This window comes from Thermobia domestica, chromosome 15 (assembly GCF_964235325.1).
Source record: "Thermobia domestica chromosome 15, izTheDome1.hap1.1, whole genome shotgun sequence".
Lineage (NCBI taxonomy): Eukaryota > Metazoa > Arthropoda > Insecta > Zygentoma > Lepismatidae > Thermobia > Thermobia domestica.
Genome location: NC_137468.1, coordinates 22050790 through 22122878, shown reverse-complemented (window position 1 = coordinate 22122878; position 72089 = coordinate 22050790). Strand labels below are relative to the sequence as shown.

The window sequence follows — 72089 nt, the reverse complement described above, 5'->3', positions numbered from 1 at the left end:
AACATAACGTAATGTAATAACAAACTAATTCCCAAGAACTCAAGCCACTCACATACAGATGGTGATCAGAAAAATGGAAACACCTGAATGAAATTGCAACTTACCAGATTAATGTGGTGTCGGGCCACCTTTCGCCTTCAGAACAGCCTTGATGCGACGTGGGATGGAGACACAGAGGTCGTGAATGGTAGCAAGTGGAATTTTACACTATTCCTCGTGCAGGGCATCGGTCAGTTCTGTGAGAGAGGATGGAGGTGGAAATCGTCGCCGGAGTCGTGTTTCCAAGACGGACCACAGATGTTCAATTTTGTTGAGATCTGGGGATTGGGCCGGCCAGGGAAGGTGTTGAACTTCATCCCGATGTTCCTCAAACCACGCTGCAACAACGCCAGCTGTGTGAATGGGTGCATTATCATCCTGGAAGATGGCGTCATTTTCCGGAAACAACATCCGGACCATAGGTTGCAAGTGGTCTCCTAATATTGCGACATAATCGTTGGCAGTGATTCGTCCGCTAAGTGTGACCACAGGACCCAATGAAAACCATGATATTGCGGCCCACAGCATCACCGAGCCGCCGCCATGTTTCACAGTTAGGTCCTGCAGATTACAGTTGGGAGACACTGCAGATCATAAACTTCTTTGGGCGCTCTCCACACATAAACACGGCGCGTAGTTGGGAATAGGGTGAAGGATGACTCATCCGACCATATCACACGTTTCCAGTCCTCAACGGTCCAAGTTGTCTGGTCGCGGCACCATTTGCGGCGTGCGAAATCCTTATGGTCCCTGATGAGCGGTTTGGCCCTTGCAACACGACCCCGTAAGTTCATGTGATGTAATTCGCGGCTGACTGTATTGTCGAAACAGGGTGGGGGAGGTACTGATTGAGTTCCTCCGTCACTTGCTCCGCAGTGGTACGACGGTTCTGCGTGACAATGCGCTTTAATACCCGGCGTGACCTGTCACTCATGATTTTCTTCCGCCCACTGTTCCGCTTCCCCGATGTGATTTTCCCGTGTGTTGTGTAGGCCGTCATCATCTTCGACACTGTCCCACGCGACATACCTAACACAGTAGCCACTGCCGTCACACTCACTCCACATAACCGCGCACCAACAATTTGCCCTCCTTGAAAATCTGAGAGGTCTCCCATTTTACACTACCTCCGTCTGCTGCAGCCACTGGACACTGCTGTTCTACTGCGCCTGACGTAGTATGGAGACCGACCTAACACACCACCACCACCGGTCAGGCGCTGCGGGCGCCACGACACCACTGCCAACCCATACATCTGACGTGTTGCCAACTTCAGGTGATTCAATTTTTCTTATCACTATCTGTATATTATAAATGTTACACTCAAATGTTTCAAATCTTGTGTAATTTTCAACCAGTGAACATAAGTGTAAATATTGTGAACATTAAGGAAGAGTGTCTGTCACTGAATCAGAGAACTACGCGTAAATTTGAAGGTATTTTTATCACCATCCCATCTATCTCGCCAAAAATAGGTGGGGTTTAGAAGGTTAATATGATGAGTGGGTATCGGGATACCTTTATAAGAATATTTGGGAGTACATTTTGTGACTGACGTAAACCATTAATTTTCTTGTACATTTTTGTCGAGCTTAAGCACACGGTTACGTCAGCTTTTCAGTAGTTAAACTTTAGTACTTTTATGTTTTATAACATATTTTAGTGTAGATGTATTTACACTTTAATATGGAGAACATAAGCTTAAATTGAGTAACACTGTTTTCTAATTAGAGCTCACAAAATACCGTTTGGAGCTGAATTACTTTATTTTGGCCAAATAACAAAATGTATTAGATTTTATGCCATGCTACTCTAGAACTTCAAGCGTTAGTATTATTTCATACACTTCCACGTGGCTGTGCTAAAACGATTCTTGTTAACACACATTCCCATTATTACATATGCAAAGCCCATAAGACATGCATGTAAGGTATTCTCTAATTAGTGTTTGATTCTCATTACACAATTAATTAACAATACCTACATAAGCTTACTGGATTAAAGCCAAACGCCTTTGTTAAGGGATTGCGTTGTTTCCAAAAGGGAACCGATGGTCTCTCGGGCTTTGTCTGTCTCTTATTGCATGTACAGTGATGAAAGGACACAATGAAGATACCTCAGGGTTTAGAAACAATCATCCTCATTAACATCACATAGTTCTGTTCATAAAAACAAATTATAGAATCAACCGCTCTGATAGTCTGGCTCAATCGAGTTTGATGTCAGAGTCAATTCTTGTACTGCTAATTTAGACTTTCAAAGAAATAAAAAAAACTTTCCACTTTTTTCCGAGAGTAAAAATAAAAATACTAAAGGATTAGTATTATACATATATTTATATATGGTATGGTATATGAACAAAAACGTTTAAGAGTTTGACGTTAAAATTACAGCAAACGATATTCACCTCAGCAAAAATAACTGTTTCTACTTTGTACGTTGAAATAATAATGTACAGGATAAGCTTATTGATAATAGTCCTATATTGTGTTCTCAAACATGATCACGATAGTTTAAATTTAGTCCTCGTTGGTTAGTAGGCAGCGTTCTTACTTTACATACATACTTCAAATTCTGTTGCCAGTTATGAGCATTTTATGAGTTTTAGAAGCAAATACTATGAAGACCTCTTAAATATAAACCCATGTTTTCAGTTAGTTTTACAAGGAAATGCCACGTAGGCCTCTTAAATACTCCATGGTCTACTCCATTCCACTAACCTTACCACAAGAGTTGATCCGTTGCACACTGTCCTGGCAAGTTGCTCCTGGGACTAATTTTAAGGAATAAACTTCTTTAGAAGAATACGTTATGCTGCTGTTTGTAACTAAATGTTTCTGTACCTAAGATCGAACCTAGATTTCTATTCGGAAGGAAAAATGTTTGCCATTTAACCAAGAGGGAGTGCAGAAATAGTTTAATGCGCTGTCTGAAACCAGAGTGAACAAGCTACTTCTTCACGTTTCGTGGGAAATTAACATTTTTGGAAAGAGTAACAACTTGCAGGGCCGGATTTAGCATTTTGGCGCCCCTAGGCCCAATAATTTTTTCCGCCCCTAGTCTGGTTAAAGTTACTTTCCTAAAAACCTTTATTAAAAATTATATCAGGCCTATATGTTAATTGCTTAAACACCACTCCACGATGCAATTTTATCATTGCAAGTTTTTTTGAGGAATTTACTTGGTTCTGGGCTTAACAAAATACCGTTAATGTCTTAACAAAAGATTGGTGAACTTTACCAAGGATTATTTGTTCCAATGAACTTCAAAATCAGAATGCTTTATTAGTCTGATTTTTTTAATCAATTCAAAAAATATGTTAAGTTATGGCTATTTATTTTTATTTCTAAATATTTTTGAATTTTTTTATCTCGTACGTGCGCCCCCTGGGAGCTTGTGCCCATAGGCCCGGGCCTACCGGGCCTATTGGGAAATCCGGCCCTGACAACTTGACATGAACTGCTGTTAGGGGAAAAGTTTCGCGTTTCCGTTGCTTCAATCAGTTTTCGTACTCAGTTCGTTGTGGCGTAAGATGCATATACGTAATTCACATGATTTTATCCCTACACTCCGAAATCGGCGAAAATGTAGTTATTTCACGCTGGTTTCAGAAAGCTCAATTGTTAGTGGTACTTCATTTGATGCAAGAATAAGTTTTGGTGGGAGCTCATGAAGTTTGAAGTTTGAATATTTCGTTAAATTGTAATCTCAAATCTTGTAGAGCTCCATAATGAGTTTATAATTTTTGATATTCCATATCAGCTCATCAGAATCCCTCAATACTTTCCTAGTCTGGTACACGTAGCGTCAGTGTTTTCAGTGTATGTGTTGCTGGAGTTCATCTCTCGATAAACCCGTTTATCGTTCAACTATAAATTTTGTTTTGACATAGCCTGTAACGCAGTAGCCGAGTTTAAATTAAACTTTACTAAACATTCTTATCTGAAGTAGAATGAGTAAACTAAGGTACACTTCCCATTTAGTAATTGCCTCAAATAAATAAATAAATAATAAATATTACAGCTATACCCTTCCAAATACAGACATACGAAGGCACATCTAAAAGTTGTTCTGTATAGATGAAGGACGCCTCGTTCCACAACTTTTCCCCTACGGCTAAAATAACTAAGCAGGAGTTTCGTCTGCTTATTCAATATATTTGACGTTGAATTTATTTTTATCTAGAGGCCTTACCCTCGATCCGCAACTTAAGGCTACATCATGTCATGGTGACAAGAACCCATATTTCTGTTTATACCGTTTGTGAGCAGCGATATAGGCAGATCCTTGCCTCCCTATACACAGGCATTAATGTTACAAACCACGATGAGAGAGGAAATTGAGAATCTATCACCGCCTAACCCCCAACCACTCCACCTATTGTTCTGGGTCCGCCCCTGAACAGTGAGTCTCAGCAAGGCAAGACGTACAGCCTAAAGTGGAATCTTAACCACTGAGGTGGGTTCGATGCTCTCCTATCGGGAACCCGATCCGAGACATGATGTAGCAGACGGATATGCTAAGCCTCCAGACCACCGAGGACAGTACTATTTATATTTGAATGGGAATGGGTGCCTATATTGATCCATTTCATACATTGGAGTGTATTTTTATTCATCTTATGCAAAGTTATACGTTACTGTAAAGAAATGAGTTGGCATACTATGAGAAGTTAACTCGCTAAAATAGTAACTTAGTGGTTAGTGGATTAGACCCGATACCAGACAATATTGACGTGGATGTGGTTGCGATACACGAGATGAACATTATACTATAGAGTAGCCCTTACGATACCCACAGCCAACTATATCGAATCGCTCCTGAGGGTTTGCGAAGAAACATGACTGGTGATCTGTATGGGCTACTCGACCGTTGTATAATTTTGGCGTCCAACAATTGATTAATGTAATCACGGACTTCATCTTGGAGGGCAACAGGAATTGCGTAACTCTTACCTCGAAAAGTCGAATGTTCTTTCATTTGAAATTGACACTGAAAATTTCGTGCGGAACCAATAGTGTAAGTCCAAGTCATGGTATCAGCTTATTGATACGCTAATTTAACTATTTTTTTTTTTTGTTTCAGGAGAAACGTTCGGTCCAATTTGTAATTTAGATGAGTCAAAATTACGCTGAACTTCATTTAAAAGTGGCAAGTTGACAAAGGTGGGGTCAAAGTAGGAGTAAAATTCCTTATCTTGAGGGGCAGTTACCACCTCGTCTGCAGTTCCAATAAATAGCGAAGGCTGTAGAGTGATACATTTCTGTCTGGGGTTGATGAGTTCGATGTAATTGCATTCGTTGTTCAATAAGGCATGGGGTATGAGAATACCATGTTTCGCAAAAACGCGGGGATCAGGTTCAATACAATAGTCAACGCCCGTGTCTCCGTTGTGAAGTCGGAGCGGAACTACCGTACGAGATCGGGGTAGCAACCTCGTTCGTTGATCTAAGGTGAAATATGGTTTCGAAGCATTTAAAATGATGTTATACACAGATGCAGATAAACTAATGGGAGGGGTCGCGTTAAAAGCGTCTGGCGGGGGTTTGCCATGACGTTTGAGCGTCAAGGTGTTCGATTCCATATTGACCAGTGCCATATGTGGTCGTAAAAAATCCACACCAAGGATCAGACGTACACTTAAGCGGTCGACTATATGAAAGCGATGGTGGAAGGTGTAACCATGATGTCTAAGGCGTAAAACAACAACTTCATTAAGCTGTACTGGGGCCTGAGAGATACTTACTACAGCGGTTTGAATTTGATAACGCTTGGCCGACTTGGGGACAAGACTTCTATCAATGATAGAGATAGATGACGCTCTATCTATTATACCATGAACGTCATTTCTACCAATTTGTAGTGGTATACGAAGAATCTCATTTGCTATAAGTGGCACGTGAAGGGTTTGAGCAAAGGGTTTGCGTCCTAATCGACCACGTGGATTTTTAATTTCAGAACAAATGATATTGGTACGATTTCCTTGAGGGATATGTGGCGTACGTTGTACACCTGTGGATCGTTGTCCGAAGGTGGGAGGGGGAGGGGAGCTCGGGGTAAGACTGCCCCCAACTGCGGTCAGCCGGCGAGTAAGTCAAAGGTGGGCGGGGGTAGAAGCCCTGAGCATCGGGATTCAATTGTCCACTACCACTTGGCAATGTTGCGGGTTGCATCGTCATAGGATGGGGTGATGATCCCATAACCATAGATTGTGGAAAATAAGGCATGTACGGATAGGGGTAATAACCTGGAGGGAAAGGGGTGACGAGATAAGAAGGATACTGTTTGTGCCCTCTACCCTTACCAAATTTTCTAGGTTTACCTCTAAATTGACCCTCCTGTCCGGTATTTTTCACAGATGGTGTAGTTTTATTGGAAGCTACGGACAGAGTTAAGCCTTCTAAGTCTTTCTGTAATTTATCAATTTTGGCCGTTAGGTCGTCCGTTTGTCCCTGAAGTGAGGGGGGTGCGTGCTGTGAAGCGTTCGACGATGGAAGAACATGGCTAGGCTTGCCTTTGTATTTAAATTTATTTTACGATGGTTGTTGGGTAGTGGAGCAGTAGTCGCATTGGAAGGTGCGGGGTTCGTGTCCACAAAAGTCTCAAGAGACTCTGTAAAAGAGTTCGTTTTTAAAGATGCAAGCTCTCTCCGCACTGCTGCTTTGACTTTATCTTCCAACGTTTTGGCCTGTCTGCGTTCTAGACGATTTTTGTTTAGTTCAATTTGTGTGAGAACCTCCAAAAGCTCGTCCGGGTCGTCAAAGGCATGAAAACCAATTCTGTCTAAATAGTAAGGCAAAAGGCCGTTCTTAATGAATGAACATTGTTCTTCATTAGATAAATTATCACATTTATCCAAAAGAATCATTTTCTCGTAAACATAGTTACGGATGGATTCTGTTTCACCTTGTACTCTATCATGTAGTTGTTCAAAGATGGAAAGTTTGTCCCTAGCGCGTTTAAAAGCTTCTATGACAGCATCTTTGAATTCAGTATAGGTAGCGTTTTCCAAGTTATTGCGCTTAAGGAGAACGCGAAGTTGGCGTCTACCTTTACCTGTAAAACAAGACACTACTACATGTTTTGCCTGATCACGGGGAATGTTATTAAGGAAAATAACATCGTCCATTTCCTTTAAAAATTCCTGAATATCATCCTTATCCGCATCAAAAGTCGGATAGCGAAAAGCTGCATTATGAACATGTACGACCGGTGGTGGTGGGGGTCGAGGTGGGTTTGGTGGGGTTTGTTGATTACTTGGGGGAACCACATTTTGGTTCAACACGTTTCCAGTATTTACACCATTATTTTGGTCTGCCATGTCGGATGACGATGAGGAAGAAAAAGGCCGCCTACAAATTGTTCTAGTGCGCAAACGAAGAGCAAATGCCTCTCGAAGCTCCTTGGAGTTTCTCTTGAGGTGCTTACGATTTCTTATCGCTAGCAAGTGGATATCATCCAGTAAACCACCTAGGGATTGCTTGGAGTCTGCCGACATGCGGACAATGACCCATCGTGGCATACAATGCTTATCTTCGTAGTCGTGCCACTAATAACAACACAGAAGGAAGTCAGCCGATTACAGTGTATGAGGCGAGTAGGTCAGTAAGCTCTCGTACAATAATCACAATGTGATTACAAAACACATGTAGAATGAGTTAAACAGGAAGTGCTGCCATCACAAATGCTACCCAAAAAGGGCTGTGTTCAATTCCAGAAGCGGGTTTCGTTATCACGTTGCATGTAGACCGGGTTTCGTTATCATGATATGAGCCTGCGGCCTTAAGGGTACGAGCGGGTTTCGGCACCACGTTGTGTGCATAAGCTCCTGAGTCTTACCTGGTCTCAGGGCACAGCGCACATTGAACGCTCTTGTCTAGATGAGGTTTCCGTACCTGCAAACCTAGAACGTATCTTCATTTTTATGTTATTAGGGAGAGCATTTTGGGCGAATGAAAAGTACACAGTTTTCGAGGAGGAAATGTACGAGTATAAAGGAAACATTCATTCACAGCAAAGGCAATGTGCGAGGCTTTAATGCGAGTGCCTTTGTTTCCTAAAACGAGTCTAATTTGAAATTTAATTCCCGATAAAATTTTGAGTTGGTGTTGGATTGGAAACAACACAGCCTAAAAGGAAACATTCAGATATGAGAGCAGAATGGAGAATATATGTAATAGAAACTGCAACTGACTCGGATTTGCCAATAAATGAGTACTACTTACGGATTTAGTTCCATCCATTCCAGTTTGTTGTAGTCTTTATTAACACTCACACTAGCACTTCACTAATACACAGTTCCTGAAGGTTGTTAAGTGGCACTTGTAATAGTCCGAAAAATGAGGTGGGAAGGTCTTTAGTCCATTAAGCATCTAAATTGCTTGGAGTTCAACTCTGCGCGACGACCAATTAGGAATCTGGATTCCAGTATCGTTGACTGCAAGGCAACCATCTCTTCCTTCTTTTCTGTATGGGCGAAGTTTTCGGTGACTTTCCCTCTTTTGGGAGGATCACGAGGGTATCTCCTAAGATTCTGAAATACCCTAAAAGTCTATGAGAGTTCTTTTCTCATTTTGGGCATTTTCTTCTTCAGATTCGTATATGCTTTAATAACAAAATAAGACACATCGGAGTATCTCGCACACAGATATGTTGCGAGTTTGAAATATCGAGGTAAAAAGCTTAGTGTTACAAGTTTTTGCTTCTATTTGTAACTTCGCTTGGCGTTGTTCGAAGGATCTGGCGTCCCTATCTCACCAAATCAATTGCTTGTGATGATGATTTTTTTTTTTCCTTCTGCTCTATCTGCATGTTTGCTTCCGGCTTATGTTGAACTATTGAAAGCTAATTGCATGAGACACGAAAAGTAATCGTTTCTATGCAATGGAAAACTAAATTTAGAATAATCGCGTTTCTTTATTATTTCCTTTGTACTCTTTCTGATTTATTTTGTTTTCCTTTTAGAAATTACAAATTAGATCTGTTTTACGATATTGTGAATTGTGCTTCTCTGCGAGAAAAAGAAATCTTTCAAAAAATTTTCATTCTGTAATGGTATGTTAAGAAAAGAATCGTGCTTTATTTTGCTCCAAACAAGTTCTCGTTTATTTTGTATAGGACAATAATCCGAACTTGGTTCAACAAGCGCCCCCCACCCTTGGTAGTGCATGTTCCTCGTTCTAACTTAAGATATCGCTGCGGCTTGGTGTTTTTGTTTTATGCTACAAACAAACACTGGCATGTTTGGGCCTGGCAATACTGTTTTGCAACACTGATGGGCTTTTCAACAATGATTATTTTCACTTTATTTGTTATTGTTGAACGTGGTCGCTGATTTTGCAGTACTGAAAATGAACTAACATTTTGAAGATCTGCAAGTTAGATGTTTTGATTTATAGCATTGCAATGTTTTCGTAGCTTCAGTGCTAATATTCTCAAGTCGAATATTGTAGCCTAAAATAATATAACCTATTTGTATAGCATAATGATGATTTATAATGAAGATGATGATTGTGATGATGTGGTGTTCTACCTGAATGCAAGTCATGTACCCGAATGTCCCTTGGTGAGTATGGGAACATGTGTTTTATCCGAATGTGGATAATGGTTTGCCACTTCCTTCAATGGGATGATTATGACTCCAGTGGACGGGACCTACAGTTTAACGTGGGATCCAAACCACTTTGTCCCCATTTGTGGAATCGAACCCGGAACCCCTTGATCGCAAGGCGACGACCTTAATTACTCATCCACCGGGGACACTACTTCATTTATAACTGATTATTTAATAAAACATCTGAGAATTTAATTTGAAATTGAATTTTCTTCTATGGGTTCAAGGAGCCCGCCCTCCTTGGTATGCTACGTTACAGAAAACGCCTTGGTATCGTAAGGGTTAAGGCTGTTATAAAGAGCATTCGTAACACGACATGTGGTTGGCTGGAACTAGCAATAGATGTTAGGTATCTATTTTATAGTGTTTTTAGGGAGCACCACATTAGCAGAGTTCAAAGCGAAGGCTAAGTTTAGGAGCTCCCTACGCAACCACTCACCTCTGCCTGTGGAATTGAATAAATGGTTTTCATTAGTCATTTTATGTAGTAAAACAACTGTATTCGTATTTCCCCGTACTTTTGGTTGCGGCTGCAAATATTCTTTATTATTATTATTATTATTATTATTATTATTATTATTATTATTATTATTATTATTATTATTATTATTATTATTATTATTATTATTATTATTATTATTATTAATTCATCCTCAGAACATTTCTAACTATTGCAGTTTATTATGTTTGACTGAGCACTTTACGCATATCCCGCTCATAGAAGAAGAATGAAATAGTTCATATATCTTCTGGTTTTAGTCATTTTTGTACTTCCGTAGAACCATTTCTTCGTATTTACTTCATTTATGCCTTCGTGGGCTGCCAAGCTACTTACGTGTCATATCATACAGTATATTGCGTATTTTATGAAATAGGAAACGACGAGGAAACGAAAAGAAGATGTTGCATTCTTTCGTAAAAGTAATTAAAATACTTAAGCATTAATTAAAACTGGAAACTAGAGATTTGAAAATCAGGATTAAAGAGGGATGGAGAGAAATTAACAAGAATCATCTGAATTAGAACGCTGTGACTCCGAGTTTCCCCAGGGTCAATTACGTTCTAATGTAACTGCTCTTCCACTTTTGAGACCAGAAATTCATCCGCTTCTTACCAAAGCACAGACTAATGGAATTATTTTCACCTAAAGCTTGCACTGCAACAGGTGTTCATTTTCCAAACTACTACGAAACTCGTTCACCAAATCAACAAATTCTAAACGTTGATTACATATAACATTAAAAGCATGGTGCAGTTTATTTGTGCAGATAGTAAAGATTTCTTTATATTATTAAAAATTAAGTATTATACCAGCGCTGTGTTTAGACAAGTTGTAACGCTAGCAACCTTTAGCACAGATAAAATTAATCGAACATACAATCATTTTGATTTGGATGATTTTAATATTAAAAATGGCTCTTAAATTCAAACTTTTTACTTCTGAAGTTGCCCTGAATTCTAATTATTTGCTCTATATCTAATAACTTTTGTGCCTTACATGATCATATCTTGTTTACATGTTTATAAATTGTTCCTGGCGTGCGCTGAATAAACGTATATATTATTGGCTGTTTTATGATACCAACTTTACGTTTAATAGTGGTTGTTTGGTGTATTTCATAATAAAATGTCCTCTTCATATCGTTAAGGGCAAGCTACCGTTTCGCTCCGATTCTAGGTAACTTACGTGTATATCATAACTACGAAAAGATCATTAAAAAAATGGTGTGAATTCTTGAGTTTTAGGTTCCACACTTATGCCGGTTAGGCTAAAGGAGACGGTGATTATGAGAAATGAATGAAATGGTGGAATGAAGAAAGAGGGAGGAAACGGAAGAACCCCGAGAAAATCCACCAGCACGGTGTTTGTCCACCACAAAGTCCACACGGTGCGAGCTGGGATCAAACCAGGGACCCCAAGCACCGGAGGTGAACAATCTGTGATTCTGGCGCATCTGTGATTCTGTGATTCTGGCTCATTTGTACTATGGCAAACCTTATAGTTATCTTTCAGTGCAATATTGACACACACAGACGTAAACAACAAGTAAGATAGAAAATTACATTTAATGAAAAGGTAATGAGAGAGGGGAGAATCATGTTTGTCAAAATTTCATTACTAGCATCATACATACTCCTCATGTGTATGAGGAAGTTTCGGATCGATCACTCCAGGTTATCGTCTGCTAGATTATGGGTTTCACTATCTCTGGTTTCTCCGGGCCATGGAACACGAAGTTAACGAAGCATTCCATCACTGAATTATGCATGTCACTATTACTCGCCACGTTTTGCATATTTGTATTTATTACAAAACTAAATATTATTTGTAAATTAGTTTTTATTCACAATTTTGCAGATTTCTAAATCACTTGTCTACATTACTATAGATGTGTCATGACGACTTTCATTAAAATCAAAACTTAGAAGCAACATCATGCCTCAAACCACCAGTCAAATGGTTATGCATAATATGACTTGTTAGCTTGAGTCGTTTGGTAAGTGAATTTACACACAAACGTGTTTATTGGCAAAATATGTTGGCTAATATTATTTTCTTACCCTTCTTTATTCTTAATCCTTTACTTTATATGGAAAGCCCATTATAATCATATATTTATCCAGTGTTCTTTAAGATATCTCGTTGTATATTTAAACTGTGTACAGACTAAGAGGAAATATTTGCCTGAAAGAGAAAGAATCTTGCATTCATTAAAGATTAAAATATGTTGTTCCTTAGTAGCTAACGGTTAGTATTTCTCTTTGGTTGAGATTTGTTAGGTGTTGTAAAATTCTATTTCAGCCTTAAATTGATTCCATGATCGTGATGGGTCTAAGGACATACCTTTCAGAAAACAGAAGCATTCAAATTAAAGGATTTTAATCTGTAGAACATGAGAAATATATTAACTATTTTGTTTCCTAATCATCGATGTACATTTGTATTAAGAGAAAGGGAAAATAAATCAAAGTCGAAACATAGCAATAATAAGTTTTCATATTACATTTATATATAAAGGCGATAAACTAACTATGCATTCATGGTATTTCTCCATTTAATGATTTTTTTTATTATACTAATACAATGATAGTTTTGTGGATAACTACATGCAGGGTATGACATATTTTAATGATTTAAGACATATTGATGTGATGCCAGTCTTAGCTCTTCCCAAATCCAAACGATTGGAAGTTGTGTAATGTTATTTTCATTTATGTGTGTATTCCTTTCTTCTTCATTTTTCAAATGTGCGTTGCAATTTGCGCTTGTCATTCCACATTTACATTGGATTACCTAGAATGGTAATATATTCAATCGAATATATATTGCAATGGAATGTAATTATATCATTACATCGCCTCTCGTGTCCCGTTACTTGTTTTGCATATATATATATATATACGAAAATTACTACTCTGTTCATGCCAATCGGATTACATATCCAATCTCCTTCATGGTTGCTGATTGGTATTTAGTGGTGTTGGATTAACTAAGGTAGCATAATTCTCTGAGTCCGCAGACGTCTCCATTTTGATAATGTATTAGTCATCTGTCCTTTCGGGTCGATTTTCACTCCCTGCAACCACCTCTCACACACACACAATTTGTACCAGAAATGTAACTATCTCTACTTCTTCTTTGTATTACCGTGCGACTACAATTTTCTATAAAGCTTTTGTAACGATTTTGGTTTCATTTAATATACTGTATATGTATATCATTAATACGATAAGTTCTATGCTATGACATTGATTGTTTCTCTCGAGAAAATGAAGTAATAGTCTACTAAAATGGTAGGCTACTGAAGTGCAGCATTTATTAGTGAACCGCTATTCTTTTTTAATTTAGAAAAGAGAAAAAAAGCTTCAATGATTTTTATTGATATTCCGCATCTTTTGTAACGATATCACACCATATTAAATTAGCATAGAGGCACCGTAATATAGTGGTTAGAGCGTTGGATTCACTTCCACGTGGTCCTGGATAAGATTCATATTCGGTGCTTCCCAATTGTTGGTGTTCACCCATTGTCGTGAGGGAAATTGGGGAGTCACGGAATAAAAGACGTGACGGCCTAGAAAGCTCCTGGTGCGACTGTTCGATACAGAATGACGCACTGTGCTCAACAGGTGTTCACTGCGAGGCAGGCTGTCGTGTAGTAGCTGGTGGCTAGAAAATGGCGTTGGAGCGGCTCAAACCCGCAAAGGGCTGTTACACCAAATGGTTTGGTCTTATTAAATTATTATGTTGACTTGTAGTTAGCAAGAAGGGCTTTTGTTTTGTACTGTAGCTGGCATCAAGAAAAAGAGACATTTTTAACATAGCTTTTGTAATAAAATACTTTCTTACGATATGGTTTATCAAATGATACAATACTTAAACTGTGTTTCAAATAAGGGAAAGAAACACGTTAAAAATCTATACAAGTTATTAGAAACAATCAAATATTTATATAATACATAATACTCTGTTAGCTAGGCTTAAATACAATGTTCCTGATAAGAACTTGACAAACAAATCACGAAGAGGCTTCTTATATCTTGAATGAGCATGTAAATGTAAAACATAAAGACAACAAACGTATATGGAACTTACATGCTTGACGTAAAGATCGTACCTATTTATTATCACTCACTGAATGTGGTGTTAGATACGTATTGAATATTTTCAGTGAAATTACTGAGTTCACATGTAAAATAGCTTTAGACATTCGTTTATTCAGACCATGTAGAATTCTATTGGACAGCGGGGAAACGAAAAGCTTTGGAAAACAATCCATTTGAGTTTCTACACATCAACATTACGGATGAAGCCTCTTTGCGTCAACCTTTTAAATTGAATGATGCTAACGCCAAGAAATAATAACTAAGAAAAAGTTACTAGCGTTTGAATCCCATTAAGAGCGTTGCATGATCTTTTATCTGCTTTGACCAGCGCATTTGTGACTAATGGAGTGTTACTATCCTGGAAACCTAAACATCAAATTAATTTGGTCACATTTTCTCCTCAAATTTTACACTATTTAAAGATTCATATGTATGTGCGGGTGTTTACTGGTTGATCGAATGTAGTTCATTCTTCATTCTACTTTCCACTTCCCCATAATTCATTTTGTGAAAGAGAAAAACAGAGAGCGAGATAAATGCATACGTGAACGACCATGCGTGTTTCAGCGATATCGCGTAAGCCCTGCATACACGGAATTTATGTCAAGTTCCAAACACTTACAGCCATTAATTTAGTATATTTGGCTTTCAGAGAAAGAAAAATAAAAGTGTCATTCATATATAAATATGATCATTTACAATTTATGAAATACTAAAGTGTTCCGCAAACATTTTCAGGTAATATAGTTGATATCAGGTACGTACCCAGATTTTTTTTTTATTAGGAGGAGTCCAAAGATTTTTTGGGGTCCAACACTTCTATACAGTATTGAACCTGTGTTACTCTGCACCCGAAAAGACGATAAGTAATTGTTAATCATTGGCATCTACATTTTCAGAAAAAACTGATGAAACTAGATAATTTTTATAAGAAACAAAAGAGCATAAAAGAGATACAAAGTAAAATCTTTAGTTACATCCATCATTTCTTTGTTAAACAAATAAAGTTGTGCTAAGAAAGTGTACCAATGTTGCCCAAGACACGACGTTTGGGATTGGTCCGGACCCATTGGATCCCCGCATGGGTGCGTTCCTAATTGATGGGTAAATATCATACATCCAAACGAAACAAGCATGCTAGAAAAGATTGACTTCCGTACACGCAATATTTTAAAACGGTGGCTGGATTTTTTAAAAAATGTATTTTGATTTCATGATCACAATTCTTTGTGATTAAACTGGAAATTTAAGATTTTATTAAAAATGGTTTTAGGCTGCAAAAAAAAAAAAAAAAAAAAAAAACAATAGTGAATTGATATTAATTATGAAATAACTTGTAGAATAATAAAACAAATAGAAAAAAGCGAGAATTTCTGGACATTCTACGTACAAGACATTTACAGTGAAATCAATTCAATTAATTTATCCACTTTTTTGCATTGTTAGTTAAAAGGGCTTAATAAATAATAATGTGCTGCTTTTATATTAAATACTTCGTAAGACATGCGAGTGGGAGTTCGCTTTTGTATAAGTAACTTTTTCATTGAAATCTATTAAATTTATTTTACTCACACCTAAGTTTTGCAGAGAACTCTGTTTTCTCTCTGGCGTTTTTTCTGTAATGTAGTTTAACAATTCGGCAATATGGTGCAGATAATTTTGTAAGTTTTTTTATACCAAATTACTTATTCAACTACTACTCCTATTTAAGCCTCCACATCCGAAAATAATCAGGACATTTGGTAACTTGAAGTGGAAGGATCATTACAATCTGAATAATGTGACATAATTGAATGTTTTAATTCATATTATTTCACATTTATATTCGTTTTCGTCTTCTCTACAGTCTACGCGAAGGTTTATTTCGTATATTTTCTTAATTAGCACTCAAAATCTGTATAATTCTGTGGGGTTATTTTTTAATTTGAAAGTGATTTCTGCCATCTAAAGGAATATTTATCTTGTATAAAATATCTTAATAATCGTTTACAATGTTTCCATACCGTATTCGTAAATGCTGCTAACTTATTAAGGCTAGAAACAAGAACACATTTAAAGAGCATATTCATTTTTCCGCCATTGACACCTTCTAAAATTGGAAGATCCCATGTATCACGGTACTCAGCTAACTTCTTTACGTCGTAATAATTATCTTAGTATTGTCCACACATTAAATATTCTACTTCCTCTCTTTTTCCATATTATCTTCTATTTGATCACTAAATCGTCCTAACCAGTTTCATGTCCCGTTCTTTAATATCATCACTAATTTTTTGTCTCACTAAATTCTGTTAAAAAATTCTTCTGCTTTTCCACTTTATACGAAGTTAATTTATTTATTCTTATCTATACTCACATTTCTAACTTTACCAATCGTTTTCTAGTACTGTTATTTAGTGTTCATATTTATATTGAGTACTAAATAATAGTCTTTGATAAACCTGAGGTTTGAATCTTCCAAGCGACTAATGCCCATGCTTCTTTTGTTCACGCGTGGCCTCTTGTGGTGTACAAATCTGCGATGAAAATGCTAATTGTGGTTCACTTCTACTTTAAATAATGCATCTTGTGTATTATGTTGCATTGATACTGAGAAGAACTATAAGTTATATCAACTGATCGATCATCAAGAATACTTTTCCTGTTTCTTTGTTCAAGGCTAAGATGAAACAAAAAATAATTTTGGTTCTTCCTACCTTCTTTCGACTTTTCTATTACTGCTATTTACACATAAATACATGTATCCCAGCTCCCGTCAAGTGAACTTTGTGATGGACAAACACCGTGCTCATGGGTATTCTCGGGGTTGTCCTGTTTCCTTCCACTTTCTTCATTCCACCATTTCATTAATTTCTCATCGTCACCGTCTCCTTTATCCTAGGCGGCATTACCATAGGACGTAAAACTTAAAAATTTCATTTTTCCAATAAAGATAAATCTATTTTCTGGTATATTTTTAAAAGTAGACCGTTGAAGAATGTTGTGTGTATATAATGTAATCAACTGATATTAAAATGGGACGAATAAAACTTAAAGAGGAGTTGTTGTGAGAACATCTAATAAAATGGTGAACTTGAAAAGAGACAGAAGAAAAAATAACATGAAAGTAAATTGAAGTTGCTGCTTGTATGAAGACAGCATCCTCATAAAGAAACAGGTATTTATTAGAAAGAAATATTGTCTAAATGCATTAGGAACGTAAAGTAGCTAAGAAGAAATTGCGATGTAAGAAAGAAGAGATTTAACTAAGAAGAGCTAATTGAAATGATGAGGCGTACCAGAGAAGTCCGCCCACACAAAGCAACCATCTGGAAACAGTTCTTGAGCTACGCTTCTTGAGAAATCACGAGCTTTTAGTCAACTAATTAAGAGCCATAATGATTTGTTAAGATTATTTTTGTTTATTGTTTGAATTTGAAGAATGAACATATGATTATATTAGAAATGAACAATGGATAGGAGCATAGACAACGGGAAATATTAGTCTTTTGTAACTTTTGGCCATTGCAGCGACAGCTTATCTAAAGAAAAACTGCTTATTGGTTCTTTCACTCTCTCTGTCTCTCTCTCGCTCTCTTTCTCTCACCTGGTTGTAATAAAATATTAAAGTCCCAGCTTTATATTTATACATATATCTATCTCTTCTGCCAAAACTGGGACCAAGTTCAGTGTATCTGTTTTCCTCTCGGGCTTCTTTCAAAACTCTTGAGGACAGTTCTCCGAAGAATTCCTTCCAGCAACAACGAATATACTGATAATGTTTCTCAGTCATCGGAGGCTACTTTGTGCCAAGTCGGCTTATTTCCAACTGTAATCTATTTTTCTAAACAAAAGTAGACCTAACGTTTTATCTGAGAATATTTACAATCTCAACTATATCACATCGAATGTACAATTTCTTCTCAGGAACTATTTATTCTGAGACACCTTTCCATGAATTGTGCTTTTATTTGAATTTTTCTGTAGTCGCATTTAAAGAATTGCATTTTGTGACCACACTTACATGTGTTCGTATGGATATTGCTCATATTACCGGCTGGCATGATCCAACACCCTAAGGTATAGACTGACGATAACATGATATTTTTGTCTCGGGTTCAAATCCTGTTCAATGTATAGATGTTATGCATCATCCTATCATAATAATTTATTTTCGGTAGTTCATTTCTCATGGTCTCTTTCAGCCTAGAGAAACAGCCATGAGAGTAAAATATTAAGAAAAATAAAATAACTTGAAAACTTCGTGAGCAGAAAAAACTCCGTCGTCAGAGAGGATGAACTGGAAAAGAAGTATTTCTAAGTAATACTTCCACGGAGGGAAATATTGCTTACACTGAACAAATATCAAACATTGTCTAGCAATGGACTCCAAACATACATTTTTTTTCTGGGATAAAATTTTGCCTTCTTTAATTCATCAAGCGAACTGTACTGTAGTTCATCTTTCTTTTTTATTCAGTATTAGAGAACTGGAAGTGTTGTGGTGATAAAGTTCAAATAAATCCAAATGATAGGTTAATTTGATATTTGCATGTTTTGAGTGTATTTAAACATGGAAATTTTTCTTTATATGTTTGACAAGATTTCATGACGAATGGAAACTATTTTATATTAATCAATCTTACAGTTCTTTCTCAACATTCAAACACTATAATTTCATTAGTAAGAAATTCCCTTATCATTGACCTATTTGCGAAACAAGGAAACAATATTAACTTTCCGAAGTAGCGATTTCATTCTTTACAAATGAACATGAATATGCAGTATACCATAGATGGAGACACGCCAAAAAATATTAGAATATGCAATATTCAGATCGTGCACATGCAGTGTATATATACATTTACATGTATTTGTATCTAAAAAATGAGTTGGTAAACTTGAGTGATAATATATCTAAACTTTCTTGACGCTTTTATGAAAGACCTTCCTGTTCAATCATAAACACTTTTTGTAAGTAAAAAATAAATCACAAATATTCAGTTTACAAGAATTAATAAAATTGATACCATCTCCTAAGTTTGTCGCTTCTTTAGTGCAATGATGCCAACCTGAAAAGTTATAAAATCCCATCTCAATAAGTAAGAGCTCCCATTTAGCATCTGAATTTCCCACATTGTAATACTACTACTACTACTAATAATAATAATAATAAAATGAAAAATGAAATGAAATCTTTCAGTTTTACGTCCCACGGTTATGCCGGTTAGGCTAAAGGAGACGGTGATTATGAGAAATGAATGAAAATGGTAGAATGAAGAAAGTGGGAGGAAACGGGAGAACCCCGAGAAAACCCACGCACACGGTGTTTGTCCACCACAAAGTTCACTTGGCGGGAGCAGGCTTTGAACCCGGGACCCCATGCACCAAAGGTGAACGCTCTACCACTGAGCCACCGCGGCCCCAAAATATAAAAATGAAACTTATGTATGTCATGTGTTACTTTTTTCAATTTCTGGTCAAATATTAAAATATTTATATCTTTCACGTTTATAAAATAGACTGTAATATTTTCCTTAATCAAGAACAAGTATATTTTATTATGTTGTCAGAAATACAGTGACTCCATCACATCATTGTACAATCACCTTATACTCAGCCGAATGATACTAGAATAATTTTGTTCTTCACACATTTAGTGCGGAACGTTTAGGAAATTGTTTGTTTCTCGTTTGATATTTTACATTCATTCATTTGTTCATTGTTTTGTGTTCTTTTTTCTTCAAATACCAGAGCACAAGTTTCGTTTCTTGGTGGTACTTATATTTTAAGAATCACATATAATTAGGTTATTCCCCCTAGCTCAGTTAGTGACGCACTATTAGTACCTAACTTGTCAAATTCCTCATATCTTTAGCTTTCATTGAAAGAGGTCCTTACATATATCTGGTCTTAGTGAAACCTACGTAATACTCACTCTAATTTCCTTTTCTTCTCTTTTAGATATTGTTGGTTTTATAGAATAACAATGAGGATTGAAATTAATAATTCATTTTTGCCATAGGCATTATGCAAATACTACTCCTTCCTCTGAAGAAGCTGATAAAGATATAATAGTGGTGAGTGCCAAGATAGTGTTCCCTTTTTCATCTTAACTTTTTATTTGTCTCCTAGCTTCGTTTGGGTTCTCTTTTAGCATCTTCGTTGAGTGGTGCATAAAAGATAGAGCGTGACATTAATCAAAAACTGGAAAAATATTTTAACAATGACCAAGAACAAGATTGCCGACAGTGTTCAGACATTTTAAGTTGTAAACATTCAAACAAATTTTGCCAGGAGTTTGTTTGCATCATAATGAGCCTAAAGTTTATCTTTGCTGAAGAGGCATTTAATTCTGGAATAAATTATGCTAATGTAGCTGGATTTATTCTCATGTGGTTCACTTCATGGCCATGAACACTTTAACGTTCTTGTTAGAAAATTACGGTATCTTTCAAACAATAACTACTTAACACGGTAATTGAAATTCAGTTAACAATTGACCACAATTGTATGGAACTTCCCTTAACTGATTTCCTTTGGTTATTACAATACGTCAATTTTGAATATTGTTAATTATTTCTTTGAATTCATTTCATATATATTAATTATACTGACGACATATTGCTGAGACAGTTACATAAGTCACCTTTTCTTAAAAATATATTTAGTACCCTGGTCATTGGCTCTACATTTTTATGGTATTTGAAGTGTAAAATATTTATAAATATTTCAGGAATATCTTGGAAGAATTATGTAAATCAGCAATACATAATTTGAGTTATCCTTCTTTATATTCGAAATTCAAATAAAAATGACGGTGGCACAAAAAAAACAGCGGCTGAGTAAAAAATGATATTTATCAAAAGAATCCGTACCAAGAAAGTAAAGAAAAAGTATGAAGAAAGGTAAATGTGTACTACCCACTGAAGGTACATAGAATTTGGCGTTTGTAGTAAATAAAGCTTTATTTTAGAGTAGTCGTTAATTTAGATTTAAAATCAAAGTTTTTTTTATGGTAATGATGACGAAAGTTTAGAAACAACTATATTAGCTAAAGCACGAAAGCTTAAATTCAGAGAAATTTTTAATGTATCGTTGCACAATTCAACTGCTCTATAATACTAAAGGAGTTGAAATATTACCAAAATTGATTGATTATAAAATTGAAGAAAAAGTAAGGGAAAGGGAAAGAGCACAGGAACGATCCACAGACACAAACAACCAGAAACTAACATGGGCTGGGATCGATCCAGGAACCCCATGCAGCAGAGGTCAGAGCTTTATCATCCAGTCACCGCACCCCCGTAAAAACACAAGTACTTATTACTGAGATTAAAACCATTCCGAAAAAGTTGTAATGTGTGGTAGTACAATAGAAAGTGCTGAATTTCACAGACAAAAATTCTTAAATAAAGCATTAGTTATTTATACAATACACTATTCTGAAAGTATGGCTGGTTTTCTTTGAAATTAATAACATGCCAAAAAATAATGAATAATTATGATATCTTGATCTTTATTGATCTTTGTTTGTAACGATACCACGTACTTTTATAATACACGTTCATGTTCCTCTCAAAATAAGTGCAACAATTCATGTGGTAGGTTACCTAGGAAGTTGCCATTCCGGATTTGAGTTCAGTTGAGTTAATTTTAAGTTTAGCATCTCTTTCAGCAGAGAGATTGTATGAGATGTGGACCTACTGATTAACGTGAAATCCGAACCATATGAGCTCCCGCCGAGATTGAACCCGGGTCTTCCATGTCAAAGGCGCGTATGCTAACCGCTTAGCCTCGAAGACCTCAGAGCCCTCATTTCGGTGGCATTTGTTAGAATTTCTAAGAATTCACATATAGACGAATTTTATATTAAATTTGACTCCTAAACATAACTTACTATACCTAATATTGTGCTTTAAGAGAGAGTTCGTTTTGAATAAGGAATCCTTTTGTTACGCCGCCGTCCATAAGTTTTTAAATCTAAATATCTACACTAAGGGAGACAAAGATAATGATAGTGAGCAAAATAGTGAATTGAGGACAGTGGGAGTAAACGGAAAAAGCCTCGGAAAAACTTACGCACATTATGTTTGTTTACCACAAATACACTTTGAGCAAACTTGCACCAAAGATGCTTCACAACTCCCCCGTCTGTCCAGACGTTACTGTGAATTTGAGATGTAGAGAGTTTTGAAAAAAAAAATGGTGTACACGCTTTGAATTATGGAGAATAAATTGTAAGAAAACTCATAATGTTCAAAGTTTCTAAACAAATAACTAAATAAATCATTTACAAATTAAAACACTTCTAACCTTCTCCATGAATATCATAAATATAGATTTTTAACTTTCCTTTGCCTAGTTTGTGTGTATTATCTGTAAAATACAGTATTTCCAATTAAAATCATTCTCGCTAAATGATATACGTGGCGCGACACACACACACAAAATGGACTGGTTCCTGTCGGTGTTGTCACCTTCAAAGTAGTCCACCTCTGCTTCAACATACTTCTTCATTCGCTTCTGAAATTATATGTAACATTTCTAAAAGTCATATTCTGTAATGGTCTTTAGTACGTTTTCCGTTTTCTACTAACCTCATTAACGTAGGTAAAATTTGTTCCTTTCAGTTGAACTTTGATTTTAGGGAACAAAACAAAAATCACATGGTGTCAAATCAAGCGAATACGGCGGGGGTTCTAACACTGCAATGTTTTTTCGAGCAAAAAATTGCTGTACCCATAGGGTGCGTTGTCCTCATGCAAGATCTAGCCATTTTCGTACAACTGAGTCCGTTTTTTTTTTCGAACATTTTCACGGAGCTTTCCCAACACTTAAAGGTAGTAACATTGATTTACAGTTTCTCCGTCATTTTCGGTATTTCTTTCAGTTACAGAAGAATGCGGGAGGCCTGCTCTTTCATCATCGTCACAGCTCTCCTTACCCTCCAAACACCTTTTCTGCCACTCAAACACTTCTCTCCTTGATATGCAGGCTTCACTATAAACTTTCTCGAATATTTGAAATGTTTCAGTGGCAGAGTTTCGAAGTTTCACGGGAATCTTGATGTTTACAACCCTTTATTCTACTTCCACGCTCGTCATTTCCCTCCAACATACTGACGCACGTATTCATTCTTTGTCTCTTATTTCTCGAATGGCTGGGAAAAGTGAGTCCAGTTCACTGTACTAGGAAGGAGAGGTATCCTAGTTTATTCTAGAGGTATCCTATGGTAGTTTATCCTTGCTAAAACAATATCCATTTTTTTTAATTTATTTTAGTAACACAGCTACAATCCGTTTGTTGTTGTTCTTGTTGTTGGTGTTGGTGGTGGGGTCTCACCTCGTATTCTGCATGATTTGTTGTCGTGTGCTAAGCAGTTCTCAGCATGACATGAAACAATCTGAAATACTAGTTACTATCCCTACTCAAATGTTGACCATGAAGAGACCAATACTGTGAGACTATAACAAATACCATTTATTCCATTAGTAATGAAAGAGGGAGAGGAAGGTGGAGGAAACGTTCCTCATATTCAAATCAAACCGAGTGCAGTGGAGGCAGTAATGTTATTTCAAATGTACCGAGTAGATGAATTTGCTCTCTTTCATCTTACTTTTACTCAAAAATTATGTTATTTTCTCTCTACTTTTCAGCTTGTTTTCATTTTTGTTTTAGGAATGGTAGTCTTGCCGTTAAGTCAGAAGCTTTAATTTGTAAGAGATTTGTAAGAGGAAGATGAAAATGAAATGAAACCTTTCAGTCTAACGTCCCACGTTTTTATGCCCTTTAAACTAAGGGAGATGGATGATTAAGAGGAAGGAATGATGACGGAATACTCGGTGGAATGAAAATGTGGGAGGAAACAGGAGTACCCCAAGAAAACCCACGGATATGATGTTTGTAAGAGAAGAGAGAAAAATACTGGTACAACACTTTTTCTGCATTCTGTTAATTAATCATACTCTCTTCTATTTTACAAACTATTATTTCACATTGTGACCATTTCTCTCTTTCTGTTTATATATACTGTATATACAGGGATGGAAGAAGATACCAAAGGAGTAAAACATTATTTCTTCAAGTACTCGAAATAAATCAATAGTTCGAATTGACATTACATTTTAAGCCTTTGATTAACTGATAAAAAAATCATTAAAATCCAATATTCCTTACGCAGATGTAATAATATATTCTAAGTACCTACAAATGTGATCTGTTTTGTGATAGTTACTGGGTAATGACGCGATCATGGTCTGCTTACTAATGCTGCTGTATCTCGATTACCATACATGGGACTACGTGGAAAGACTTATGCAGTAGATTTAATTTCATTCTTTCTAATAGTTAATTTTAAAAAAAATACTATATTACTATTTCGTGCAAGAGTAAAAAACTATGGTCCCCGAGACAGAGGTTTGATGAATAATTACAGAGTTAAATAATATTCTAGGCTATAAAAGGGAACATCTGTCGAAGTACTCGTCAAAATGTTATCTTTCAACATAGATCCCACTTAACACTTTCCGTTCATTTTCTTCGCATGCCCCATTGCTATTTCCAATATAAAATCCATTAGATGCTGCTGTTTTTAAATTGTGGTAATAAATGAATAAATAATAATATATTATTTTATAAATTCTTTGCAGGAATGTCTTTCTGTCGTGCTGTGTATGTAATGGATAAACCAGGCCAAACCACTTTTATCAACGAACGATGTCCTTTCGTATGGGGCTGCACATGGTGTATATACTGTCGGGTACAGATGAACCAAGAATAAAATAGTGAAGGTATTAAAATTAATTATTATATATATATAATAATATTAGGGGCATTGTCAGTGCTGCTATCCTAATCCTTTAACAACCGGTTCTCTATCTCTCTATATATATATATATATATGTATATAGGGTGTTTCAAAATAACACCGAAAACGTTTGAGAGGTGATTCCTGACACCAAGGTAAGAAAAAAGTATAGACCAACCTGGATGAAGAAATCTGCCATTTCGGAGTTATAGGCTGAAGAAAACATGGATAAATGAACTTTAATGGTCCATAATTCCAAAATTATGAGAGCTACCGTAGTCGGATTAAGATGTCACTTAGGAACTGGTACACAACCTATGCAAAAATCTATGTTTCAGAATCCTAAGATACTCAAGCAACACTTTTTTATAGAGGGAGTTTGGCTACCGGCATATAAGTTCTCACCGACTATCTCTTTATACATTGTTGCAGAAGTACCGCAGGATTATGAAACATGGATATTTGGATGGGGCAAATACTAGTTCCTAAATGAACTGTTGACGGGACTATGGTGAGTCCCATAGTATTGGAGCTATGGAGCTTTAAATTTAGTTTTTTTCCTGTTTTTGGCAACCTATAACTCCGAAACGAAGCATGTGTGCACCCAGGTTGGTCTATATTTTTGTCTTATCTTAGTGTCAGCAATCACCTCCCAAATATTGTCGGTGTTGTTTTGAAATACCCTGTATATATGAGAGAGATAGTAGATGAATAAATAAGTGGATAGACATAATCCTCTTAGGAAACAAATTATACTAAATAGATACAAGAGTTCTTACGTTATAGAACACAGCACCAATTTTACCACCGTGGGTTCAAACTAACAAGGGCAGAGAAGGAGATTATATATTGAAGTGGAAGTTGAATTTGGTTTATACACCAATCGAAAGCACTAACGACACCTATTAAGAAACTGTAATAATTTTTTTCCTAATGCATATACTGTGTGAGTTATATGAATATATAATGTGTGTAGAAAGTCCGTTGACACCCCTAGAAATCGCGAACAGTGAGGCAGATGACGAAACAGGAAAGCACGTGTTTGATCTTTTGAAAACTACTACGTTTCAAAGCAAAATGTGTTATCATAGGGCAACTTGCAGGGTCCCAGGCGGGGTCCAACTCGAAAATTTCAAATGGTAAGGGGGTCAAGTAGAATATCGTTTGAAAGCTGTTGGGAAATGAAAGAAGAGGGAAGAAGTATTGACTCTAAAATGACCCTGTGCAAAATGGCGGCCGTTCAAGATGTCAGCAAAACGTCATTGTAAAGTCTATGGCCACCCCCAGAAAACTGAAACGGTAAGAAAACAAGAAAACACGTGTTTCATCATTTCAAAAGTACAATTATTTAAATTGGAAATATTTGTCTCACAGTCTCCCCATAAGGTTCCAGACGGGGTCCTACTCAATTTTCACATGGCAAAGGGGTCAAGTAGCATATCCTTTGAAAGCTGTTGTTAAACGAAAGCAGATTGAACAAGTCTGGACGTTATACAATGATACTGTGCAAAATTCTTGTCTGTTAGTTCTTCTTTCTCTAGTCGGGTTTTAGTTTGTTTTTACTATAAATTCGTGTACTGAAGGTAAAGAAAGGAAATGTCCCAAATGTGAGATTCTGCTCTTTGGGCCCAATACTGTGTAAAGAAAGAAAGAAAGAACGATCGTACGAAAGAAAGAAAGAAAAGAAAAGAAAAGAAAAGAAAAGAACAGTAAAGCTAAAAGAGACGGAGATTATATATCAAAGTGGACGATTGTTTATATATCAATCGAAAGTACTAATTATGCTCATAACGGAACTGTAATATTATTGTTGCAAATGTATGTACTTTGGAAATAATATGCATTTTTAATTGTAAGCTTTCCTATTTTCTCCGAATATCGTATCAGAACGCATCGGAAATGGTTTGAATATAGTTCGAAACTGATTTCCTAGAGACGTCCGTTTGTTAAGAGTGCACAATGTTATGGCACTGTTATCGTGATATTTGCACAGCGTAATCGTAAAGTGTCTAGTCTTGTTCCATGTGCTTTCATTTAACAATAGCCTTTAAATGATATGATACTTGACCCCCTTGCCGAGTGAAATTTGAGTAGGACCTCGTCTGGACCGTGGGACAAATATTTCCACTTTAAATCATTGTACTTTTGAAACAATGAAACATGTGTTTTCCTGTTTTCTCACCGTTTCAGTTCTTTGGGGTGGCCATAGACTTTTCAATGACGTTTTGCTGACATCTTGACCAGCCGCCATTTTACACAAGGTCATTTTAGAGTCAATACTTCTTCCCTCTTCTTTCATTTCCCAACATCTTTCAAACGATATTCTACTTAACCCCCTTACCATTTGAAATTTTCGAGTTGGACTCCGCCTAGGACCCTGCAGGTGGCCCTGGAATAACATTTTTTCTTTGATACGTTGTACATTTAAAATGGCCAAAAATGTGTTTTCCTGTTTTGGCATCTGACTCACCACTTTCGATTTCTAGGGGTGGCAACGGACTTTCTGAACACCTTGTATATTCATATAACTCACACAGTACGTAGGTATATGCATTCGGAAAAAAAAAATATTACAGTTTCTTAATAGAGTGCTTTCTATTGGTGTATGAACCATCTTCCACTTCGATATATAATCTCCCTCTCTTCCCTTGTAAGAACTAATTCTATTATATTTTGTAGCAGCACGCTCAAACAAAACCAACTTGAAAGAGGGGAAAACATATAACAGAATATACAATAATGTATTTTTGTTAGTGACATTTAGTGCATGTAGCTTCAAAGCTTTGCCAAAACCCGTCTTTCGTTGTCTGAAAATTTCAAATGTTTATTGTCAGCAATACAAATATGGAGCACACAAAAAAATAAACAATAAAGATCTGGAAACATTTTAATAACTTGACTGCGAAAGTTTATCCGTCGCATCAGATAAATTTTTGCCGCTCACCCACTCAAATTTGTTTGTCCATTGAATTGAAATAATTTAAAATTGCTTGTTTAAACAACAATGCAAGGGAGCGTGAATAGTACAGAGGTGGTTTCATAGATTTGTTTGACTTCTTTCTTTCACTCTCTGTTAGGTCATGCGTATGTATCCATGTTTGTGTTTATGTCTATGTATAACAAACGGTTCTGCGAACTCAAAATATTTTCACAACCGGTTCTAGCACCACTGGGCATTGTAATAGAAGAGAAACGGACATATCCGGTACGGTGCTCATCTCTTGTATGAATAAATGCAAGAACATGTGCGCTTGCGATGGACGTCGTCAAACTCATGAGTTCTCTGCGTTCCAATTCTCCCGCATCATACATTTAGATTAGAAATAGGAATTAGGACTTCTATGTTTTCACTATCTATGGCTATGTAAGGTCATATGAATGAGAGATGATGTCCCTCCGTGATCACACTATCCGAGGAAACGGAAGATAAAAAGGATTGAGGAAGGAACGAAGCCGCTCTGGACTTCTATGTTAAGTATCATTGCAGCGTTTGTCTGGTGTGAATAAGGAAATCCCAGGAAAACTTCTCTCAGGATGGCTGGCCTGGAAAATGTTTTACTCTTTTTCAACGGAGTGTCCCAATCATAGAATTAGGGTAGTCATGTTTAATCTTGCAACAGGACATACCATAGAATGTTAAAAAAAATTCATTTCATTTAATAATGACAGGTACTTTATTAAATAGAAACATTTAAGTTTACATCAGCAAATTATCTACACAGTTTAACACCCGCATTTATTAGCGAGAATGACAGACTAAGACGTTTGATATTTATTATTAGGATTCGTTTCGTAGCTATTTTTTGGGCCCTGATGTGTCAATGCTTGATTTTCGAGTGCTCACCAAGTACGAATGTAGCTGCTAAATTAAGATATAGTGAGTCTCTTATGAAGAAAGCCATTTGCACTAGAAATTGATGTGCTGATCATATTTCATCCAGATGATCAAGCGCCATTTGTCCTACCATTGCCTTCATGAGTTAGAGCGGTACTATATTTAATTCATTCATTATTTTAAACTAAAAGAAATGCAAGAGGCAAGCATTTATCCATCCTTTAAATCAAATTACATTTATAGCGAAAGGTACTAGATTGCAACTAGGGCATCCATTTTTCATTATTTGTTAGACGTCGGTACTTCTGATTTTGATCCAAGATTATACAGTAAGTCTCACACCCTACAGTATCAGCGTTAAAAGAGTGTATTAATATATAATAGAAAGAATGAAATCCTGTCTCTATAATATACTATATAGTATATTGTTTCAAACGTATTGAATTAATTTTGGTGCTATCATGTTAGATGATAATATGGAAAATTTAAGATGATTTACAGGAAACGTGAACGTATAGATCACACTTTGGTATTCATTGACATTGATATATATTACTGTTCGGAAGGAAAGAGGGTTAAATAGGAAAAAAATATTTGTTATAATTAAATAACTGAACACAATAGGATTCGATTCTCTCTTTCATCCTGTAATTAAATATTTCCTTTTGATAACATGAAGTCGTAAATTCCAATATGTTTCTTAGCACTAATTGTATTGTTGCGTTAACAAATAGCAACGGAAGTTTACTTTTTGAATAATTCCAAAGATAATATCCATATCCTGTTGACCATACCTATGATGACAATCAGCATAATAACACGTGCCTGGTACTGGCGAAGGAATGTCAATAAATATGATACATATCCGGTACAAAATAGTTATTGTAGCAATTGTTTTCAAGTCACATGTTATACCTTAATTTGATTGGGTAGAATAAATCAGGCGATTATATTTGTTTAATTCTGATTGGACGACTATGTCTACCATACAAGCAGACCATAAGTTATTCTCTCATTGTAGTGTTGAACACTGCTTGGAGAAGACGAAAAGGTAAGTCTTTGTTCAACAGCTCTTCCCTACTATTTAGAATAGGTTTACCTATTATAAGAAATCATCAAAACTTTCTATACGTCTACTTACGTTACTACTCTTGGTTCTTTAAGCTTCCTTTATATCATTCTACGATATAAAATAATCACGGCGTTCACCCTGGAACTTGTACTTAGAACCCTACGTAATAAATTTAGGTGTTCTGATCACAAGGTAACTAGTGAATTAGCTCTCTACTTTGAAATATACTTGTTTTATGTTTGTTTTTTTTCTTACGTTAGCACCGAGATAATGAGAAGTAAATTTATAGTTAACGTTAAACTGTAGAATACAAGCCAGTGGAACTCAATCCAGACTTCTCGCTCCTTAGATGACAACGTGGGTGTTATATCATTTATAAATTAAAGGTTGTATATATGCACAATCATTTCCAAAAGATCAGGGGAAAAGTGAATTAAAAGTTTTCGTTAAATGCCAATTTATATTCAAATAGGCAAAAAGGGTTTACAAATACACCTCTTTGTTTCATGTTGTTCTATACAATGATAGAAGTGAGAGTGACAAATTTTCTGAAGTTAAAATATAAGATAGAATTTGCTTACCAACTAACTGGCCAACATCATAGGATGAGTCACAATCGCAAACAATTTCACTTGTGAGTGACATTTTGTACCAAACTGCCTACAGTCACGAGTGAATTTATCCTCTACCCTAAGATCCACATTCATACTCAATTTTATCTTTATCACCTGCAGGGCTGTTTTTTTTAGATGCATTCTAGGTTTTACTTGCATCATATAGCATAGTTATTACAAAGGAACTAACGAATGAAATTTTATAAATAATATTTCAGTTGCAGGAACATCCAGTATGAAAGTCACCGTTTTTCTCGGACTTTTAGCTATCCTCGCCTGCTGTTGGTAAGTAAACAGGAACCATTTTTCATCGTCCTTTGTCAATTGAAAGGATTTTGACATTGCATTTCACATTATGTGGTAGTAATGGAAAGAACTTTTATCTTCAGTATCGATGCTATATGACATTAATTTTCAAACAATAGTCCCAAGTTCTACAAATGGATCATTACAGGACCATTGGTAAGTCTTTCAATGATATACAAAGCGATAAATTGAATTCTCAATCTTTAATTGATTATAATGATCCTTCAATAGTACAGATATGAGTCATTGCATAACATTATTGGATATTTGGTTTGGTTTGATTTTAATGTAGAATCATTTTCAACAGCGAAGCTATATGAAAGGTGGACCTACAACTTAACATGGAATTCGAATCACATGAGCCCTGCCGGGAATCGAATCCAGGTTTCCCATCCTAAAGGCGCGTACGCTAAATTATTATGTGTTGATAGGTTATTTGTGGAAGGCAACATCTGAGACATTCCTTGGGGCAAGAATCTCAAATATCAAAATTTTATAATTTTATGTTAGCATTCCAAATCGTAGTTTATAGACACTTAACTGATGTAGTTAGGGAACTAATAAGTCAAATGTTTGCTACTAGACGGTTACGGTAAGCAGTTTGTTTCCCTATAGCATACAAAGGACTGGACAATATGGATAGATTCGGAATTATTATTAGAGATATCATGAAGAGAAAAGAATTAGTAATTATTCTTTATCACTAAGGTGCAATCACAAATCGTTAATATTTCTCGAATATAATATACTTTCTCGAATATAATTCCTGTAGAGTCAGAAAGATGAATCGTTAATGAAACCTATATAAATTCGCCACACACTTGGTTGTATTGAAAATGTACAAGTTACGGAGTAAATAGTGTGTGCTATATCTGAATAGTTTAACTAATGTAAAAACTCTTATCATTGACGGCTTCAGAGTTTTAATACAAGAAGAAAGTATATTTTTGATTCTAGACTATGCCTAAAACTGACGTTATATATTAAATAATGTTAAAGTAGAGGGACAGAAATATGTTGCATTTCAATTTGACGTAATTCAAACCATATGGAGTAGGTCAGGTTACAGGTATTGTTAATTTGATAATCTGCAGTGTTGTTAGTTGATATTTGAACTAAAAAATATATCTTTTCACCAAGAATTTCCTACAAGATTGGAGATAAGTATGTCCCCTTTCGTATTAATAAAAATACCAACTGTGATGTTTCATGTCATTAGAGAAACACAACCTTATACGACGGCAGTAAGTAACCACTCAACAACATTTGCTTCGCAGCACTCAAACTTAAATAGTTTTGAAAAAATGAAAAAGGATGTATCGTCAAGTTACACTACTATCCTTCAGTCAATAGCATCTATGTTTGATGTTCTCAACGCTATGTTTTTCACGCTACAACGTTGATGACTCTAGAAAGTGGTTCGAACTCAGAATCCAAGAATGAATGTTGAGATAATTCAGCCTTCTACGGGCTGAAACTTCAGAAACAGATTGTTTCAGATGCTACTTTGAATTCCGTAGACAGTTGCTTGACAGCACTTTATAACTACCCTTTTAATTTGGGATGATCCTCTCATCTAGGATTTCTTAATGTCCTCGATTTCTCTTCTCTGACGATCGCCTTGCAACACGTTGTGTATCCCATCATCAGCATGGACTCTGTTAAAACAGATATACCTAACAAAATTTAGTCGTGGACAGATATGCTCGAACTAACTACTGACCCACAATTTTCCTCTTTAATAATCATAGAGGCCTACCATTTCATATCTCCAAGGTGTGACTTTCGTATACTGGAGTACGTACTACAGCCTCGCGTATTAACACACTATCATACAACACATCATTAACACGGTATATAAATATTTAGTGTTATTGACTCACAAAAGTTACTTGTTAAGTTCATGAGAATTTCCAGTGTTTTGATAACTATCCGTGTATGCAGTGCATATATAGCACCTGAGTAGATGGTATAGCTCTGAATAATTATACTTGTATTATTTCGTGCTGAATTAGGGAAGGTTAACTGTTTGCTTTTCTTGCTTCCAATTGTCATGTCTCGAACTTAACAACCAGAATTCCTTAGATTTTCCGATTTTCCTCAGTTTCACCAGTCGGATATATTCCCCCATTAAAGTATGGAAGTTTCCTCTCAGAATTTCCTACAAAATACCTCTCTTTATTCTAATGTTAACTATTTACAGCTTTAAATATACCAGAATCTGTATCTGTATGACTAGACGCTTTCGAAATGTAGGTGTGGAGAAGAATGGTGATAATTGGCTGGCACTGGTGGAAAACAAATAAGATGGTATTTTGTATGGTGGGAGAGAAAATAACAATTTTATATATATTGAAAAGAGAAAGAGAAATTAGTTAGGACATTGGTTCAAAAAAACTACATCATGATGGATGTGCTAGAGGGTATGTTGGCTGGAAAGAGAGGGTGGGAGCAAAGGAGGCTACAATTAATGGATGGTATCAATGAGGAAAACCGTACGTGAAGACGAAGAGCTTAGATGAAGACTGTGAATCATTAAGCCTTTTCAGTACTGGCAAGTGACCAATCAATAAAAGCAGAATACCTACGATTATGATAATGATGATGATAATTTCGTCTACTACAAAAAACAGTCGCTTTTTTATTCAACTCTTTTAACAATGACCGTATATTTTATATTTTTGTTCACTTTTAAGGATGCGGAGCTTGAAAGTCTCGGAAAATCTTCAAATGTAAAAACCGGAAAAGTGGTAACAATTTTCTAGACCCTGGAGTTAATTACTAAAGTCAGGTATTCAAAGAATATTGTATCTTCGTGTAATCAGAGTTACAAGAAGTAATTGTAACTGATATTGCAGCCTACGACCAAGTGTATCAGGTACATCAAGTGGCCAGTTATCAGTAGTTGCATGATGGATTGTGTGTGCCTCGACTTTTGACAATCAACATTATTATAATATTGGATTTATTACATCTCAATTTAATTGACTCAGTAATTTCTTCACATTGCTTCTCCTACCAAAATATCCAGAAATCAAACGATAATTTCATCAGGACTATGCACTTCAAAGAAAGGTTCCTTGATCATTTGGCAATACGCTTATAAAGTTGATAAGTTGATAAGTTATCAACACTTCTAATATAACAAATTTACGAGTAAAATATTTTCGATTTGGAGATAGTTACACAGTAGTAACATTTCGCCCTTCCAACAAAAATATATCATATTTAGTCAGACTTTTAAATACAGTTCTAGTCCCAACTTGAATCTTCTAATTTGCGACGCTAGCCGAGATAATTCTAAATAAATATTTTGGATGATAAATCTTCTAATAAAATACACATTCTTTATAGGGCAAATGATATTGACGAAACAGAATTGAAGTGTGTTTGCGGAGTCTTCAATGCCACCACCGTTGACAGTGGCGTAGGAAATGATGAGCCTCTTGTGAAGACCCCAGTTGACATCGAGATCACCTGCGATGAGGAAGGTCAACTCAAATGCAGCAAGAAGTGTGTTGCCGTGGTAAGTAACATACTCTCAAGAATGGTAAAAATCTTAATTGGCTCTGATGATGCCAGTAATGAATTACTGGCTTAATTCTCCTGTAAATATAGTGTTTATGTTTTAACTGTTAGATTGTACTTTACTGCATATAATTTTAGTTTATTTACTGTTTGTTAGTAATATATTATTTTTGAAAAGAATAAATCAGAGCTCAAGTGCATTTACTTTATACTGAAATGGTATACACAAGCAAAATTGGTCAGAAAGAATAAAAGACGATTATAAGTTTTACAGGATTTGTTTGCAGCTGAACTAGGGTTTCCAACTGACAGGTATTTTATTGGCTGACTGGTGGTTTTGTCAGACTCAATTACATATTTTAAGGTCTAAAATATAATTCTTCTTTATCTGTTTTGGCGAGTAGAGTGAGTGCCGGTGGTTTTATTGTTAAAATTTGGAAATCAATACACTTATGTCAATACTACTAGCGGCGCTGCTTATACAATCAGTTTACACTGCCAATGGCGATAACAAAAACAAGGTGTTTATAGTAGACGTTTTCGTACAAAATTTCCTGGAACAAACACCACCATATTTTACGCTGGGTACAGAAATATTCATATACTGTAGTATTTTTAATCGTAGCAAACAATTGTTTATACCTTCCAATCTGAAAGTCTCGGATTCGAATGTCCATACTTAGACCCTACGGGGTTTTCCACTGTTTGCATACTCCCCCTGGTGAATGCAACAACGAAATCCTTACTACGTAAGCTTTGGCTGAGTTGCACCCAACTTTCATTTCTCTTGTTATTAAATGTTGTTAAGACTTTTGTGTAAAATATCCTTTCCTGATATCTAAATAAACTGTATATATATATATTCACTGAATAGGTGAATCAGTCTCAGTTAAGTGAAACATTAAAAACTGATTAATTTCTTTTTATCTGTAAAATACTTTTGTATTTTGTGACTTTAATTTACATATTAATGTGTGTTCTTGGTTTTTAATAAAAGCAAAAGACTTAAAAGTATATATTTCAAAGAGATTAACGTTACAATATTTCAGCAAAAGCACATTATTAAAACAAATTCTGTCAAAACGCTTATCTGGAAGGTTTTACAGATCAATTTGACCCATGTAAGGTGTTGTATGATTAATTGACTTGAATTGATTCAAACATGATCTGTCTACTTGTCATTATAATACCTTTAGAACTAATGGTTTATCCACAGAAGAGAGCTACTCTCCATTAGGTACATCTTCCATTTATTTACTTCGAAATAAGTTTAGTAATAAGTTAGAAGAACGATTGATTTAAATTGTAATTTTAAATGTCCAAGCGCTACACTAAAGATTCAAGCGAATATATAATTTTCTTTCAGGCCCATAGTTTTAAAACTATTTCCGGCGTGATTCTGTGTCCACTGGTAAAAGACAATGACAAAGGATTTAAGGTAAGACTTTTTTTTAAATATATTTGGTAGAAATAGTTTGTAGTCTACATATACGTGGAGTTGCCAAATAAAACGAAACAAAATTTTAAAAGGTAAACTAACATCATAGAAAAATACTATTTAAAATGTAGATTTATTTAGAAATATAGAGTACAAACTGTGTTGGTTGTTAGTGTAGAAAACTTACGATGTAGTTTATAATTTGTATGTCAAAAATTAATATCCTAACATGCTAACTAAAATACGTATACAAAACTACATGAACTGACACAAAGTAACGGGTACTTCCGGTTGACGTCGAAAGCTGAAATTTAGCATGATTGTAGCTTTCAGAGATTAGCCCACAGGAAAATTGCCAAAAGTTAATACTTTAATTTTTATGTAGTCTAAAGAGGGGAATGAAGAAATTCCCGATGTTATTTGAATGAGAATTTTTCGGACCTATAATCTCATATTTTAGATAGTTGAAATGAAAAGTTAAAATTCGGTATGTTTATACATTTTCGTTAGCGTTACCAAAGTATATCACCAAAAAGAAAGACATCAAGCTTTAGAGTGGTTTTATGAGGAACTGTAAAATCTTTCCCATGTTATGTAAACCTCTATAGACATCTTCTACACTCCAAAATGTTTAGGAACTTCCAGCAGAATTAGAATGATGGAATTTGGCATGATTGTAGCCTTTCGAGACCATTCCAAAGAAAAAAAATACCAAAAGTGAATAATTTTAGTTTTTAACGAGTCTAAAAGGGTAATGAAGAAATTCCAATGTTATTTAAATGAACGTTTTTTGGGATACAAAATCTTATCTTTTAGATATTTGAAATAGGAAAAGAAACTTTAAATTCGGTAAAATTGTGGGTTTAAGAGATGCTAGGCTATAGGCCGAGCAAGTGCAAGTTGTCTGTGGGTGGAATCCCCAGCTACCCAAAGGATAATATTAATATAAAATCATTTTTTCTAAAGTTAAGAATAGTTTAAATGAGCATTTGCTAAAAGTTAAGATTTTCAGGTAGCTATTGTTATCATATCAGCTACATTAGAGAAAAGAAAAAAGTTATTATTTTATTGTTATGTATTCAAGTTTTAAATTTACTTGCAAGTGAGATATTTTTATTTATATAATTCAGGTTATACTAAATCATATTCATAACTTAACACAAGAATACAATTTGAAACGGAAACTGTGATTAAATGTGTCCTCGAGAAAATAGACAGAAGGAAAAGGATACATGTATTAGCATCTGTCATTGGTGCAACTTAAAAGCATTGGTCAGGTCAACGAAAACCCAGTTGGTGGAACAGGGTGATATGTGGAACAATGATGGAAAAAAGTACGGCGATGGATAATGCATATTTAAAATAAAGACGTGCAACAGGTTTCGTTGCCGGGGAAAGCGACCACTTACAAATATATGAAGATAGCAAAAGCGGTAATAGATAGCAAGAAGCGGTTTTCTCCAATCGATTAAGCGTCCCAAGAACGCATTTCATTTCCATCCCTAACTCTCTAGGAACATAGTAGTGATAGATATCCATTAGGAACTTCCATTACTCCATATGTCTCTCCATCCGCAAAACAACAACAACAACAAAGAAATGTATGTATCCATCCTTTCTGAAAACGAAAATCAATGGTAGAGCGCTTAACTCTGGTGTGCGGGATTCCTGGTTCGATTCTCGGCGACGTAAATTTGTGATGGATAACATCGTGTCCGTGGATTTTCTCGAGGTTCACCGGCTTCCTCCTACATTATCATTCTACTGATTCTCCCATCATCATTTACTTGCCTTAAACATCCGTCTCCCTTAGCCCAAAGGGCATAAACGTGGATCGTTAAACTTAAATATTTCCTTTCAGTTTATTTTAACATTACTAAAACTGGAATGGATAAATATTAACTCCAATTTCCGGTTTCAACATAATTTACATGGAGCAAGAACGCTAAGAGATACGAGAAAAGGTTTCTTTATCTCTTTTCTTTCGTTCTTTCTCTCCCTCTACCATTTTTTAATCGATTTAACATTATGAAAATAGGTACCATCTTCTGTATTAAGCCTCTATTCAGACTGGAAGTTGCAAAAATGAACAAGTTCCAGATTTACGATGATCGCTATAGAGTAAAATTTGTAATAGATTAAGAGAAGCTTTTCTTTAATCAGTTAAGGGTCTCAATAACCAGTCTAGTTTCTATTTTAAACTAGAAGTGATAAACATTTATTAGCACTTCCAGTTTGAAGATTAATTGAGATAGTATCATGCCATGTAAACCAAAAATCTTTTACGCGCTGTACACCTGAGATTAATACATGTTCAATTAAATGTTTAGAGAGATTATAGCGGATATACTTTCAAACGTCATTGTTGTATTCTCTTCACCGTGTAAATATGCGTTAGAAATTATCTTCAGCATATTCTAAGCATCATTTTGTTCTTATTATACATTATTTCATAAATGTCTGAAGAAAAGGTTATTTTAGTAAAAAAAAAAAAAAAAAAAAAGACGTGTTTTTTCTTTAAGATGTGTACATTTATATACAGGGTTTCCCAAAAGTAGGTATACACCCTTGCATTGATTAAGTATAACATTCTAGCTTATGGGGTTTATTTACTTCGGCTTTTCCGAGCTTGAGGTATAAGTAAAAAAGACATTAAGAACAAATATAAAGAAACTCGGTCTATCTATTTAATTACAATAAGAAATGTTATGAAATACAGTGAGCTAATCAGCACGGGACTGTATAATTCCTTTTGGGCCACCGTGTATACTATGTTGCATCTTTATAAAGGACAAATAAGGATTAGCATCATTGACTTCATTTTGCGTGTCTTGATTTACCAAGAAAATATATTATTATTATTTATATTCGAGGGAGCTCCGCGTAGGAGACCCGGGATCTTATGTGGTTCGGATTCCACATTAAGTTGTAGGTCCACGTCTGATACACAGGGGAAAGGGGAACAGGGCAGGCGCCGTTCCTCCACTTTCAAAAAATATTTGTGGCGTCCCTCCACTTCCTAAAATTACAATCGGCAAAGACTTCAATGAGAAAAATAAGCGGTAACCTAGTCGAGGTTAATGGACAATTTGGCTGCTAGAACCAGTTAATAATTTGCAACAACCCTTCTGAGATTAAAAAAAAGTTAATTTTACTAGGTCACCGGTAATAAATCAGAAAAGTTACTGAAAAATGCCAGAAACAATACAATGTTTGGTTGTTATTAACCTATAAAGTTAGTTAGAAGAAGGTAACAAATTCAAGAAGGCTAATTTAAGTTTCATACACTCTGTTGTTATCAACCGATTTTCACACAAGGTAAATTTAACCATCCAGAACTTGTTTACTGGTAACACTACATTACTAGAAGCAAAAACAGCAACGTCGCCATTTGCAATTTTAAGAACGAAAAGTTTTAATGATTGTAAATATATCCGAAGGAATAGGAAAACAGTTATTAAAATATGGATTATACATGAATTAATATTGAAATATGAAGGAAAGTTTATTTACGGAGGTTTATGCATTTTCTGGTATTTAAAGGAATATAATCTTATGAGACATGTTTCTAGTACAAATAATCACACTAGATGGTAACACTATTAATCATGTAACTGCAGCCAATAATTCATACACTCGTAACAATAATTTCGTGTTGTTTGCTTTGCTGTACAAATACCAGAAATCTTGTACAGTTTTGCTTGTAGAAAAGAGTAAAGCCAAAAGAAATTCACACTTTTAGTTGTTAGATGCTTCTGATATGGGTAGCCTACAGGAGTATTACTGAAGTACAAATGAATAAGGTTAGGTAGTTGTTACCTATTTTAATATAGCATTTTTTGGTATTTTCATATTATCAAAGATGTGATTGAAAGAATAATATCAGTTATTGTAATTAATTAAATATATTAATAGAAATACGCGGTTAGAAAGTTGAAGTACCCTGTTTCGTTAATCGAACAGTCGGTTGTTCTCACATGCTAATTAGGTTACCGGTTACAGGCTATGATCAATAGTAGTAACTACCTGATCGGTTAGCGTATACATTGTAATCTTGCAATCTTAACCTGTAACGCAAGGTTGCGATCACCTTTCGTTAACCTTTTTGTCTTGCTGGGACACGAATTTGTTGTCCCTATATTGACAAACTAACTTGGTTACTGTCCACCTTTTTCTTGTTTACTAGTAACCTTTCTTTTTTTTTCGAGTAGCACTCCGTTCCTCTACCTTCCCAGATCCACTTTTACATCTGCTCATACATCCTGGCTGCTGAAAGGGACACTGAACCAAAAATTACATCAAACCAATCTTTAGATTCGAAAGTTTCATAACCTATTTATCTACTTCCACACAATTTAAACCGGAACTCAATATGAAACACGAGTTTTATGAGCTTTACTAATGACTATCCATACAAAGTCACTTCTTGATTTTTTGTTTGGTTCCTTGAAAAATGCCAGTAATCATATTTCTCTTTAGTAAATTTAACTAAATCAACCTAGGACAGTGACACCTAAATACAAGGTATTTGAGGTCAAGAAAAATGCTTTGGGAAAACCTGAACTGAGTGGTCAGTAACGGAGTTCAAACTCACGACCTAATAATTAATAGGCAACAACGTCGTAATATTAGTTCACGCTGCTGTTCATGAAACAAATAAATAGAACAGTAAAAATAATATTTTATTGTATTATTATGTAATTGCTATTAAATTTTGAGTATAAGATTCTTGAATCTTTGACAGGTGGCTGTGTATTACAACGGATGTAAGAAAGGTTGGTTGTATACAGGATTCACTTCAAGTAGGACCTTCTGTTGCAAGAACTCTAACTCCACCCCTTGCACGAAGTAATAGATACAACGAAGGAGTGAACACTTATGACGACCCAGGCTCGATAAAGGATATATATATATATATATATATATTTTTTTTTTTTACAAAGTTTCCTTTTGTAGATATATCATTTCGTCTTCTACTATCATGTAACTTCAATTAACAATAAAAAAGCAAAATATAAAAAATATTTCTCATTTGTTTTCTTTTTATTCTTTTCGGATTTCGGGCCACGGGTTTACAGAACATCATAAGTTAGAAAAAGTTAATGTAAATAAATGTTATTCAGAAGTCTTTGTACGTCTGTTTATACGCATCTTCAGGTATTACATTTTTCCACAAGAAAATAAAACGTATCTTATATAACCATACATTATATTCATTTTAAGTATTGGTGGGAGCTCATGTAGTTCGGATTCCACGTTAATCAGCAGGCCCATGTCTCATATAGCCTCGCTGCTGAACGGGACGTTAACCTCAAAATCAATTCAATTCATTTTAAGTATTTCGGATACTACGTGTAGTGTTAAAGCTTTGATGCTCCAATAAACTAAAAATATTTCTAACTCATACATGTAGAAATGCTTTCCAGTTCCATTCGTCACTTACATACGCAAACAATCACACATAAATATAGGATGAACCATTTAGTTTGAAACGTCATTGTAGTGTTTAACCTTATAAATAAAAAACGCTGAAATTTTGCACGATGAAACTATTAGTAGTATTGTCTGACGTACGCAATACCACCAGACTAACAGTGTTGCCAATCCAACAAAGAGATTCATTTCTTAATGGCGCTACGACAGGTATACGCTGTCGACAGGTATACGCTACATATTTAACATCTACGTACGAAACGAACCATACAGAACCGCAGTTATTGTCCAGAGTTGTAAACTAAGTCGCAAATATCGCAAACATCGAAATATAAATTTTCGAAGTCTCTATAACAGTAATAGCGAAAGTGATTCACATGCAGTACTTCAATGTAGAATACTATGGCCAAAATATGTCGTGTTTAGAATAAATAGGAACAAAGTTGGAAGAAGAAGAAGGTTTGACTTCTTTTCGAAAGACTTTATTTCGAAAATGCTCTTAAACAAGTACAATATCCAATTATATAAAATATGTAAAGATCATTGTATCACTTACAGCAATTCGATACCTCAAATCGTTTGGGAGATATGAGAAATATTGTTAAAATTGGCAACACTGCTTAAAAGCATTTAATTGGGAGAACTTCTAATAAAAACATCAAAGACTGTTGTTGCTATGTCTGAAAAATTACTAAAAAGTGTTGTCAAAGAAAAAAAGGAAAGTACAACGCCTTATTTTTTTCGATATAAAATCTTTCAAAGAAGTCAAGCTTGTAACTTTGTTCCCATTTCTGAAGTTATTTAGGCAAAGGGATCTTTCAAATATATATCATATAATAACAAAATATACAACCAAGGGAGCACCTAATCTCACTAGGCATTTATATGCAACTAATAATATTAATATTAATAGAATAAAACACGCAACTAAGATTATCTTCTTATACTTCAAGTAGACATAAGGACTTTTAGGACTAATTCACACATAGTGTCCCGTTCCTATGCTGTGTACCGCCCCTCTCGTAGTTCATAATAGTAGTAGGGGGAGCACTCTATTGTGCCGAGTCAGCAAAATTTTTGTGGCGTCATAGGTCAAAGGTAAGTGTCCTTGGCCCGAGGTCAATGACCACGGGGTACCTAGGACCACCCAATCTAAATTTCGGCAAGGGAACCTTGGCCCACCCCTAAAATTCAGATTTCTAAAGCTCGAGGTAAAACTCAATCAATCAGAAAAATTTCTACCAATGATCTTAGAGTATGAGTTGTGACTAAAATTCAAAGTATTGTTTCATATTAATCACGTATTGAACATTCAAATTCCGCGCCTCATACTAAAATTTTGTTTATCACATTTCCGAAATTTAAAGAATGGTTCTACGTACCTCTCCGGATATACCTAAGTCTTAGAATTAACCATATATTTATATGTTGTAGTTAGCTCTCAATTAGGTCAATAACCTTCGTCAATTGTTAACCTTAGAAAGAAATATGCAGAACCAACTGCTGTCTAGAAGTGTGTTATTTGGTAGTTCTCAAACGTAAGAAGTAGCACATCAAATTTTGAAAAGGAAATAAATCCCTGTACACTACCATATATTCATAAACTTCATCAATATTAATCACGTGGTACAACGTATTGCTTACGTTTAATTTATGTTTTAGCCCATAGGCGGCAATAATCAAGACGAATGACGTAATTTCATTTAGAAAATTCTCAAATTAAACAAAGTGTACAACGTTTAAGAGGAACGTATCAATGTACCAATGTCCTCAACCCACAATCACATCATAAGTCAATAACGGACCACGTGACCATACTAATATTTGACAATGATTTACCCAAAGAATGGGATAAGCTGGATCATCCAATTTTTATATTCATATTCTAAGAACATGATTTGACAATAAGAAATGTACCCCTTCCAAAATTAAAGATTGGTGCACAAATATACCTGTTTCTTATGGAAAAGTAATAAATCCTGTACTCATTCAATTATAAGGCCTGTAAAAGAAGATAAAATAGGTCAATAACCTTCAAAATTTGAATATTTGACCTATAAGGGAACAAAATAGAACCAACATTTACAATGGGTCTAGACAACGATTACAGAATTTTGTTATTTGATGATTTTCAAATTTAAAGAATGGTCCTATGTACACCAAACAAACCTTAAAAGGGAACATCAGAGTATAAAGGAAATTGACCTCTGCACATACCCATATAATGTGATAAATCCTTACCAAAGGGAATAAATTGGGTCAATAATTGAGCACGTGGTCATATTAATTTCTGGTAATTTCTACCAATGAAAGGGACGATATGAACCACCCAAATTCATAGTGGTAGATATTAAGAACCTATACTATTATACCAAATCGGGCAATTTCCAGACTTTAAGGGGTGGAAAAATGTACCTTTGCTAAATTTTAAGATGAAAGCATCGATGTACTCATGCATAATATAAAAGAAAATAGACCCCTGAACACATTCATATATTCTTATAAAATATTAAAACCCTCATTTAAAGAGAATAAATTGGGTCAATAACCTCCGAAATTTAAATTTTTGGCATTTTTTTATCCATAAAACGAAACGAAATGGACCACCCAAATTTATACTAATACATATTAGTATCCTATAGTACTGCATTGAAATTTTAAATTTGGTAATTTCCAAAATTTAAGGTGGGGATGTTTTCCTTCCAATTTTTCAAAGGGATGCGCCAATGTACCTATATCTTAAGAAATAGAATAGACCCTTGTACATCTCTTCGCTCGATTGAACCGAGCTGAGCCGGTTGACATCACTACCCGGGTTGAATTTCTGCTTTGGCTCGAAACTTCGACCGTGCAGGTCTTAGCCTTGGTGGTAAGAACTACAGTATATACTTATGCAGGTGCTGTCTCGTCTCATTGTCGTTTTGTTAATCGAGACGAGACGAGAAGTCAGATTACCATAAAAGTTACCCTACTTAAAAACCAGAGTTCGAAAAACATCCCGCATAGGCCATATGATTCTTGACTATAGGAATTTGTTGATTTGTTCTACACTATCTACCCATCCTATATACTGAACAGATATTATTTGACTATGCAAAAAGGAAATTTTCAGCATCCATTGTGATTGCAAAGGTTGAGCATGGACAGATCTGGATAATAGAATTAAATGATATCTTAAACGTTGCATTTTGTACCCTGTAACACTGAAGAAGACATATAGTACATTACATATAGTGTAGTAAAGTACATATGAAGAAGACATGTAATATAGTAGAATTTTAGGAATGATCCAAAAAGTGGATCAAAAATTGCAGTTGACCAATAATTAATTTTACACTACTTCTAACGGCTGCTTCCACGAAACAATATGATAGTTTGGGTTTGGCTACACTATATAGTTCTCCAGATGTAAAGCCAAAAAGAAAATTTTTGATTAAAATATAATGGATCTTTTGATCCAATAATTAGTTTTTGGATCAGGGGCCACAACATTTTCAAATGGCCCCCAAAATCGAGTTTCGATTTTGTACGGAATAAACACATCATACTGTGTTAACTGATAGTTTGAGTTTAGCTACACTATATATAATTCCCCAGATATAAGGCCTACTAGAAAAGTTTTGTTTTAAATATAATGCGTCTTTTGATCCAAAATTGAATAATAAAAGAAAAGTTGTAAAAATAGGAAGGAAAGAAAACACGAACAAAATTCATCAAAATCTCACCAGAGACTGAATCAGATACTCGCCCATATAGAATTGAACACTGCAACCTCAAATCGCATATATTCAAGGATTAGAAAAACTGGTAAGATACAGATTTCGTAACCGATATAGCTTATATATATACTCAGGAAGTTATCATATATATAACGTTCATTTCGCTGAAAGCAAAATCACGTCTTGTGATGTATTAAAACTCATCAGTAGCTCGCTGTTGAATAATAACTACATTTTATTGTCATTCTGTTGGGTGTCAAGATGAGTAATTTTACATCATCTTAAAATTAACATCTGTCACACCCAAATGAACACATTGTATACATAAGACATTATGACGAGATATTTAGAGTTTGTGCATATGTTGACAAATCTAGGAGGCTCAGGTGAGCAGGTCATGTAGCCAAAATGGAAGAAAGTTGAAACGGTTTCCAAGTTTTAACTGGAAATTCAATCAAAAAACTCGTTTGGGTAAACCTAGGTGTATATGGGAGGACAATATTAAGACAGATCTAGCAGAAAGAGGAATACAAAGTAGAAACTGTATGCAGTTGGCTAAGGACAGAAGCCAATAGAAAGCTTTTCTGAACGCTGCATTGAACCTCCGAGTTCCATAAGTCATAGAGTTAGTTAGTATATATGTTGACACTATCCATATTCTGTATTCTTCTCCTTGGTATAAAATATAAGAAGCCAAATATATATATATTAGATGACAGTTAAAAAGAGAACTGTGTTTTCAATCGTATCTAGGTTGAGAGATTAACTATCTGATTAAGAACGCTGTTATTATGGAATCTTATTTTTAATAAATGATTTTGTTCAATTGTCTTCTATTTTTTTGTATTTATTTGTTTCTCAGTAACTTCGTATATGAGGCTATCGAACGTTGAATACTACAACCTTAAGCTGAACTGGAGCAATTTATTTAAAATAACTGTAAAAGCAAGTATATAATTGAATCAAAAATTATATTGGAACACTGCTCGGAATCAATAAATCATAAGATTATATTAATTCATCTTTTCTTTTAACTTTATAAACTTTGTTTTTGCGTTGATGTATCTTGAAGCCTGTATTTTCAAATCTGTAAAGTCAGCTACACTTATAATACGGTTAGCTGTTCCTAGGTACTACCTGTTGTCTCTCTCTCTTTGAATGATGATATGTAATTCCAGTCAAGGAAAACAAATATAAACACAACAATTAATAATGTCAACAAAATTCTGAATCTTGAAGATGAACTATTTATGTATGGTAAACTGTAACAAGTACTTATAGGATAATATTTAAGATTAAGATAATACATCAATATATTCTTTAATTTTCTCTGTTTTTCTAATAGCGCAGATTTTACGAAGTACGCATATTGCCAATTAGTTCTGATCACACACAGCTTGAATTATTGGCATCGTATGTATAATTATATCTACAATACATTTATAGGTCTATAATTTAGAGAATAGCATGACACACTGTGAAAAGACATTTTTGTTTAGTGTTTACTGCATTAAGATAGCCTTGTTTAAGTTGTAACATATGTAGGATGTATGCTATAGCATCAATCAATATGTCGAGAACTATTGTCAATCATATTTTCCAGATATGAGAAGTCATATTCATGTGCTGCTTGGTAAGAATTCTCAGCGTCTATATACAGAGTTAAATTATTTTCCATATATGAAGGTGGTTGAATTCTTACCCATATAACTTTATACATCACATACTATTTCTTCCATTTATAAGCATTTCACAGATATAGAGCTATATCTATTGTATATGTAAAATCTATTGCTTATCCTATTTAATGCACTTCTTAAAATCTAATATTTGACTCTTCTTTAAGTTAATTTGGAATAATAAGAAGAAAACTATGGGAATGTAACTTGGAAGATAGTTCTTTAGGTAACTGAAGTAAGTGAGCAAATAAAAGAGAGGAAGAAAAAGAGAAATAGGAGAACGAAGAATTTAATTTAATTGACTCTAAAAGGAAAAGAACGTGATGTACGGTCAACATTTTATCTACTTCACACACAACATCCTTATCTGAGGTCGTTGGAAGAAGATTAGGATTATATCTTTCCACTACAAAGTGGTTTCGCGTTTCCTTTTCAAAGGAGATGGAAAAGAGAAACAAGATTGCTGTTTTGTAGTATCTTACACGCTTCCAGGATCTCTGCTCAACAGAGACGAAGACAGGAACTAAGAAAAGAGTTTTGAAAGAGCAACAGAATTAAAAAATAAACAGAGATCGTAGGAAGAAAACACTTCTTGTACGATGCTCAATTTTCTCAAGACAAAAACGTAGCTTCACCAGGGCCTGACTTATTTTCTATTGGTAACATGATGGAAGACTCTAAAGACAATAGGTATTCACAGTAGAAAGAGAACAAGTTAATGATGCTGTTACCGAAATGATTATGAAACAAATATTCGGATCAAATAGAACTTTTAAAAACATTGAGAAATCCTTTCAAGAAATTTGTAATTTTATTTTATCTTCTTCCTGTAATTTCGATCGGAATCCTTGAAACATGAGCCATCTTGAAACACCTTTAAATAGAAAATATAATTCATTGTGCTTCCAGTCTCTTTCTTAATTTAAGCTGAAACACTTCTGACAACCTTTGTGATTCTAAGTTTGTAATAAACATATGCGTATTTTCAATTACTTAATATGTAAGTTATGCTAGAGTATTACTTGATTACAACCTACTCTGAATATTGTGGTATTTGTAATGCTACTTAGTATGAATAGTCTTGGAAAAGAACTTTTCAAAAATGTTATAACACCAATGTAGGTACGAATTCAATTTCTAAGCTTTCACAAATTCCAGGAAATTTGAAAATCTCTTTACATCGAGCTTCGAAAAATTATCTTATTTTCGTTGTACTTTAGTGATAAATGAAAATATAGTTTTGAAATATAGACGTATCTCTCGTGGCAAATTCCTAAAACTAATATTTTAGAAAATGGATAGAAATATAATCATTTTAGAACTTCTGATAAGTTTAGAAGAAAATCTTGTTGAAGTAGAAATAAAAACAGTTTATCTGTTCTTTTGATAATTTGGTAGCAATAGATCTCAATATTTCCATAACTAAAATTTTGTTGATTGTTGCTGCTTTGTATCCTTGAAGTAAATATTGAATATCATTGAGAAGGCTCTTGAAATCAAACACTCTATATCTTTGAGATATGTTGCTAGATCAATTATAGCTCTCTTACAAGGCGTGATCAAAAAAAAAAAAAAAAAAAAAATATGATAAATAATTTTATTAGAAACAATGTATAAAGTTTACATGGAATTTGATCTAATCTCTTTCAAAAAACTCTCCTTAGCAACGCATTTATCCTAACGTTGAATTCATGACTTTAAGTCTTTCTGGAAAGCTTCTTTCGAAAGGGCGTTAGCTCCTCTGTCATAGCACTTGCAATGCCAGAAATGGTGTCAAAATATTTTCCTTTAAGCACGGTTTTAATTTTTGGGTTAGATGCAGAAGTCGCGTGGTGCTTTAACTGAAGAGTACTGTGGACGTGAAGACAGAAATATTTTTTCGACCAAAAACTCGTGGGTTAAAAGTGGGGTTACGAACGAATTTTGCACTCACTTTTCTCATTTGCAAAATGTTGATTGAAAAGCTTACACAGACCCGTACGAGATGTTAAGTTTTTCCGAAAGCTCTCAAATAGTTATTCGTCTGTATGAATGAACATTTTTTGTCAACAATTTGATAATAATAATAATAATAATAATAATAATAATAATAATAATAATAATAATAATTATTATTATTATTATTATTATTATTATTATTATTATTATTATTATTATTATTATTATAACACTAATAATAAACACTACTATATCTATAGCTGTTATATGCTAGAAGACAGATTCTTAATCTGCGCTATACAATAGTTCTTCCAATACCGTGGACAAATTTTTGACATTTTTATGTAATTATGTACTGTATCGAGTTTCAGGAAACATAATGTACGTATGACTAAATATATGTAAACCGCACGTAATAAATTCGTGCATTATATGAATATTTAATTAGAAATGTAGTTGCTGGATTTTTCTCAGATATATATTTAAATATAAAATAAAATTTAATGTCCATTTTTTGGGGAATAATTCATTAATTTATATTAGCTGTTTCAAATGTGTAGTTTTATTATTATTATTATTATTATTATTATTATTATTATTATTATTATTAAATATTGTGATTTGGCAGAATCTGGGACTAGTGAGGTTTTTTCTTCTCTTTTTCTTGTTTCTTTTCTTCTTAATTTTCACTTTGGACCTGGAAATGTTTGTTCCATGTTGAATGTTTTTCGATTTTTAGCTTTCTCTTTTAAATCCCAATATTTTATTCTCTTTTTCAGATCATCGATCACTTGTGTTCGTCCTTTTCCTATTCCTCGCTTTCTTACCATCTTTCCTTCTATAGCCGTAAGAAGAAGATAATTTCTTCTCAAGATGTGTAAAATGTAATTGGCTTTTCTACGAAGAATGATGGCTAGAAGCATCCTCTTCCCTTTTATTCGTTTTAAAACGTCTTCCTTTCTTACTCTTTCTCTCCATTTATCTTCTCCACCTTCCGCCAACACCACATTTCGAAGCTCGCTAAATGTTTCTTCTCTAACTTCCGTAATATCCAAGTATCTGAACCATAAACTCCAATGCTCACTTCAAATATATCACTACACCAATTACTTCTTTATTCCAATATTGAGCCTGCTAGTTAAGAGTGATCTTTTCTTGTTGAATGCTTCTTTCACTGTGGCAATTCTGGACCTGATCTCTTCGGTGCAGTACGCGTATTTCGTCAAAGTACTTTCCAGATATTTGAAATGGTGAACCTCTTCAAGCACTCTTAGTTCTACTCTGACTTGTAAGCGTTAATTTTAACGGGATATTCTCATGCCTTTTGATTTTTCGATGTTGATTTTAATTCCATATAGTTTCCCAGTGTCAGCTATTTTATCAATCATCTCCTGTAATTCTTCTTCGGTTCTAGCTATAATAACCGTATCATCTGCATACCTGATCTTGTTAATGATCTGCCCTCCAATCTTGAAATCTCCAATTCCCATTAATGCTTCCTTCATTAAACATTCACTGTAAATGTTGAATAATTGGGGCGACAAAATACATCCTTGTATAACTTCTCTTCCAATTTCCACGCTATTGTTTTCTCCTTCATTCAAGCGGAACTTCATTCATTTTCCTATGTACAGGTAGCGAATGAGCCGTCCGTCTCTCCAGTTGGCCCCAGTTTCTTTAAGTATTTGTGAAAGGTTCGGTCAATTGACCCTGTCGAAAGCTTTTTGCCACTCTAACTAACTAACTAACTAACTCTATGGCCTATGGAACCCGCAGGTTCAGTGCCGCGTTCACAAAAGCTCTCTACTGACTTCTATCCTTAGCTAATTGCATCCAGTTTCTACTTTGTATTCCAATCTCTGCGAGATCCATCTTAATATTATCCTCCCATCTGCGCCTAGGTCTTCCTAATGGTCGTTTTCCTATGGGTCTTCCAGTCAAGACTTTGAAAGCGTTTCTACTTTCTTCCATTCTAGCTACATGACCTGCCCACCTAAGCCTCCTAGACTTGACGACCCTAACAATGTTGGGTAAACCGTATAAACTATGTAGTTCCTCGTTATGAAGTTTCCGCCATTCCCCATTCTCGTTCCTCTTGGGTCCGAAGTCTAGTTCCTCTTTTGCCACTCTATGAAGCACAAACAGAACTCTTCCTTTACGTCCAGAATTCGTTCTGAGATATTTCTCATCAACCCAATTGCATCTCTGGTGCCTTTTCCTTTCCGGAATCAGAATTGATCTTCGTACAATATTTCTTCTATCTTGTTTCCCAGCCGTCTGTTCAGTATGCGCGCTATTATCTTTCCAGTATGGGAAATATGAAAATAAAGTATCCAAATTATTATGTAGACATGTTTAAATTAATATATAATGCACTATTTAAACAGAATGTATTCATCTGTTAGGCACTTGACTTTCCTAAATAGGATTTCTGCTGTTGTATATTATTAGTAGTATTGTTTTAATTACATGTATATCGAAACGAAATTATTACTGCAGTTATCTCTGGCTCTCTGTTTTGCATTATAGGAAAACATAAAATAATTAGTTTGTAATTCCTATAATGAAATTCTGGGTAGAAAACGATCAAAAAAATGGAGCATTGAAAATTGTTAATTCACTAGCCTTTTGCAATTTATTAATTCAATTGAAATAAAAAAGTTCGTATATGAAAACATTATTATCTGATTTTTTTATTTTCTAATACAATCATACAACACAGTTCTATATAATTACTGTAAATTGTTGTTTTCATTATACGAAGAAACATGTTTCTAATTTTATTTTGTTTTGTATTTACGAATAGTATATTTTCCAATTTTCAAACAAAATTATGTTTATTCATCTTAGAAAACAAAGTCTCTCATGGAAGGAAATTTGTTTGAAACAAACATGCAAGGAATGCATTTGGTATGGTTATTAAGTGAGAAGCTCTCTGTTTCATGGCAACTAACATCAGCGGCGCTTCTTCAAATTCAATCAAGTCTTCAGAGAGCAAGAATGTGGTTTTGGAATTGGGCAATACAATTTTTTTAACTTGCGTTCAATGTGAAACGAATATTCTGAATAGTATCATGTTGTAGAAATAGTTAGTACGAGAAGAATCTGACTGACAATTTGCTAATGTAATACGTACTGTAACATAGTGTCGTCCTTTTTATGTCTTATCGCACTTCACCTTGTAGTTCAAACGCTAAATTTATGTTGTATTACATTTTACCTTATAGTATAAGGGCAAAATTTAAGAAGAGAAAATCAAACCAAGATAGAGTGAAAGCTCGCAAGAATTGTTGCGTTTTATAATGCAAACACTAACATTCAGATCTGTATTCTGAACCTTTTCCACTTATATAGCACCATATTTAATATACGGAATACAAATGTTTTACTTGCCAAAATCATTATGAAAGAATAAAATTTATTGAGCAAGTAGCAAAATTACTTACCTCTTGACTTATTTTGTAACATGGTAACTAAATTTTATTTGTTCATAATTTCTTCAGTGCAGAAATACTCGTATATGAAAACAATAATCATACTTTGAATTCTTATTATTTAATTACGTTCTTATTCAAAAGTTCAGATGATAATGATGGAAACGGGTGAAAAAATCATTATAGTATGAGTTATTTTCAACCTTGTCTCTGGGGTTGTTGTCTGTTCATAACTTTTAAACATCTTTAACGTTCCCAACAAAGGAGGGAAAAGTTATTAGAATGGAATAGTTTCATCAAATTGCTAATTTCATCAGATCTTCATGTTTTCTTCTCTGAATAAGTTTATTGAATACGTTTCTGTTGTTCTTAGAATGATGTATATGAGTGCGTACGTCCGCAATTATTTCATACACGATAAGAAAGAAAACGCTTTAACCTAGTGTTTTCCAAGTTTACTGTGAACAAAGTAAAATATTCAAATTTAGTGTCAAAGAAGTACTTACTGGCAATATTTTGGCAGAAATAAAATAAAGAGCATAGAATAAGGCAGGGTTGGTAAAAATTTCTCAACACAATGTATTATTATTATTATTATTATTATTATTATTATTATTATTATTATTATTATTATTATTATTTACCAGTTAGTTCCTTGGCTCGGCCACACTTCAAATTTTTCGTATCAGTCAAGAGAATAGTTTTTGCACATTGTAGATTATTTTTGTTTTACTGGAAAATTGATGTCAAATCACATATATTACTCATTTCGAATCTTTATTCTCGATCCACAAATCGATTTGTATCTATTAATAGAGTTCAAAACTGACATTTCTTCTTAGGAGTATTTGCTTTCTCTTCTGAATACTGTAGTAATTTCTATAGTCTACATTCTGCATTCTACCTAAGTATCTTATTCCCATCGTTGTCCATGCATAACGTGAACATTCTGACATGTTTTATTCTAATGTTTCTTTTTCTCAGTGGTATTCTATTTTTTCATGTTACTGTAATCTATAATAAAGTCATGGAATGGAATTCACAGAAAATATTTTTTTTTTTTCTGTGTGGTGAAATTTTTCAAAAGTGTAAAGTTTAATGTTTCCGACATTTACATTTACGAAATAAGCTTCCTCTCTAGATAGAAATATCAGTACCATCATTACTAGAAATGCGGCAGTACACTTTAAAAATAAATTTAATTTCATACATGACAATAAAATTGAAAAACTTCTGATGCATGTAGATGTAAAACTTCCACGAAAAAGACGTTTTGATAGGTCGTGAAAGGCTAATGTGACATTAAATCCTAGGTAAGGAATGTTGATCTGGATTAGGTTGTTTTCTCATAAGATATGATCCAAAATCTGTTTTGTCATAATAAAACTTTAGATTCCTTTTACCAAATATTTACAATTAGTCATCGTTTTATGTAGCAAATGATAATTACAAATAAAACTAAGAAGCGTGGACATAATATGAAATCAGATATATGAATAGCGTAAGAAGTCTTTAGGAAATAGAAAAGCGTATACATTGTTCGTTAAGTTAGAATTTATGGTAAAAGACGGATCAAATATTTCGTATGGAGTCTTGTAGTATATGATGCATAAATAGTGGTTGAAAAGGCAATAACCTTTCGTAATGCTAGTGTAAAGTGTAATGTAGAAAATTAGCTGAGTTGAACATAAGGCTAATGAAAATTATTAGTAGAAGCAGAGAAGAGTATTGCATAATATATGTAGTTTGCCTTCTCTATTCATTCATGTAGATTCAAATATCTAGGATCAATATTAACAGACGAAAATCATATTCACGGAGAAATTAAATATCGACTAAAAGGAAAGCAGGGAATTCGTGTTACTATTCGGTTCAAAATCTCTTGTCGTCGCGAATTCTGTCGAGGAATTTGAAGCTTAAAATATATAAATCGATAATCATGCCTGTTGTTCTATATGGCTGCGAAACATGGTCACTTACGCTGAGGGAAGAACATAGACTGAAATTATTTGAGAACAAGATCCTTAAACGAATATTCGGACCTAAGAGGAACGGGAATGGGGAATGGCGGAAACTTCATAACGAGGAACTACATAATTTATATGGTTCACTCACCAACATTGTTAGGGTCGTCAAGTCTAGGAGGCTTAGGTGGCGGGTCATGTAGCTAGGATGGAAGAAAATAGAAACGCTTTCAAAGTCTTGACTGGAAGACCAATCGAAAAACGACCATTAGGAAGACCTAGGCGCAGATGGGAGGACAATATTAAGATGGATCTCGCAGAGATTGGAATACAAAGTAGAAACTGGATGGAGTTAGCTAAGGATAGAAGTCAGTGGAGAGCTTTTGTGAACGCGGCATTGAACCTCCGGGTTCCATAGGCCATAGAGTTAGTTAGTTAGTTAGTTAGAGTTAGTTTGCCTTACTCAGAACGTGACTCGAGAAATTCTGTAATTATGGTTGTCATAGAATACACGGGAGAAGACAAAAGATGGAAGATAAAAGGATATTATAAATATGAACTTGACTAAAAAAAAAATCTTATATCGAAATGAAAAAATTATAGAAAACTGAAGTGAAGGATAGTTCTAAATTTTTGGCAAATGAGTGGCAACTAATTGCAGAATTATATAATAAAAAATATATTTCACATTCTCTTTTACGTTCTCTACCATCCACTCTTCTATATGCCCAATATGCAAATTCGTAAATACCTACTGCGATTGAAAATATCTATTTAAAAACTAGTGTTGATAACTTTTAAAGTAACTTCACGAAATAGCTGACATTCAAAGCTTATATGTAAGAACTTAAAAATTAATTGTGCCTCATTTGTTTTTTGTGGCCTGACTTCAGTTCCTCCAAGGTTAGTTACTGCTTTTCTAGTCTGAGAATATATTTCTTGGCACAAGTTCGGAAGAAGATAGGAAAGTTGGGAACACGTAGGGAAAGAAACGGAAAAGGCATTTCTTCCAAATTTATTGGAAAAACTTTTCCTTCAGCAACTCAACTTGAATTCAAGTTTGTTAAGAAATTAGACACGCGTTCTGAACTTTTTGCACGCTTTCTGTTAACACAATTAGTTTTAATACTTTTGATATTGAGTAACAAGGGTCCCATCAGGAAGGGACAAGGTGAGGCGCTTGCCCACCCTTGAGGAAATTGTACTTCAGAATATCGAAAATCCAAAAGAATTTTTACATTAGTTACAGCAAAATTTGAAACTATTTTTGAAACGTCGCTTATACTTGCCCCCCTTGGAAACCACAACATGGGCGCCCTTGTTGAGTAACAATTCTGTATTATCACCAGAAATTATTACTTATTATACTTCGTTTTCTTATCTGTACTCAGTAATGACTTTTAATAATAACTATACTTATATGGAAGTACGTACAAAGTTAGGTATAATCATTTCCCTCACATTACCGTCAATTCTTTTCTACTATAAGTATTCAATATCGAAATTAATATCATTTTTAAGTTTTCTCTATTGAGATATTGTGGAATATTAAAAGTAAATTATTTAGTTTACTGTTTTGTTGGTTCTCCATTCCAAAGTTTTATTATCTTAGTTATTTGTTATCGGTATATTAATTACTATTTGGACTCCCTTCAAACCATTTTATTACTACAGTTTTCCATACTAAACTGTCCCTGTCTTGTCTTGTTTGCATCCCATTAACGGTGTTTATTAATTAGAGTAACAGCCATTGAGGCCAAGTGTGCAAAAAATGTGAGAATATTGAATTACTTGTATAGAAAATGAAATACTTTTGTAGCAATATGTATAAAAATTTTACAATTGGCGAACATAATTTATTTGCATTTATTTTATGTCCGACATGAAAGTCCTAGTACTGAAATATATATTTAGGAAATTGACAGAAGTTAAAAAAAAAGTATTTATTAAAGTCATGATTAAGGAAAGGACATGTTAAAATCAGCAAAATTATAGAATTGTCATAATAAAGGTGAATCAAGGTCAAAATCGCGGTGGAGTTCAGCGGGATGGAAAGGGCCATGTACGCAGATGGTCACAGTGTAAAAATTAGGAAAAGTGAAAAATAACTGAAGTGAAGATGTGTAGAGTATATGTGGGTGTCTGTAGGTGTAAATGTGGTTTAAATGTAAATGTGTGTAAATATTGTAAAATCTAAAATTTGTGCTTAATCTCCGTCCTCTTCTGCACACCACATTGGGGATGTTGACACTATAACAATCAACACTGAAGCTAATAAAAATTATGGATTTTCCTTAGTATGTGCAATTAGTTTCAGAAGAAGAAAACCAAAACAGTTCCGAAAATTTAGGACAATTGCTCTAACTGAGTAGGACGTCAAAAAAATACCGACATGTTACAGATATAACATATTACAACTATTCAACAACGTAAAACACTGCTAGTAATTCGAGAATTATGGCTAAATACATTACAGTATACATAATATTTTTGCGGAAACAACAAGTAACAAAGGAAAGAAACGAAATAGAATAAATTCTATAACGACAGTTACAGATTGTTACAAATTTCCAACTGACTTCCTAACTAGAATCATCGTTGATCCTTATGAATAGCCTGATTCTCATCACTGTCGTTTTGACTTTATTTGCCAAATCATATTCGGTGTTGGACATATTGTGAAGTTACGTTTTGACGCATTTACAAATCTGCTTATTGTTTTCTTTTTTTACAAAGCGTTCTGCATTTATTCTTGGAAGTTAGCGATCAACTTTCGTGACCATATTATGCAACGGAGGTATAATCCAACTCACAAGGTTAATACAACAGAACCAATACTAACACTCAAGAAAGCAGATATGATACAGATTTACAAAGATAACTTGTAAATATCTAACAAAATGAAAATAGACAATTCGAAATTTTCTAAAGAAAAAAGATGCATTTGTTCCAATTAAATCTCTGTAGCATGTATATTATTCTCCATTAGCTAACTAAAGTAAACTCACTTCTCTCACAGTTAAATTCCTTTTTATAAGATAAAAGAATTAAAATGTGTTATTTTAACTAAAATGTCTAATGTAAAGTAAACACCTGCGTTAAGTTAATCTCTTCCTCTGACATTCTTTACACAGATACAGAAGTGGTGGTTAGTGTTATCTTCCTTTATTATTTGAACAAAGAATCTTAGCAATGTCCGTCCTTTCCATTGGATGTCGAGATTCATATTTTACTTTCACATTTCTGAGACTATTATACTTAAAATAATAAATTTGCTATATTGGTGATATACTGACAATGACTTTTGCAATAATAAAAAGAATATTATAAAATGAAAAAGAGGAAAACGAATGCATGTGCAATTGTGATTAGAAATTCTAATGTTGCTGTGAAAACGAACAGGAATATAGTGTAGTAGGAAATATTGGTATGGTTTGGGCCAAAGAAATAAGAAAGGAGATAGTTTGATGATTTTCTGCAGATGAAACTAACTCGTACGAACATGCTTCTTTCAGCACAGGGAAATATGTAAATGAAAATCTATACTTCATGCTAAAAAAAAAATATCAATTAAGTTATTTTAGTTTCACGATCACCGCCAGGCGATTTTTTAAACAATTCCATTCTACAAAAACCGGTTTAGAAGACACCTCTTCACAAATTTATTCGTAAGTCTGTTGTAATTAAGACTAACCATATCCCATTTGTTCATGCATTACTTTTCAATTGTATTTTCGAAATTAATCATAAAATGACATAATTCTGAAATAAAGGAAAATATGTATATTATCATTTTATGTTTACAACCATCTTAGCTGATGTTAGCAAATTGCATTGCGCTGTACAGATACATTACAGCCTAATAATGTCCTAAATCTTCCAATTTTAAAACAACAAATGACCGATTAAGTTACAGTAGTTTTTTCTTAGCTGCAACAAACTGCAATATTATCATTTATGTTTTAAACGTTTTGTTAAATATAACAATACGTGACTCAAAGAATAGTTTTTGTCATACGTGTTCTGTATTCTTTCAGGGAATTTTTGTTACTCTTAGTTTTCTTTTTTTCTTTTCCTATAGAAATGCATTTAAGAAATTCTGCTGGTCTTTTAAGAAATACAAAAAGTAAAAATGAGTATTCTGAAATCTCTTAACAAACTCAGAAATCCATTTTCTGTCTCAATTTCTTTTCCTTCTTCCCTTCGTTTTCTTTCTAGGAAATGGTTTCGTTTTCCTTTGTTCATTTAGGGATCAATCTACTTTCTTGGACTGTTTAAACAAATAACTAAAAGGAACTAGCAAAAGTAATACGGAGAGACTTTGTTAGGGGTATCTTACATTCCGTTGAATTACATCAAAATAGTTGACCGGGAAGAGAATATTAGTATAAATTATGATATAACTTTACGCGTCAATAAAAATCGTATTTTAAAACAAGATTAAATAGTTCCTACAAATTTGATAAAGGACTCTCTAATGCCTTTATGTTTATTCAGTTCATTTCACTCTACAACTGCAGATGCTATGATATATATTACTTAACGATTTCGTTCCTTGACTTAAATCGCACGTTTATCTGTGTTTAGTACATTTTTAAATGTGTATAACAGATAGTAAAAAAGGTAAGCATTCACAATTCATGACAAATTAATCTTTAAACATTCTATTTTAAGATTAATACAACATTTATTGATGTTATTTGGTGAAATTGTTACTATAGTACTTCAAACAAATGTTTTTTTTTTATTTATATGAAAAACATTTCATAACTGAAACGTAATGTGGATAAGGGTTATAATTTCTTTATAATTATTATCATTCGGTGAAACTTCCACATTGTTTACTATATGTTACGTTAAAATGTTATGAACACATACGTTCTTTATGACAATCATACGCGAAAAAGACCTATCTTTACCCACTTCCATTGAGAAATTAAAAAATTCATCTTTATATCGGATAGTGCACATGTGTAATATCGGATTGGATTTCAACATTCAATTCCAATCAAAATTCGTGTACTGTAAACGGCTATTTATTCTTACAGAATGTTACACTTACTATTAAAGCTATGTTTTATATTTATCCTTACATAATGTTATACGTAGTTATAAAAATGGCTATTTGTTTCTATGTACGGTTACACTTAGCATAATTGTTTCCTTAGACATATCACACACATATATAAATCTTCCAGTTGCCATTTTAGCGTATAATTTATGTGCCCATCAAAGGCAATGAGTGCACCGAATCCACTACACAAAATTTTTAAATGAACGTCTACCTAATATCGGATGTTTGATATTTAACAGACCTAAGTATTCGATATTAGAACGGAAGGTATCACGCTGGAAAGATAACCGTACTCACCAAACAAATTCATATAGCGGGAGAATAACAGTATATCGTTTTCCAATACTCAGCTATTTTATCTCTTTATGATAAATTAGCAAATAGTAGTATTTATATACTTTCGAGGTAAGAAAAAAATGTTAAACTGGTTTTTAAAAATCCGAAACAGATAAATGCTGTATTTCTTCTTAATCAACGCACAATTTCTTAGACGACAACGAAAATCTAGTTGAAATTCCAGTTGACAGCGAGTAGTGCTTATTTTGCGAGAATGGCGAAGATCTGATACTCAGTTTGTTTACCTTATCTGTAAGAATAGAGAGTATTTTTATATGGATGTGAATAAATTCGTGTAAAATTTCATTCAATTATTTGGGGAAAAGAAAATATTTGAGTAGCTAATACTGCTCTCCAAATTACATTAAATTTACTTCAATCGGCTCTCTTACTTAAAAGTTTTTAAAGAAAATAAATTGTTTATATTGTTATTCACTTTGGCTGGTTATATAGAAACATTTAATTTGCCTGGGGTGAATTTCCAAAATAAAGTTGAATAGTGATACAAAGTTTATTTTCTTAATTTAGTTCCATGACTTTATATTCAGAATTCCATGTTTGTGAGTTCATAACAACAAAATGCATATTTTTATCACGCAAATGACAAATAATAATAATAATAATAATAATAATAATAATAATAATAATAATAATAATAATAATAATAATAATAATAATAATAATAATATGACTACGATTCCAATTTAAGAAATATTGCTTGCTTGGTTATCCATCAGATGTCCAGTTCTGATATGATAGTGGATGTAGATTACTTGAGGGAAAATTCTTAAACTCTTTTTCTTCCTGGATCAGAAATTCTATCTGTGTGGTACCATAGACTATAATAGAAACTCAATATTTTAAGTAAAAGACTGAGCAAACTTATGCTTTAGTCTATAAGGAACAATTACCTGCCAGATATCGCATATTCATTAAGGAACTTCCTGAGTTTTAGACCTCTTGATCCAGTGAAGTTCCAGTTGTCACACAAAGCAAGGTGAAATTATGAAAACCTATGTGGAAATTCTGAAAATAGTACTCGTTCCAATGAACTGCATAGACAGAGATTGCCAAATGCAACATGACAGGAAAGAACTGTTGTGGAATATTTGTTGTTCTTTCCTTTCGTTTCTTTACATTCAGAGACGCAGTGAATAAATCGTATTTTCATAGTCTCTGATGTGAGTGCTTTCTCGTTCTATCTCAAGATATTTGATTTTGTGGTAAAGCAACAGAGTATCTTCAGGTTTTCAGGATTTTTCGTCTAGCACTACAATTTTTATTTGAAAAATGCTCTTATCGTCATTCAGTTACATCTTCATGCATCTCATATAGCCTAAAGGGTATAATCGTGCGATATTTAACTAACTTTATTGTTTATTTATTTCAGTTTCTCGTTAAATATTTCTGCTTCCCAGACGAGCCTAATGAACTAACTGAACGAAAATTATTTATTTATAACACAAGTGTCTACTATTCAAGTATAGGATGTGGATGTGCTTCTACAGTTGATTGCGTGCTTGACTTTAGATAAATTTAATATATATTTGCATTTTGACGATAGAACACTATATGAAACACCTGCCCAGAGGCTATCAATATACTTCTCCATATCCATGACTAGATGCAGTTAATTTTCTGTTGAGATCGTTTCGTAAGTGGTAGATGAGAGATTATGTTGTCCTACGAAACTCAGCTATTTATATGTATAGTAATAGCGCCCCAACGCTCCGTAAGTTATTATCTAGAAGCTCTATCAAACAACTTTTCTATGCATAAAATCACTGCATGATAGCTATAAAAAATTATAAGAGTAGTAGAACGTATCAGCTTCTGCGAGGAGATCTTCTCCAGACCTCTGTATCATGTAAGCAATGATGCTTACACAAAACCTTTTCATAACACTATGGTTGTTCAGTGTTAGAGTGGTTATCTCAGGTATGTGGGATCCCTGATTCAATCCCTGATTCAAGTTTATGGTGGATAAAATTGTGTCCGTTGGTTTCCCCTGGCTACTCTTGTTTCTTTAAAAAATCGTATTTTACCTATTCTTTCATTATCATTGACTTGCCTTAACTACGCTACCCATCAAAGCATCTGGTAAGTCTGAATAAGTTCTCCAGATTACAGAATTGTTATTGATTTTGTTGTATCACGTCTAATGTTTGTTTTAATCGCCATTTACTGTCTGAAATCTGTAAATCAGCGCTTGGTGCTCCTTTGCAAAAACATCTAATCGGCTGTTGTTAGTGTGTCCACGGTTTGCGTTGTTATTTTTACGCGTGTTTGTCAGTACGACTGCTCTCTACCAACTTCGTCCTTTCCATTTAGCTTCTCCTATTATATCAGTCTAATTTTTAGAATATCACCGCAGAAATGATTCCAATTTAGCTTTCCTCCACACCAGTTTTTGTAGTTCATGGTAGCGGTAAAACTTTACTTATCTTGCTTAGGTTAAAATCTAGCATTTTTCTGCTTTTAACAGGAGGAACAATCCGTTCCTTCAAATAACAAACTCATGTATACACTCTTTGCATCTGTTCAAATAGCCATTAGTAAAACATTTTATCATATTACAGTTAGTATGCTTGACGCGAACGAGGTTAGCTTGTTATCTCCGTCCACACGGTACGCCCACCATCTTTGGCGCCATTCTTAATGTGCCCTAGTGCAGTAGTAGTTGGTTGCACTATGAGTGTGGTGGATATTTGAGGTGTTGTGAAAATGGCGAGTTTGTCAGAAGTTAGAAAAAGATGTTTGAATAAGCCAGACTCGTCCAATTACATGCATGGGTATTATATAAAAAGAGAGAAAATAGGCAAAGAACTGCATTGATAAAGCGTTTACAATTTGCTTATTTTAAAGTAATATTAGGAGGGTTGAACAAAGCATGGGCTCCCCACGCAATTTGTAAAATGAGGAATCGAGAATCTACGTCAGTAAAGACACGGGAAACGTAAGGGTCTTCCATTAGGTATACGGGATTAATTTGGAGTTAGCCCCAGGACCATAGCAGTGACTGTTACTTTTGCCTATGTAAAGTAGTTGGATTTAGAAGAAAAATAAGGACAGTATTGTGGAACCGAATACAAAGTTGTCAACGATAACCGTTTCTCATGGACCTGATATTCCAATACCTTCACCTCTTATCAATTTACCTGACTCTGGAGGCTCCTCAAATTCCAAACATGTGGAAGTTGATATGGATTTTTCACCACCCACTGTAGCTGTAAATCCTCAATAATTGTTTAACTAGTCGGAGTTGAGTAAACTGATACGATACTTCGGTCTGAAGAAGGGAAAAGTGAACTGCCAGGGCCCGATTGAAAGAAAAATATTCTTAGGCCTGGAAATACCTTTTCTGGTATAGAATAGAGACAAGGAGTTCATGAAGTACTTCAAGATGATCTGACCTACTGCAGTGACATTTCAGGAACAGCTGGGGAATGATTAAAAGCCTGAGGAATGAAACTGTTTCTGGATTACTCTAAAAGAAGCTTAAGGTCTGTACTATTTCTTAACGGAAATATTCTAGCTCCCATACCTGTGGCATATTCTTTTCACTAAAAGAAAATTACATCGCGATACAAGCTGTTTTAGGAAAAATCGAATATGATGACCACACGTAGGATATGTATTGCGACTTCAAGGTATATTGTATTCTATTAGGACAACGAATAGAACAGCAAAGAGACGACGCTAACACCTTTGATATGTGAATGGGACAGCAGAGCTAGAGACAAACGCTGGTCTACACCTACCTGACTCAGGAGACAGTGTTGACACCAAGTGTAAGAAATGTTACCCACACAAGTTATTTTGTCATAATTACACATCAAAAAGGAAATTATGAAGTACTTTGATAAGACATTGGAAAAAGTAAACTCTGTTTCCAGTACATTGCAAGCAAGTTTCCACATTTATCAGATTCAAAGGTTAAGGAATTCAGTTTTGATGAGGAACAAATCAGAAAGCTTCTGAAAGAACGAAATTTTGAACAGACAGTGAATGTCGTGGATCTTGCTGCGCAAATTTCAATGGGGGACGTCATTACGAAGTTCCTAGGAAATGTAAAGGATGAGCAATACGAAACAATAGTAAAATCGATGTGGAAGCACATGAAAGTGTTGGAGTGTAGAATGAGCTTAAAGCTGCACTTCCTTCAATCTCATCTTAATCGCTTTCCGGAAAATCATTGGGCTGTTAGTGAAGAGATGAGAGAAAGGTTTTACCAAAACATCAAGGAGGCAGAAAGAAAGTACAAGGGGAGCTTGGAAATACTAATGTTGGCCGACAACTGTTGGTGTTTGAAAACAGATGTAAAACATGCAGCAGTCAGGCTCTGGAGCCATCTAAAACTCTTCAGATTAAAGAGGACACAATTTCCCTCTGTAATAGTATTTTCTGGTGTTGTTTTACATATAAATCAACTTCTTCGTGACTTCGATGAAACTTCTGTTTATTTCACCGACGTTCACAATAAGATAGTGAAATACAGTCCGCTATGCCGCGGACTGTTACAAATGTCATTATGTTTTTATCAGTACAGTTTATTATTATATGCAATATTTCTTATTTTGGTGTAACTATTGCGAGACAATGTGGGGTGTATATTTTACGTAATACGTTGAAACAAACAACAAATTTGTGTTCCAAAATTAAGCAAAATTGACCTTCACAATTCTTGCTGCAACGTTTTTCAAAATTGTGGGTTGAGTTTTCCGTTTGTCTTATCGGGACGTTAAACTGAATGGTTTCATTTCTTAAGGTTATACGGTTCCAACTCTAATATTTATAGTAAAGCTTTAGCAATAATTTATCTTAATGCCGTATCTAAAACGAAATTAGTGAGATCTTTCGCTCACGTAAGGGAACAATTTATTTAACTCCTTTCATTCACGGTCTTCTACAGTTACAAATGCGTTGGGAAAACAAAAATGTCCTCTGTGTTTTCAGTAGCTTAAGTCTATTATCACATATACATACACATATGCACCGAACAAGATACAGAAGCATCAAAATTCCGGAGAGGGAGACGTGATGAATAATTAACTGTGCGTAGAAATAAGTTTTGCTGCATTTGATTTTCCTTTTTTGTCTTTGCTGTTCTCCTATTAGGATACCCACACGCATCCCATAATTAAAGCTGCTAACTCAACAATGACTCTGGTGCCATCTCCCCGTTAAATACAAACCTTCAGTTGAGAGATTCCGCGAAGAGAGAAAAGGAAACAAAAATTAAAATGGGAACAGAGAAAAACAGATCAAATTTCCATTTCACTTTTGGTTTAGTTACCATTTACGAACGCCGCACCATAGACTTAAAATATACACCCCAAGCAGCATTCTCTGTACACCAAACATTTATAAACGTTGAGTAGGTTTGATCAACTCGGTAACTTTTTTTGGATGAGTTATGATGAAGCCACACCCCTTCTGAATTCAATATGAGATATGCTTTCATATTTTTCTGTCGGAAGAAAAAACTGCTCCCATTAATAATGAAGTAAATGTTATTGGTTCTGGGTTTTGACACTGTTGAGTTTCCTTCGCCTTCTTTCTCTTCGAGCGTGAAAAGAAGTATATATACGCATGGCATAAACAAGTACATTTTAGCAAAGATATTAACTATTGCAGATCTAGTACAGCGCTCACCTCTGGTCAGGGACGTAACTAAAGGAAAGGTGAAACGGGGCTTGTGCTCCGGGCGCCGGATTTGGAGGGCACAAAATTAGGTATTGGGGAGAGTTTTGGTTTGGTTGGTCAAGGGGGCACTAAGGCGAGCTCTTGCCCCCGACGACAACTAGCATATTTGCTTCTCTGTCCCTGGTCTGAAAATCTCTGAATCGATTCCAGACAATATGATTTTGTGATGCATAACATAATCACTCGTCTCCTTAACCTAAAAAGCGTAGGGACGTTAAGTTACAAGTTTTGTTTTTGTAAATAGTTGCAATAGTAAATGGGACTGGTACTTGCAACCCTGAGTATTAAATGGAAACAAACTAGGAAGAAGTTAAACTTTTCCGAAGTGTTTTCATTACTCCATTCCTCGCGAAACGATTAAAGAAATTTATATGTTTGGTTACACTGCTTTGAAAAAACTTTTGTTTCGTTATTTGTTCCCATTGTTTAGTTAATAAAAGATGATGATTTATTCACAAACTGCAATTACGATTACATCAAAATTTACTAAATCCCAACATTATAGTACAAAGTGTTTGTTAACAATTGCATGAGGTCTCAAGGTCTATTCTATCCCAAAACACAATATTATGAACATTAACTAACCTTCTTTGAAATCAAATTTAAATTTATTGTCTATGCTCATCTGCATTGTTTTCGAAATATTCGTTCCAATAGAACGTTTTCTTGAACAACTATAATCAAATAAGCATGGATAACCCCTTGCTTTAACTGCGGTACTTATTAATGTCGCGGAAAGCTCCTTTGTGGCTAAGCGGCTAGCGTACGCGCCTTTAGCGTGGGAGAACCGGGTTCGATTCCCGCCGGGAGCTCAGTTGGCTCGGATTCTACGTTAATCAGTAGGTCCACGTCTCATATAGCCTCGTTGCTGAACGGGACATTAAACTTAAATCAACTCATTTATGTCGCTACTGTCTTGAAATTTACATGGATGTGGCTAGAAGGAAAATGTAAAACACATGTTGCTAATTCATACAATTGTTTGAAAATTTCTCATGTCTAATATCTCATATTTATCTTGAAAAAAAAATGAAATTAAATCTTTCAATTTAACGTCATACGATTATGACTTTTGGGCTAAGGGAGACGATGATTAAAGCAAGTGAATGATAGATTTAGTGGAGAAATTGGTGGAATGAGAAAGTGGAAGGAAACGCAAGTACACCGAGAAAACACATGGACACGATGTTGTCCACCACACACTTACTTGGTTAAGTTATGCTCATATGGTTCACCATCCAAACAGTTAATTTTTGGCAAGATTACTACAAGAAAATTTGCAGTCTATACCTATGTTCGAACCCAGCTCATTTCTTAATAACCAGAAACAAAGTCATATAACTAAACGATGCTCATTTGTTCTATTCTTTTAAAGGAAAATATATAAACTATAAAATAATACCCTATTATCAAGCATACGGCAATAGAATTGCTGCCTGCAGTAACTCCCTCGTGACACAGATCTACAACGTACATGGCTTTCCCATTGGTCTAGTCTTTAGCTCATGTGTATTTGATACAAAGTAGTCTCAGGTTTAATTCCTGGTGGGAAAACCTTGAATACTTCACGAGATTCAGATTCCACCTTCAACTGTAGGTTCATGTCTTATATAGCAAAGGTACTGAAAAGGATCGTTAACTTAAGGGCAGAGATTTGTCGGAAAATTTGTATTGATTTGTCTGAATACTTTTACACTATACAAATCCCATACCAAAACAATTGATTTCTATCATTTAGGATTTTAATTGATTGATCAGCCCGAAGATATGAATTAATTTCGAAACGTTTAATCAATTTCAAAACAATATTTCTCGCCTTTCCTTGTATTAGTGCTCTATGGAAATCCAATACAGAAACAAGAAGTAATGAGCGTTAGAGATGGAATCTATTTTTGTGACTTTAAACATTCTAGCTAACTTATAGCAGGTGACGATATTGACATCCGACGCTTCGAATGCATACATTGGTATTACATTCATCTTCTATTATCACACATGCATATGAAATACGCAGAAAAAGACATGACACTAGACTTAAGCAATATTTGGAAAAGTCATTTGGGACCATTGTCCCTGCACCATGCAAAGTGTCCTCCCTGAATGAAAAGTGCATCTGTATTCACTCTTACAATAAAAGTCATTTCAATAAGAGATGAATAAATTCTTTCCAGCAAGTGAATTATTCAGGGAAACGAAGTGACAATGAATCCATGCACAGAGATTGAAGCAATATGAAAGAAAAAATATTCCCATTTCGATTTTATTGGAGGGAAAATTGTTCTGGGAGAGAAAAAGATGATCGCAAAATCATATCTTTTTAGAAGAAAAATAATATAAAGAGAAGTCCTTGGTATATAAAATTCACTTTCCTACAAAGTAAGAAAAGAAATGACAGAAATAGCTTCTTCGTACCTTAAATTTTGTTATAGACTTCATTTTCAAGAAAATTATTGCGTAGAAAAATCAGCACTCGCTACCTTCAATAAAAGATCAAGAATTTACTTTTTAAAATATATTTCCAGAACGAAGGACAGAAGAAAGGTTAAAAATGAAAGAAGAATTTTAATAGAGAAAATGAATTCTGAAAACGGACAACGGAATATTATTTCTTCGAAGGGCAGAATACTTCTCTCTGTGTTTTCTTTCATCTGAGTTCCAAGACATCACATAAAATCAAAATCGAAAAAAAAAGTGTGAAGGAAAGATAGCAAAATGAGATAAAGTGAAGTTATTTAAAGAAATGGGGGAAAAGTTATTTCCCGAAGATTCTGAATCTTCGCTTCGTTTCACTACTCTCTACAGTTTACAAGGTGAGATGGAATCATAATAATTGTTATGGTACATGCTTTTTATTAAGTTATTTTACGAATAATCACGTTCAAATATCGTTAACGATGTCACCTATAATATTTTCTCATCTCATTCTTGTAAATTTTGTAGAAGCTTCGTCTCATATTCGCTTTCGAATTTTCTCTCTTCTCGATTAAAGAAAAATTTTCATCATCTTATCTCATTTTCATATATATATGCCAACAAAAAGTTTATAAGACACTGATTCATACAGGTAGGGATACAAATATAAAAGATCTCAGTCTAAGTGGATGAGATTTCAAATTGAATTTTATGAGTTGCATGTTTAGTGATTTTAAATAGGGATATACCTTATTTTCTATTTAGCTGTGACTTGTACAACCAACGAACTATCCTTTTCGCACAATGTTGCACATATTACCACAATAGTCTTGGAGCAAATAAAAAAACTTAAAACACACATATAAATCAATACAATTGTCTCAATTGATAGATACTTTAACAATTGTTAAAAGATGTCATTAAAAACAGCAAACATTGCTTCTGCTTTGAAAAGGACAAACATAGTTTCGTTTATAAAACCGCAAACACGGTTTCCGGAGGGTTTCACATTCGAAAAGAGCTTTTACCGTTTGAAAATCTGCTTTTGCGGTTTCGGTTTTGAAAACCGTATTTACGGTTTCGGTTTTAAAAACTGCATTTCCGGTTTCGGTTTTGAAAACTAGTTTTGCGGTTTCGGTTTCCAAAATCGCATTTACGGTTTCGTCAGAAAAACGGTTTTCTCACAAACCGAAAACCGCAAATGTCACAAAAATTCTAGTTTGACTTACATATATCTTTAAACATTGATTAATGCTTTTTCAATGTATTTGTACAATCACTTTATCAATTTCTAGATTGCATACTATGAATCATGTAACACAAAAACGATATTTAAGAACTAAGTCTTACAAGGTACATTCGTGAAGTGCCCCTTTTGATTCGTCTTAAATTAATTCAAATACAAAAGTTCTCCGCGGCTCAATATGCATTGTATTACTTTTAGCGGCTCAAGCAGGTAATTTCTATATTTATGATCCTTCAAATTTTCGGAATCCAATCATAAACTACGCTCGAACACAAAATAGCTTTTAGTTCCTTTAGATATAACTGGACATGAATATGGGCTAATGCAAAACAAATCGGAACAAGTACTGCTTCTCTGACACATGTTACACAACTAGGCCAGCTTCTTGGATCCATCATATTGGATTCAACATTCGGTTTTTCAAATGGGAATGGATGCAAGTGATACATCAAATTCACGTACAATTTTCCCCAAAATTTACTGGCGTACTTAGTTTGGCGTAAATCTTGTACCGTTTGCAAGATATTGCATGTTAAATGTCAGGCACTTCACGAATATTGAACCAAATTGAAAGTTGTGCAGGGCCCTCGAGGACAATAGTGCAACGGTAAATCACTGTCACAAATATTAAATTTTCCTCTTATGAGCTAACAAAATGATGAAAAAGCAAACTTACAAATGAACTTTAAACCCGTTAATTAGCTTTCATAATTTTCTATTCTTTAAATTTCATAGAGAAGTTTGAGTGTATAATTTACTAATAACAAAGAAAAATACACAAACAGTAAACAATTATTCCAATCTCATTTAAGATTTCTGCTACTTCTTGTTTCTTGTCTGAACGACCTTCGCCTTTCTACGTGTTGTTCTTAACCAATCAAATTATACCTTTCTTCTTCAAGTGGTAATTTTGTCAATTATCTCGTCACTTGGTAAGTCGAAATTAGCACTTGTATTTCTGGTTTTATAATGGCAATTTGAGATTAGTTGTTTGTGAAACGTTAACAAGAAAACGTGTTTAGGCATATAAGTTTCTAATATTCTTTTTCTATTTAGGGGAGGAGATGAGACACGGTAGAATCTGATTTCTGATGTGAACCTCTCGTATGTTATATATATATCAGGTGATGTATCCCCCAAAAGCACATTTGAAATCGGATTATTGGGGGATGTCCCCCAGTTCCAATATTGGGGGACATGTCCTCCCATTTCCCCGGGATTTGTGCCGTATCAACAGCTGAGACAGTTTTCCAGCATGAAGAAAGAGAATTGCCGACTATTGAAATTGTGTCCAAGTAGCGGGAGCGGAATTAATACAGATTGATATGATCTAAATGCGCCAAACACGAAGTTCACTTTGAAATACTAAAGAATACGATTCTGCTTTGCAAATGAAACAAGCCATTGATATTAATTTCATCTCACTTTCCTTCGTGGCAGTCGGACACAAATCAGCACAGTTCTCCCCAGAAAACACATTTCAAATCGGATTACTGGGGGGAACACGTCTTCTCAGTCTTGGAGATAAGATTTGCGCCAGTAACTTGGAGTCAGAATGGCGTAAACACTACAAATATAATCTCGTTGTGTTTGTCTCTTTTTCTTTAAATAATAATATATTGTGTTAGTGAAAGATCAAGCAAATACACCTGCACAGAAAAGATGGTAATCCTTTTTACAGAATTCAATATCGAGGTTCAATCTTAAAATATCAGTTTGCAATTCCAATGCAACTAGTTCTTTTATCTTTTTCCTTGATTTTTCTTTTACATCTGTTAAACAATTTTAAAAACAACTTGTTTATACATTTAATCATAAGGAACTACTTTTTTAGTCTATAATTAATAATAATAACTGTCCCTCTGCCCAAAAGGTAGATACCTCTACCTGTAAAGTGTACAAGTCCACTCTGGCTGTTTTGTGTATCAATATGTAAATAGTCTCATTTTACATAAGTATATTTAGATTTTTTTTAAAATTGCATAATAACATTGGAATATAGCATTTAAATATTATTCCACGTTTATTCATATTTATTAAAATTACTAACTACAGAATGATATATTATTAGATCAAGATTGGAAGATGATATGATGTATCTCATTTAAATAAAACATGGATATCAACGCAGAGAAATATATAAAATTAAACTTCAAGAAAGGTGCTTGATTTCAACAAGAACAGAAAGGCATGTATCTGAGAGAGAGAGAGAGAGAGAGAAAAGAGTGTACTACTTCCTCCATGTCTTCACAAAGACGCAGAATGGGGTTTGTTTTGAGTTGTAGTACTAAAGCATGCAACTGAATGCGAAAACTCTCTCAAAACGCATGGTGCATTCACATATTTCGAAACCATTTCCCACCTTTCTCAAGATAAGCTCAACTGTACATTAAGGTACAAAATAGCGAGCCTTTAATTTTGTACTTGGTAGACGCTGTCGTTTGATATTTCTCCTATTCTTTAAGAAATAACACAAACTAAATTACATAAGATGAAGTCGTATGAAAACAAATTATTATTAATAGGCCCGTCGAAAGAGTGATTGAAATTCTTTTATTTTGTCAAAAACAACACATAAAACCCTTCATGACTACTCTGCTAGGTGAAGAGCAGGCTGTTGTTATCTTCTCCCTACCACGAGGAACATCATGTTATTATTTAATATCTATGTATTTTTTGCCATGTACTTTTTTCTGTATGTGAATCATAGTATTTCATTTAATTCGCACGTTATATAGATTTACTTATGTAATATCGCAATATTTGCAGAAAAACCATTGTACCACCAACGGCGTTACCTATTGTAGATGGGAGGTAGTCTATTACTATTAACCCTAATGTTTATATAGATGACTGCACCAGGAAGAGGGAAATGCAACCTCTCATACTTGCCTGTTTTTGCAAGGGTTTTCTTATTTTATTACTGTTTCTTATTGTTTAATACTAATTTTAATACTTAATTTTAGTAACAGTGGAGATTTATATAACATTTCATTTCATTATCTACTAGCTTTTATATACGTAGATTTTTTATATATAGTTTTATTCAGTGCAAATCAGAGGAGAGATCGTTACCTTTCATCTCTTTCTAGATACCATACTAATTTGAATGTGTAAACTGAACATTGCTTGAAATTCTTTTCAGAGAAAGTATTGTTTTAGGCCACTCACCTCGTCAGTGGTCGGGGTTAAAAGTACACTGCGAGTTTGGGGTTTGCTGAAGTTTGAGAGAGAAACAAAACATCTTGGGGGGAAGGAACGGGAACTCTGGACTATTCAGCGTAGTAGGTGCAGGGGCGGATCCAG

At 34.4% G+C, this 72089-nt stretch overlaps 1 protein-coding gene across 1 annotated transcript; it reads left to right on the top strand.

Annotated features, from left to right (window-relative positions):
- Nucleotides 1-29896: 29896 nt before the first annotated feature.
- On the top strand, nt 29897-40856 carry LOC145671830 (uncharacterized). The gene is made up of 5 exons (XM_081741057.1): nt 29897-29935; nt 30789-30855; nt 34231-34402; nt 35771-35842; nt 40587-40856. The coding sequence occupies exons 2-5, from the start codon at nt 30806-30808 to the stop codon at nt 40692-40694; spliced, it is 402 nt and encodes a 133-aa protein (XP_081597183.1). The 5' UTR covers nt 29897-29935; nt 30789-30805; the 3' UTR covers nt 40695-40856.
- The last annotated feature ends 31233 nt before the right edge of the window (nt 40857-72089 follow it).

What these genes read in the sequence shown, in the direction of transcription:
- LOC145671830 (XM_081741057.1), top strand. Translation starts at nt 30,806, where the DNA reads ATGAAAGTCACCGTTTTTCTCGGACTTTTAGCTATCCTCGCCTGCTGT. An exon ending in GCTATCCTCGCCTGCTGTTG is followed by an intron (nt 30,856 to 34,230) that starts GTAAGTAAACAG and finishes CATTCTTTATAG; the next exon opens with GGCAAATGATATTGACGAAA. An exon ending in GCAAGAAGTGTGTTGCCGTG is followed by an intron (nt 34,403 to 35,770) that starts GTAAGTAACATA and finishes ATTTTCTTTCAG; the next exon opens with GCCCATAGTTTTAAAACTAT.